We start from the raw sequence: 60,676 nt of genomic DNA, 5'->3' as shown, positions 1-60,676 counted from the left end.
GTACTGTCACCTCTGGTCAGCATTGGAACCTCTCCAGTAATAGTGTCTACTTCTCCCCTCCTCCCCTCCTCCCCTCCTCCCTTCCTCGACGTTCCCTGCTTTCCTCCCCTCTCCTGCTCTCCTCTCCTCCTTTCTTGGCTCTTATCTCCTCGTCTCCTTCTTCCTCTGCCTCCTCGTCTCTCCCCACCTCTCTTCCCTGCTTTCCTCTCCACTTTCCCCTCCCCCCTTCTCCCTCTTCCAACCTCTCCTCTCCTCCTTTTTACACTTTCCCTCTCCTCTTCTCCTTCTTCTTCCGCCCCCCCCCCCCCCTTTCCTCTCCACCCCTCCCCCTCCTCTGAGTGATAGGATATGACATACAGATGGAACATTCTCATCCCGGTAGCCTTCAAAAAGGAGAGGAGAGAAAAGAAACCCTCCCTCGTTCCCTCGTTCAGCCCTGCTATTTCCTCCTTTCACCTGAGTGTCCATCTCTCTCTCTTCTCTCTCTCTCTCTCTATTTCCCACCTCTTCCATCCCCCCCTTCCCCCCGTCTCTCACCCACCCTCTCTCTCAGCCCCCCCCCCCCCCCTCCCCCCATCACCTCTCTCTCTCTTGGCCCCCTCCCTCTCTCCTCTCCTCCTCCTCCTTTTCTGAGTACTCTCGGTGCGTCCCTGGAGGTCTGTCTGGCTTTCTAGGAGGGCTGTCTGTTCACTTGATCCTCTCTCACTCTCATCTGCGCGGTGCAGCACTCAAATACTTCCCCAATGCGCGTCAATGTGGGATGGGGAGTGGTGGTGGTGGGGGGGGGGAGTGGTGGTGGTGGGGGGGGGGGGGGGTTGTTGTGTTGTGTGGTTGTTGTTGCATGGGGGGGGGGCTGTTGGATGATACACCGTTGTTACACAGCGACGTCCTGTACTGTATCAACTCTATCCATGAACAGAAGAGTAAATATTGGCTCATTGTCGTGCATGGAATGGAATGAGGAATGGTTTCAAACCCACATGTCTCTGCCAGCCTCCCCTGGCTCCTCGTATTTACGTGTATCCATCCATGCTAGGAGTCCATGCTGTTGCTGGATGAGGGTGCATAGTGTGTGGGAGTGGCTGGTGGAGGTAGAAATAGAGGGACGGGCTCATTGTAATGCATGGAATGTAGGCAGCTTGGAACGCAACCATGATTCATGTTGAACATGTTGGTGTCAATCCAGAAGCTATGGGCTTGGCTGTGTCTGTGTTGGAGAGTATCGGTGGGCTTTGTACCTGCCTGTCCATCTCAGTGGTCCCTTTGAGATGCACCCTACCTTGAGCCCCTCCCTCTCCCTCCTTCTCTTCCTCTTCCTCCTCCTCCTCCTCCTCCTCCTCCTCCTCTCCCTCCTCCTCTTCCTCTTCCTCCTCCTCCACCCTCATGTCACATCACATCTCCTACACAACCCTAGGAAAAGGGCAGAGGCGCTCCACATGACTCAAAATATGTCGTTGACAGTAAGACACACACACACACACACACACAAGCACACACAGACACAGACACACACACACACACACACACACACACACATTCACTCACACTAAAGGTTACACCGAGAGGGGGCAAGGGAACAGCATGGTACATAGACACACACACACACACACACACACACACACACACACACACAAGACAGACAGACGCGCGCGCGCACGCACGCACACACACACACACACACACACACACACACACACACACACACACACACACACACACACACACACACACACACACACACACACACACAAACACAAATTCAGAGAATGCTTTTATAGAACTGTCTGAAACTGAACATTCCTCAAAAGTCTTGTTTCTGAGACCTGATACTTCCTGCAAGGCTGAAACCCTCTCAAGGAGTTGCTGGGGCATGACCTCAGAGATCAGCCTAGAGCGCCACCTGGTGGTAGACATGATGTCTCCAGATGTCTGTAAAACAACCTGGAAACACATTCATCTGACCAGAAGAAACACGTACAATATTCTACACTAATCATCAAACTGTTAAAGGTCCAGCATATAGATTTGCGTGTTGCTGCTCCGGCTGGCCACACTGATACAATTTGAAAACACGCATAGGCTATGTTTTCTAATCACGCCAAACATGTGCATATCCTTGTAAACAAGCCAAATGTGAAACAGGCACGTAAACACCAGTCTTTTCTGTTCTATTCCATTCTATTCTCTACATTATGACACCATTGCCCCGCCCTATAGTACCGAGTCTCCACCAATCACACATGGTCCTGCAGGGCAGCTCTCTCACTCGCGTCCTTCCTGATTGACTCCCACAGCCCACTAACAGCCTTCTAATATTACACTATTACACAGCCAGTTAAGCAATTCTCTCATTTAATCGTTTAATGGAGGGTGGAGGGGCGGAGGTGAAGGGTGTTCTGGGAGCCTCGCAGGCCTGGACTGGCCAGGAGCTGGAATGGAATCTTTGTCTCTGATACACAGGACAGGGAGGGAACCAAAATGGCGTCCTATCAATTTCTCTGGTCCCTCCACTTGACTGAAGAGGGGTTGGAATTGACTTTCTCCCCTCTTCCTCTATTGTTTGCCCTGAGGATCACACAGAATTCATACAAAATGTATTTGAAGTATTCAGGATTCAGTCAAGGAAAGTTCATTGTCATCAAATATACAGTAGTTTTGTCTCATGGAGTTATAGTGTATTCCAACATATATACATACAGTATGGTACATTATTTATGACAAGAGCATGGATAGATGTTATGTTGTATGTTGTATTAGAGTAAAAACATCCCAACACACAGTAAGCATCCCTGCATTCAGTTCACACACACACACACACACACACACACACACACACACACACACACACACACACACACACACACACACACACACACACACACACACACAAACACAGCATTTCAGTACTGAAGGCAGAGGAACATCATATCAGGTCCCTGGGCCCATCATGCAGCTTCAACAACGTAATGTAGAAAAATAGAACGCTTTAGAGGCTGTGTCTTAAAGCTCAGTGATCCACACTGTGTCTGCATGCAGCCCTCTCCCCCCGGGATGGAGAGAAACACAGAAAAGAGAGAGGGTGGAGGGAGGGATAGAGGAGAGAGGGAGGGAGGGATAGAAAGTACACGTAGGCCCCCAGAGAGGAGGGGAGGAGAGAGGGATGAGTAAACAGAAAAAAAAAGTGTGTAGAGAGGGAGGTAGTAGGAGGGAGGGAGGGAGAGAGAGAGAGAGAGATAGAGGGAGAGAGAGATGGAGGGGGCTCACATGAGCATTGTGGTCTTAATATAGAGCCTTTCAATAAAGGTCAAGAGAGCAAGGTTTGTGCCGCTGCTGCTGCTTCAGGGGATCTCTGCTCTCACCCTCTCTACTGGCTAATACACTACTAAACTATTAGGTAAGAGACAGGAGAGGGTAGCACAGCCATTTATACCAAAAAAGTAACCAAAAAAGAAATAAACAAAAGGTAAGACAGACAACTAGTCAATTAGTTTTCATTACTGATGCACATGATTGTATCACCTGACTCTTTGAAAGCCCCAAGCTTCCACACAGCACAATTTGTTAGCTGTTAGCTGTTAGCATTAGCCTTGTCACCCAAGGAGTGGCTTTAATAAAACCTCTGGTATTCTTAGTTTAGGACAATCTGTTAGCTGGAAGGTGTCTCGCCATGTCACTCATAGACATGGAATAACCTGTTGAAAGCATCTATCTGCTGTTCTAGTAGGACCAAAAACTGGTACTGGAACCCAAAAGAGTTCATCAAAGAGTGCCCCTACAGGGACAAATGAAGAACCATTTTTCTTTTTGTAGTTTAATCTCAGTTGTTGATGTTGTTGTTGATGAGTCACCTTCTCCATCATGTCGTTGTCAAACTGCAGGCTGTTCCAAGCATAGGTCAGAGGTCAAATAGTGACAACCACTAATGTCAACCAACCTGTCAGGACACATGACTGTCACCTGACTGGCAACCAACCAACCGACCGGAGGCAAATACAAGCAGACAAAAACAAGAATGTCCCCAGAGAATGAAGGATGCTGTAGGTATGGAGGGGGGCTGTGCTGGTGTGTATGTTCTATGTGTATTCATGTTGAACATATACCTTTGGGAGGGTTGGTGAACAGGCGATGGGGGAGGAGGGGTGAGGATGGGAATTATGGGGGGAGATTGGGGGAGGATGGTGGAGAATGGGAGAGTCAGGGGGGTTTAACGAGTATGGGGGAGATTGGGGGCGGGGAGTGGGGGGGGTTGAGGGGGAGGTTGGAGGAGGTTGAGGCAGAGATTGGGGGAGAATGGGGGAGGCAGGGGAGGTTATGAAGTAATGGGGAAGGTTGAGGGGTCGTTGGGGACAGTTGGATGAGAGGTTGAGGGGGAGAATGGGGGAGGCAGGGGAGGCAGGGGAGGTTTGGCGGAGGTTGGGGGGGGGGGGGGGGGGTTGGGTGGGGTGAAGGGTACAACCCTGTCTCCAAGCAGAAGACAGGAGCGATGGAGGTGGGTAGCCAATGGGAGGTGGGCGCGGAGCGGCGTGGCGTGGCGAGGAGTCGGTGGGTGGGCGAGGGAGTGCCGGTGCTGGTATTTCTGCCCTGTCACATCGTGTTAGCGTGCAGCAGAGCACGACTGCTGAGCACACCGCTCTGGACAGCCCTGCACACTGGGCAAGCAGCAGACACACACACACACACACACACACACATGAGCACACAAGGACAAGGACAAACACGCACACACACGCACACACACACACACACACACACACACACACACACACACACACACACACACACACACACACACACACACGTACAAGGACAAGTCCCACACACACATGCATTTGAGCGCACAAGGACAAACACACACACACACACACACACACACACACACACACACACACAAACCCACAAGGACACACTCACAGACATATACACACATGAATGCACAAGCGCGCGCACACACACACACACACACACACTTTCAATCCTCCCATGTGTATCAGGAAGGACATCCAAATGAGCGAGAGACAGCAGAGAGAGAGAGAGAGAGAGAGAGAGAGAGAGAGAGAGAGAGAGAGAGAGAAAGAGAGAGAGAGAGAGAGAAGCTTCAAGCTTGACAGAAACCAGGGAACATGTCAGCAACTTCCAAAGTTACATGATTCTCCTTCCTCTGAGAAACCCTTGTGCTTCATTACTCTCCATTCAACATCCAGAGGATAACGAGGGGAAATCATATCACGGGAAAAAGGAAGAACCGGACCAGAACAAATTCACATGTGAATGACTGCAGAAATGCTTCAAAAGTGAACAACAACAATCTACACGATCGCTGAGTCAAATGCATTAGGGCCCAAAACAAAGGCTTGGAGACAGCGTAGGAGTCAGGACAGTCACATCATTAGTGATAAGTAGAGAAGTCAGGGTCTGCCGCTAGTCAGGGCAGCACGCAGCCTGGCTTTTGTGGGAGAGCCAAAACGGCTTGACACGATATCACATTCCTCCTCTTCTCTGACAGAGAGAAGAGACAGAGACAGAGACAGAGACAGAAGAGAGAGAAGAGAGAGAGAGAGAGTGAGCGAGCATGCAAGCGAGAGGAAGAGGGAGAGGAGCTGGATGACGATGCTACGTTCACAGAGCAGAGCACCTTGAGGCTCTGGGAAAAGAGGATGATGATGGTAGGGAGGGAGGGAGGGAGGAAAAGAAAGAGAGGGATTCAGTGGAGAGGTGCTATGTGCCGTGACCCGTGAACTGCAATGACGCCATGGACACAGAGTTCCGCCCCGCTGAGCAGCTCCAGCGCCGTGTAGCAGAGCAGAGAGCTGGCCCTGGGCTGTGTGACTCTGTCTGGCTGGGGTGGCTGTGGCTGGGTGGATGTGTGGAGGGGTGGAGGGGGGGCTGGAGCTGAGGTCAGGAAGGGCACAGAGTAGGCAGAGACTACACTAGTCACTAGGAGAGAAGGGTCGCTAAGGTCACACACACACACACACACACACACACACACACACACACACACCACTGCGCCTGCATAGGCACTCACTACACACACAGTGGCCTACATTCTCACAGTCACACTCCAGGCGCCATCCAACCATGCATGGCACCAGCGGAGGCCAGTGGAGGTAGACATGGGAGAACGGGCGTCATTGTAATGCATGAAACGCGAACAGGAATGGTTTGTTCCATTCCATGCGTCCCAATAAGCAAGTCCTCCGATTTCTACCTCCACTGGACTGCACAGTAGCTTAGCTTACATGCTCACATTTTTTATTGACTTGTGTGGTCGCTCACACAGTCAGTATAAGACAATACTGGCATACTGTCTGGCATGAATGGCACATATTACAATACAACTTAATTTGTCAATCGGTTACAATGGAAACATGTGTGCCCTGAAATAGCTCAGACAAAGGGTTCGTAAATCTTACACTGTGAGCTTTACAACAACGATCGCTTAGAAACTAAAATAGAATACAAACAGTAGTAGCATGAGGGATACTGTGGGTGGTAAAGTCAGGTGTTTTACAGGGGGCCCCTGAAGATGTCTGTCTGTCTATCTGTCCAGGGAGGGATGGAGGGAACGAGGGAGGTGGAGGAGGAGATGAGGGGAAGTGTGTACGCTCTCTCTGTCTCTTGCCTCTCTAATCTACAGAGGGATTCATTCAAAGTGATGACCTACATTTATTCCTCGAGACAGACAAACAGACAAACAGACAAACAGACATACAGACAGACGCACGCACTCATGCACCGCAGCCTCCTACAATTCACAATAGAGAGAAAGAGAGAGAAGAGAAAAAGTTGAGTCTGTTAATCCTCTTCTTCCCTCTCCTCTCTTCTCTACAGCGAGAGAGAGAGGGTGGTTACGTAAAAGACATCTATAATTCTGTTCTAAGCACATCAAAGACTGGAGCCGCATCACAATCTGCATTTATGCTGCGTCCAGGGAATGGGTAGGGGAGGGAGGGAGGGAGGGAGGGAGGGAGGGAGGGAGGGAGGGATGTTTGAGCCAGAAATACTTGGAAGACAGTTGAGTTGTTAGACGATGTTTCGGGATATGAAGTGCATTGGGAAATAGCAGGGAAATAGCAGGGAAATAGCTGGGATATAGCAGGGAAATAGCAGGGAAATAGCTGGGATATAGCAGGGAAATAGCAGGGAAATAGCTGGGATATAGCTGTAAAAGTTATTGGAAACACCTATTGTCGAGGCGGCATACAATGATGATGATGATGATGATGATGACACTAGCACAAAATAGCATTTCTATCATACCATGCACACACCATCAAATGTGTAAGGGACAGTATTTTTTAAATCCAATTTTTCATACGGAAAGCTGAAGATCATGATGTACTCCACACGAGCGCATGTTGAAAAGAGAAACATCATGAACAAATTACACAGCTATTGTATGTTGCTGTTTGATATTATTCCTCATTCCATTCCTTGCATTACAATAAGCCTGTCCTCCGATTACTACCTCCACCAGCCTCTCCTGGTACATAGCTGAAATAAACTTGTGGATGTCTGTTAGCATTTGCCCAACAAAATTGCTATATTGTATGCAATGATGAATAATGAGGTTATCAAAACAAATACATTTTTATAGATGTGCAAAAGAGAACCAAAACATTTCCATAACTATATTGCTCCTTATCTTTCTAATTAACCTATGATGAGGACATACAAATAATTAATTGAATTGCCACATCTCTCAAAAGCACACTTGAGTGGGACAGTGGCGGGACAGTGGAGTGAGTGGGACAGTGGCGCCATCTAGTGGAGGGATGTGGTGTGGTGTGGTGTTCTAATAGCAGACAAGGATATTCCACATCTTCTCCTTGCCTCCTTCTCAAAAGACATCGGAGGACAATATCTAAGGGGAGGAACCTATTGGGAAGCACCTAATGTTCATTATTTTTTTGTATACTGTTTCGTTTCTTGTTTCATGGCTACTAAATAGGTGAATTGTAGTTTAGACTGTGCCACTGCCTGCATCGTGTGGGGTAGCACAGTGGAGGCTGGTGGAGGTAGAAATTGGAGGACGGGCTTATTGTAATGCATGGAATGGAATATGGAAAGATATCAAACACATTCCTCATTCCGTTCCATGCTTAATGAGGCTGTTCTCCGATTTCTACCTCCACCAGCCTCCTCTGGGGTAGCATAAAATGACTAAATGACCAATGCCAGGGAGACAGTTGGAGCTCAACATCATGGCCAGGCAGGTTCCTTTATTAATGTCAAGGCAACAGAAATGTATTTTAGGCACAAATGAGAAGAAAAATCCAATTGCAATTTTGGCAGATCATTTTTAATTGTATTACTCAGAATCATATGTATTAATTACATACAGTTGTGCATAAGAACATAGATGTATTTCCTGTGTTTTTGCCATCAACCCCTTTGATTGGATCATACAGATTAGAATATAGCATGTGCATATAAATATATACATAAAGATATAATATGTATATACTATTTATATAGCACGTGTATGTGACTACAGAACATCTTGCATACAAATCAGAAACATGCAAAATGTACAGTATAGATCTAAATGATATAAAGGACTTGCTTGCTAATAACATCAGAAACTTGACTTGTCAGTGTAAAAGGGTGATGGCAGCAACACACAGGCTTAGTGCTGCTCTCACTGCAGTGACTACGATCAGTCTGACAGATAAATATGAACATTGGAGTCACTCGCATAGAAATGAACATGAGAAATGCAGCTGAGCCTGTCTCTCATACCTCTGTGACTGGTAGTACTGAACATGCTTTCAGTCTCACTGAGATTCAATGATGAAAATGATGTAACCACCAGGGGAGACTGGTGGAGGTAGAAATCAGAAGACATGCTCATTGGAACGCTTGGATTGGAATACGGAATGGTATCAAAACTGGTAGTTTTGTACTCACTGATAAGATTTCCTGCACAATAATCTCCCCTGGCTTTCACACATACCACACACACACACACACACACACACACACACACACACACACACACACACACACCTTAGAATACATATCTCAACTTGAGACTCTGAAGTGCACTTATTATGTCTACTCACTACACTACAGCATTATTAAACACATTTATCATAATTAAGCTGTATGATAAAACAGTTATGAGAATAACTGTGTCTATAAACAAAAACATTGAAATATGTTTGCCATGCTGTACCCTGCATAAATATTATGAACATCAATAACATGTAGATCTTATTGAAAATGAAGTAACCATCATCAGTGCATAGAAAATGTTAGCGCCCATGCTCCTCCTTAAAGGTAGACTCTGGGATCTGAAGCCATGACGACACTGACAGCGATTTTCATCAAATGGAGATGCAACAGACTAGAACGTGTTGCGACAAGAGCCCATGAGTCAAAGGTTTTGTTGTGCAGTTGTGAGCATCTCCAGTAGAATTCAAATATATTTTGTTCACAGCTGTTTACTTTAGGCACATTTTTCGGAGAAAGGGAATCAAAAAATAAGAAACCGAGGGACATGGAAAGAATGAAAGTGAAGGGCAGTGGAATGAGTGGACGCTCTTGTTCGCTACAATATATTTGATGAAAGTTGCTGATTTCACAGACGTGAAGACATTATATCCCAGAGTCTACTTTTAATGAAATATCAGACCAAACAGGTCTCCCTGCAATATCAGTACCAGCTAATGCGTTACGGCTGAAAATAATGGATCCAGCTTTTGAGAAGAAATCCTCCAGGGAGGGTCTTCTCCAGACAAACACCTCTACCGACAAATCACGAGTTGAAGGTGGAAATTGCGCTCTCTATAAATCTAAATAAATCTCAGACAGCTAACATCAGCAAACCTCTACAGTTAGTGTGGCAATAAGGCACAACCAGATTCGGAAGACAAAAAAAAACGTGCATACTGTCCGTCTAAAGGAGTTGGAAGACAATACGCCTCCAGACAGTATGACGGGAGCATTAGCTTCGCAATCAGTTTGTTATGTTATGACTCCCCAACAGTGGGCAGTTCCTGTCAAAGATTGACTTCTAGATTGCATGGCGTCTCCTGTTCTCTTTAAAGGAGAGAATGAACTCTCTGACTTAGTATCTTTAAAAGTAAAACATTTCTATCAATTGTTATTACCTCAACCAGAGATGCTTTATATTGAGAGCTTTGCCTCAACTATGAATTATACCATTAGCACAGTTGTCTGTTCTATTCTAATGCTACCAGCATCAACTCACATTCATGGCAAATTGAACATAATTGAACATAATAATCCTTGCTGAAAATGGCGCTCAAAATGTAGAGGTTTTCAATTTCAGTTGGACTGCTGGAGGGGTGCTCAGTCCATGGAATATGAAGTATATATACAGAAAAGAGGTTCTGGACAGCAACTTGATGAAGGAGCTTGCTCTGAAACACGTCAGCAAATAAAACTTCTTTGAAGGGATCAAGTTCCCGTCCAGAACCTCTTTTCTTTATATGTAATAATCCTTTACAATTAATCAAAATCAGGCCCCTTTTACACCATTAGTGTCACGTGTACTTCACATCGTAAGTGCCTTGGAGTTCTGGTATACAGTCTGTAGTTCAAACCATCTTGCAGTTCTGGTATATGTAGTTCACACCATCTTGGGGTTTTGGTATATATACAGTGCCCTGCGTAAGTAATGGGACAGTGAAGCATTTTTTCTTCTTTCAGCCCTACACTCCAAAAGTTTGGATTTGAAATCAAACAGTTACTACATTACTTTTGGGTACCATAAATAGGGGGACTATGCATAAAAAGTGGTGTAATTTCTGAATGGTGAAACCAATATGTACACAAATACAATCAAATGAAAGCTGACAATCTCCACTTTAACCTCATAGTAATTGTTTGATTTCAAATCCAAACTTCTGGAGTGTAGAGCCAGAAGAAGAACAAATGCCTCAATGTTTCATTACTTATGTAGGGCACTGTAGTTTAAACACATCTTGGAGTTCTGGTATACGTAGTTCACACCATCTTGGGGTTCTGGTATTTGATGTTCACACCACCAGTGTCCTGGTGGTGGGGTATCTGAAGCTCTTGCGTCCGACATTGGACACCTTCCTGCTTCCACTGCTGTTCAGCGACCCCCCCTTCAGTTTAAAAGTACTGCTGCTCCCTCCCTCAGACATCTTCGTGCCCCGCATCTTCTTCTGCCGCCCGTCCTCTTCCCCCACGTTACCCTCTGCCTCCTCCTGCTTCAGGTTCTGCTGGTTATGACAGACACAGGTCTGTTGCTCCAGCAGCCGGTCCTTCCTGATACAGAGCCACTTGAGCGAAGTGTAGAAGAGCTCGGCGAAGCTGGACACAGCAGAAATCACACCCACCCCGAAGTAGAAGCAGAGGAACACCGTCTTCTCCATGGGCCTGGAGGGGAAGCAGATGGTTTGATTTACTGATTGATTGATTGATTGATTGATTGATTGATTTGAGCATAAACAAATTGTATGCTATTATATTTAATGCTTTATGTACTTTAGGATAGTAGTACAGTTGTCTAGTAGTATTTAGCATAGTAGTGTTTAAGTAGATTCACATATTAGTGTAAAGTAGATTTGCATAGTAGTTAAGTAGTATTTAGTGTAACATAGTAGTTAAGTAGTATTTAGTGTAACATAGTAGTGCAGGCATAATAGTACTTTCTGCCTGCACCATAAACAACGTTTCCACTTAGGACGGAAACTCCTGTGAAATCGAAATGTTGTTTGTGGTGCAGGCATAAAGCATTGGGGAGCATTCATACGTATCAAAAGTGATTTGAAATCTGATGAGGTAGCCCTGTCTGAAACCTTGTGTCCCACCCCGGACCTTGAGGATGTCCTCCTGGCATAATGGCAGACATTTGGGTCTTCCACGTGGGAAACCTAGGTTTGAACCCTGCCTGTCACATGTATTTACCATGTGCAGGCTCAACTCGTTGTTTACCTGGAGGTGAAGCAGTCGACGGTGTAGGGGCAGGGGAAGCGACTGCAGGGGAACTGGGATTCCACGCGGAAGCCGTAGAGCCACCACTGGCCCAGACAGAAGAATACCTCGGCCAGCAGGCGGAAGGCCACGTTGATGATGTAGAGAAGCCTTAGATGGTGCTCCTCATGGAGCTCCACATTGCTCAGCCGACTAATCCTGGGGACGAGACATTCACAAATGTACTGTGTTGTCATCATCACTATCAGTTGAAGTAGTAGTTGTTGGAATCTATAGGTATCTCACAGTCACAGACTGTGAGCAATAAACCAATTCACAAGATTAAAAATACAGATTTGAGATTTTAACAGTATGTAGAAATCAAACAAGAATCCAACAGTACTTCAATAATCCTACAATGATGCAAGTTGAATAAATAGACAGATAACAGACAACATTTAAAAAGACAGGATTACTGTTAGATAAGGCTTAGGGACAAACACATGCACGCGTGTGCGCACACGCACACGCACACAGCTATTCGTGACACTACTAACCTGGTGCCCTCAACCCCACGGTTCTCCCTCTTGTTGTGGTGGTGCACTGCGTACATGAGGAAGATGAGGGACGGCGTGGAGATGAGCACGATGTGGAACACCCAGAAGCGGTACTGGGAGATGGGGAAGGCCATGTCATAACACGCCTGCTTACAGCCTGGCTGGAGGGTGTTACACGCAAACTCTTCCTGCTCATCGTTAAAGAGGTCGCTGGCCACGGTGCCCAGGATCAGGATACGGAAGACCAGCATGAGGAGGAGCCAGAAGCGGCCCAGCATGGGAGAGTGGACCTGGAGGGTACCGAAGAGGTCGCCGAGGAAGCTCCACTCACCCATGATGAGAAGGCTGGACCTGAAACTGAAGTCAGTCCGTTACAGATTGAATGATGTTTCTCCTCCACATTAATTTCTGTCTGTTTTCAGATATAGTTGTAGATATAGTTAGTCCTATCGTCAGTCCTTGTGAGAAATACTGAAGTATTTCACACGTCAAACCCTATAAAAGCCCCATCAGCCACTCCTTAAAGCAGCTTTATAGTGATACCATCTGAACAGGGCCATATGTGAGGGTTGATCACTGGTTGAACCCTGGACAGGTCCAACCACTGACATGATTTGAAAGCAAAACAGATTTTTTGATTGGGTAACAACAAACAACTGTAAGGCCAATATACTGTAGGACCAATAATACAATTCTCTGTAGGGCCAATATACTTGACCAATATAATCTACCACAATAAAACGACGGCTATTGATAAACAGAACCAATGATTTGGTTGCCTGATCCTGACTGACAGCCCTGTTGTTGTACTCTGATGGACCTGAACAGACTACTACCGACTTGGCCCCCTCCTATTGGTAGCCACTGCCCCCCTCCAGGTGGTCACACCTCTGGGGTCTTGTATATAATGTGTGCCTCTCAAATATGTAGGTGTACTGCAAGGGAGGCTGGTGGAGGTCGAAATCGGACGGGGTCATTTTAATGCGTAAAATGGAATGAGGAATGGTATCAAACACATACCACATGTTTTATTCCATTCCTTATTCCGTTCCATGCATTACAATGAGCCCGTCCTCCGATTTCTACCTCCACCAGCCTCCACTGGTGTACTGTTGCGTTTCTTTATGTTATATTCTGTATGTACTGTATGATAATATTTTTGCTTGGACAATAAACTTTGTTCCACGTTGTTTCACTAATCTTATTTTACAAGGGTGAAAGTCCTACACCATAAATAGTTCATAAACACACAAATAAATAAATACCTGTATTCAGCTCTGAGTGTCAATAGGCAGTCCTCTAACCCAGTGTCAGCTCAGGGACCAAAAGCTCTGCTCTGCAGTTGTTCTAAAATTAAAAGAAAGAGAGAGGTCTTGATGACAAGATCAAACAGACATTTAATTACATTCCTGAAAGCACTTGATATTAATAAATAAAATACGATGCATACTGTACATTTGACTTAATCTGGCCTGGGGAAGAGATTTTATTAGACTTGAGCAATGGATCAAGAGATTGGATGTCCCTAACAAGTCTCTAACAAACAAACCGTTGATCCACAGATGACGAAAACAAGTTAATACCTGTACTAGTAGGAAGGCTGGTTGAACTACTGCACCCACACATGCGTCAATGTACACACACACACACATTGAGCTGTGGAGAGCTTCGGGCACGGTCTCAGGCGCCTGGCACCTGATCACAAGTATAAATCCAAAACCAACACCCAGATTCCTTTGATCTTCAGAGAGAAGAACATCCTTACTGGCAATTACAATTCGTCCACACGCTCTTCCACAACAGGATGTTCAAAGACAATATAAGCGACGCAGTTCTCCAGATCATACACCCTGAGAAACCCAAACTAATCCTGTCCAACGCACATCCGTTAGGAATTCCATATCCATTGCCCTGACAAAACTAGTTCTCATGATGAGTTTTATTCCTTCAAGTTGTGACGAGCCAGTAGATGCCGACCTCAGCTTGTTCTGGTCCCCTCAGTCTTCTGCATGGTGGTTGTGAGGGGTTGATTGGGGGGGGGGGGGGGGGGTAAGAAGACTGTGATATGGATATACGGTTGTTGGTCCGTGCTAACCTGTGCTGGGACCCTCAGTGGTGAGAGGGTTGTTGGGGGGGTAAAACCCTGTGATGGGGTAATGGTTGTTGGTTTAGGGCGGCGCCGGCGACGCAAAGGAAGTTCCTGCCGTGTCCTAATCTAGCATATCAAAGCGTTCCCTAAACATAAATCAGCATGTTTACTCAAGAGGGCATGTTCTTGATGAGCTCCCCTAATGACCGGAAGGAAGGGTCCCTCTTTAGGGCTGCAGACAGAGTCTCGACTGCCCTTAGTCTGGTAGTCGCTGCCGGAGTGTAGCGGAGGTGGTTAGAAGGCTTGTCGCGTGATGAGTAGCCTTGCCTGAGCCCTGCAGTGAAGACAGTTAGTAGCTCCCTGAGTTAATGCCTAGGCTTTATCTTAGCGAGTTTGTGCATGTCTTCTATGTGGGAAACCCAGGTTCGAATCCCGGCCGATCACAGGAGCAGGTCACGGTACAACACAGTCTGAAATGCCACCCTAGCCCAGCATCAACAGAAGAGACTAGCAGGTAAGAGCATGGCTGGTAGGACGGTAGGTGGGCTGGGGCAGGTCACAGGGCAAAACAAGGGAGGGGACACCACCCCAGCATCAACAGAACTGACGGACAGCTACATTACAGACGGACAGAGCTTTGTGTTTGTTGTACTTAAGTTGGGTGGGCCAGATAGCTGACTTTGTTTCCACAGAGCAGCATCCTTTGAACAGCCCCTATGTACAGTGCATGTATTCAATAGACATCATATTAGTATAGGATGGAACTAGTCTAAAAAAAAAAAAAATAGACATGGTCAACTCTTTTGGTTTCAGTCTCCCTTATTCCCTTTGTCTATCGATACTTGGCAGGAGAGTGAGAGGACAAATCAGCAAGGAAATGGACTGTCTCCACCACCAAAAACCTACACAACAAAACTATTTACAGGACATATATCATATGTATACAAAAACTCTATACAGAGTAAAAGCTCTATACAGAAACTCTATACAGGACATATCAAAGTATACTTATACATATGAAAAAATATAGTGTATCCAGTCTGGTAAATGAAGAAAAACAACTTCACTTTTTCCCTTTGAAAGCATTAGCACCTGTAAGTCAATTTGACATGAATTACAATTAAAGATTATAAGACCCCCTCAACAACCAATGGGAACATAACAGTACGCACAAGTACATAAATCAGCCAAAAGATACTTTCATTTCACAGAGCAACAATACAAACATAAAAATCAGTTTAAATCCCAAAGTGGTTAATCTATTGTAACACTTACCTCAAGATGAGCTTCTAGGTGAGACGATGGTTGTGCAGTTGTCACATTGAACTTTTGAAGCAGGCTACTCCCTCTGAATCATCATCATCAGCTGGTTTGGATAGGGAACACGCACACACACACACACGTACACTCACTGAGCTCATTGTCATGTTCATAAAACCAGTTTGAGACAACTTTTGCTTTGTGACAGGGTGCATTATCATGCTGGAAGTAGCCATTAGAAGATGGGTAAATTGTGGCCATGAAGGGATGCACATGGTCAGCAACAATACTCAAATAGGCTGTGGCATTCAAGCAATGACTGTTTGGTATTAACGCGCCCAAAGTGTGCCAAGAAAACATTCCCCACACCATTACACCACCTCCACCATGAGAAGGTGTGCAGGTGTTCCTAATAAAGTGTTAAGTGAGTGTATATATTTATATAAAAAATACACCCCTGCTCCATCTCTCTCTCACATGCACAATGTGAAATCACTGGGTGCGTCAGACCTCAGAAGACATACGTTAGCCCCTAGGCAGAAGAACTGGTTCTGGAAAGAAACAAACCTCTCCCATTTCATAAGAAAGATAACAAATGAAACATTCTTATGAACAGACTTTATTTTCCAGAAATGTTTAAAAAGACATCCAATTAAATATTTACAAGACAAGACAAGGATATAAAAATGTGAAAAGACCAAACCAGTTTCAAGAAAAGGGAGAAACAACTAAAACTAGTCAGGTCATTTGCATAAAATCTAACAAATATGCCGTCACTGTATTTGGCCTTGCAGTAAAAGGACAAAAATACGAGGTTTAGACATACACAACATACATTCTGTTATTAGCACACCATAGCGTTTAACAATTATTAATCTTTTTTTTCTTTTTTCTTCTTCTTCAAGTTATGAAAACATTATCAATGTTTCTTGTGTGCCTCATCTCCTGTACAAAAGCTGTAAGAAAAAAGTGTTCTAAGCAAAGCCACTTTGACACCTTGTGACAGAGTATATAAAACAAACTAAATAACATAAGGGACTTCATTTGTAGCCTCTTTGCTATAAGGACACATTGACCATATTAGATAGCGAAGGAGGAAGATGTCTACAAGCTAGTCTTCCTCAGAGTCAGAGTCTGCATAAGTGACCGGTTTCTTGGTGCGGACAGTCTTGCTCCTGGGTGCCACAGCAGCTTCCTGGTCCGAGAGCTGGAAGCTGTCGTCCTCATCCCATCTCTTGGTTTTCTACAGGAAGAGAAAGAAGGAAAGAGAGATGGATCAATAATTGAACAGATAGAAGTGTATTTGTTTGAGAGCGAGGGTTTTGAAAGCTGCTATATTTCACTGTAGCCACTTTACTTTCATGGTACCGAAACAACATGGGGTCAGGATCAGTCAGGGTCACATACAAGTCACAGCTAAAGATGAATTACCAAATATGAGTACCATGAATATCTCATTCAGCCAAGGGCTACTGTCAACACAGTAGCCCTACTGTAGCAGAGGTGGTTTGGAACAACTCTCCTATAACGAGTAGTATTGCCAGAGACTTCAAAACAAGGCTGGGGTGTTGAGTGAGTGGGAGACCCATGTTCAAACACTCAGTCAGGTTGCACCACTACCACCGTCCTGACTGACCTTGTTGGCGGTGGTGGTCTTCTTGCCCTTAAGGCGGGACATGAGGTCATCTGAGCTGCTGTCCGACTGCTCGCTGTCCAGGGCTTGTTTTCGTTTGCGGACAACCTTCTCCTTGGCTGGGGGGGCTTTAGACGGCGCGGGGGCCGCGGCCTCCCCTTCTGAGTCGCTGGAGTACAGCACTGCAGCAGCAGCCTTCTTGGCTGGGGGGGCTTTAGATGGGGCGGGGGCCGCAGCCTCTCCTTCTGAGTCACTGGAGTCAACGGTAGCAGCTTTGTTGGCAGTGGTCTTAGCTGCAGGCTTGGGGGAAAACGCATCGAAGATAGACGGTTGCTTCACGTCTAGAGGGGGACAGAGGGTTGACAAGCTTAGGAGTTGGTATAGAGGATACGGATGTATTTCTGACCTCAGTTCTCCATTCACTCAAAGTGCAATTTCTCTAGCTAGTCAAATCTAGAGCACTGATACTCAATTGGTGGCCCGTGAGATGATTTTCAGTGGCCCCCCAAGGAACCAAAACAATATATAGATTAATTTTAAAATTCTTTTGGAGTTGAAAAATGACTAAACCAAAGTAATTGAGTTTCACTGATCCAGAGTACACTGTAAAGTAAAATAGGTATGACACCAATATTAGGCTACACTTTGTTATCATTATTATTATAAAGGCCTAGAGTTTTTCCTGACCCTGTGACCTGACGAGGTCAAACTGAGCCCTAGTAATAGAAGCTGGCAGCTAAGGTGACAGAGATGAAGACGTTACCAGCAGCCTTCTTCCTGGGAGCGGCAGGCTTCTTGGGGGCAGCTTCTTTAGCCTTGGGGGCAGCTTTGGGTTTGGGGGCAGCTTTGGGCTTGGGGGCAGCCTTGGCCTTGACTGGAGGCTTGAATTCCTTCATGGCGTCTTCATCCGACTGAGCTGTAAAACAAACAAAAACACATACCGTTTACTACTCCGCAACACTCGTCGAAGAAGACTCTCTTTCCTATTTCTTTCTTGCATTATTATTTAGCCAATAAAGAACTTCTAATCAGTTGAAAGGACATGGAAGGAAGGATACACTTACAGCTGGATTTATACTTGGCTTCTTTCACTGTTGTTGATTTGCTTTTCACCACTTTCTTCCTAAATGAGGAGATATTAAAATAGTTTGTTCAGCAAAATCACTGCAGTAAGTTTTGCAATGAAGCGAGTGTGGAATGTTTCAGCTTAATCCACTGCACGTATTCTAAATAACGGATCGATGACCACCAGCGCTGTGCCTCTTTTGACCACTCAAGACAAGAGAGTGTAACCTATACAATTATAACTGTGTTAAAGCACTTTCTTCCACTCAGAAGAAGTCTCTAGTTCTCTCTGCAGACACTCACGTGGGTTCGGGGGCCTTGGGGGGAGGGGGTGCAGGAGAGTCCGTCTCGCTGTCGACCACAGCGGTGGGCTCGGGGGCGTAGCTGTCGTCATCGTCACTAATGGCCGCTGCCCTCTTCTTAGGGGCGCTCTTCTTCTCCCAGTCGTCAAACTCATCCTCACTGCTGGACATGCTGTACTTCACTGTGCCTTGTGGGGGTGGGCGGAAACGGCATGATTCAATTCAAACTTTGACAATCAACAGTAGTTTATGTGAATTTGTTTTGGGGTCAACGTTACCAGACAGTACAGTAAAACAAGGGACAAAGACGTCTTGTGTTACGACTGTGTTTGTAAGTAGAAATACTGACTATTAGTGAAATAGCGACCTTCAAGCTTTAACAGGTGGGTGCTACACATTAGTACAGTTTTCCTCCCCATATAATCTAAAGAGAAATTAAATTCATTATTACTACTATTCACAATGTGTGCAGGACACAGAATGTTGCCATAGCTAGACATCGTATCACTGAATGGGCTAAAACAGCAGCCTCCAGTATTATATGTACAGCTGGGGAGGCTGGTGGAGGTAGAAATCGGAGGACGGGCTCATTGTAATGCTTGGAATGGAATAAGGAACGGTATCAAACATTGATACCATTTGTCATTTCATTCCATGCATTACAATGAGCCCATCTTCCGATTTCTGCCTCCACCAGCCTCCCTTGATGTATGGCGAGTAGGAGACAGTTGTGAGAAATATCTGATTCAACTGTCAGTAATCAAGCTATCTAAGGTCCATTTGAGCCAGGCCTAAACAGAGGTCAAGTGGGGTCGCACAGACAATTAGAGACAGGAAGTGATGCATTCACTGAAAACCACCAAACATTCCCCATTGTGAGGAACAAGGAAAAGGTCAGACAGACAAATACAATAGACTAGCCCAAGTTCAGACACTTGAAGACAAAAGGTTGCAGTTTATTACACTATATTATATGTTAGATTTGTATACACTTACACGATAGATTAAATACATATGATGGAGCGAGACATATGGTGAGAAGTTAGGGTTAGTTGTTTTAGACCAGGTTGAGGTTAGTTGGTTTTGAAAGGACATGACAGATTTATCTACTGAATTCTGTTGGATTGTTAGTGATGAAGAGAGGTTAGGGTTAGTTGTTTGTGAGGTAAGAGTTGGTTGTTTGAGAAGTTATGGTAAGTCAGTTTTTAGTGGTTCAGGACCAGTATCTCACTTTTGGTTTTGCGTTCATTTTTCTCCCGCGGGGCCAGGGCCTCCTCTTCCGTCACCATGGTAACCTCTAGATCACTGTCGGCCCCCGACTCATCATCGGACCAGGGGTTCTTCTTTGTCTTTTTCCCCGCCATGGGCTTGAACTGCAGGGTGGTCTGTTTCCCTGCCTTTGATGCTGGAGGGGAGGAGGGGTGTGGGGGTGTGTGGGGTCTTTGGTTAATATCAATGAATTATGAATAGGGTAGATACATTACACGGAGCATCTATCCGTTAAAAGATGAATTGAAACAGACACAGGGGCAGTTTCCCAGACCCAGGTTAAGACCCTGGATTAAACTACCCATTCAATGGGGATCATCCATTGAACTTGGTATTTAGTCCAGGACTTAAGGACTAGTCTTAAACTATCTGGGGAAACAAGCCTATATGTCTGAATTGGCCATTTCTCTTTCATTCAATGGTTTCTCATGTTTCTGATGCAGCAAAGGAGTACTCTATGTGAGGGACTCATGAATGAATTAACACAGCGGATATTGTGGGAGTTCTCAGGTGGTTCCTGCTGTGTTTAATAGTAGGACCCCGAAGGGGTTGCATCGTCACTATCTTCTTCTCCTTCTTCACCTTTCTCCTTGGCCGGGGCCCTGGTCTTCTTGGTAAGGCGTGCAGCCAGACTCATCTCCTCAGACCCAGCCTGCTCTCCTCCGTCCTCTCCTTCTTCTCTCGTCTCGTCAAACTCCATCTTCAGCACCACGTCTTCAGACTACAACCAGACAGGCAGAATGACAGAATTTATTAGAAGGAAATAAACATGAATGGAAAACAAGCAATAGTCAATCAGTGACTTAAATTGGAACAATTAGCTGTACTATAACTATAGGAATCAAAGTTCAAAAGCTTTATTGTCCCCTGGCACCCAGGGAAAAACCTCAATGTGAAACCAAAAGTGAAATATTGACCTGTCCTGAACCCATGATTTTTACAGAGCTGTATATCAGTGGAGAGGCTGGTGGAGGTAGACTTTGAGGGAACCTTCACCGTGGTCCCCTTGCCTCTCTTGATCGTCTATTAACCTTTAAAACAGTATTGTCTAGTGTTTGACATAGCTGTGTATGAATGACTGGATGTCTGAGAGAGCCCTCACCTTGCTCTTCTTGCCCCTCTTGGCCTCTCCCTTCTTGACGTCGGCCTTGCGGTTGGCCTCGGCCTTCATGGTGCTGGTGATGCGTGGGATGACGCGGCGGCCCTGCGGCGTGGGCATGGTCTCCTGCTTCACCTTCACCGCCTTGCCCTTGCCAGTCTTGCCCTTCACCACGGGCATGGTAGCGCCCTCTTTCTCCTTCTCCTCCACGCGCTGGAGACGAGGGCGGAAGAGAAGATGAGAGATTAGGGATGGTAGTGTGTTAATGAAGATGATCCAGAGCAGGGGGGAAGGCTGGTGGAGGTAGAAATCGGAGGTCGGGGGATCTGCATTACAATGAACCCGTCCTCCGATTTCTAGAAACATCCACTCATCCAGACCAGGATTGTGTTCAGCAGGTCTTGTCACCAAGTAGCGAACATCTGCGTTCTGTCATCTGTATTGGACAGATTCAGGCAGTACCTCTTAACCCTTGTTTCAAAAATATTTCCCTGCCATTTTGGGCCGACTGAACAGTACCCAGGTGTTGTTATGGGAATGACTCTAAATATTACAGGGATTAACCACCACTAGTGACAGGACCGATCATAATTCTGATGGTTCCAGAATGACAGGATCTGTGCGACTGATCAGCCTCTCTCTCTCTCTCTTACCTCCAGCTCCTCTGTGAAGGCAGCCAGGTCGGCCCTCCACAGGTCACATGGGCTCTTCCTCTTCAGGGTGTCCAGCTCCGTCATCTACAGGGGAGAGAAGGGGTTAAGGGTCAGACATGAGGACAGGGAGTGTAATGAACAGGAAACAGTCAGCACTTTCCATAAAAATATGGATTTTAGGTCCATATTTAATCATTTTATATAAAACTACCATCATAAAATGTGTGTGTGTACACACAATATATTGGGAGGAGAGGGTAGGTATCACACCTTGGTGTGTGTGTGTGTACACAGTATATTGACAGGAGGAGAGGTACAATATCAGACCTTGGCATCTCTCTGTTTGCACAGCTCCTCCTTCTTCTCCTTAGAGAGGAACCACATGGGCATGCTCAGTAGGTAGTTGAAATCTGGCCCGCTGGTGTCTTCTTCCTCCTTCTCCTCATCTTCATTCACTGGCTGGTCCTGTGAGGGGAGGGAGAAGAGAAGATGAAACTTAACTTACGTAAGTGCTATTCGTAAACGGCTTGGTATGCAAGTACAAACAGAACAATTACAGGGCTAAGGCCAGATTTTCAATCAATGATACACTTTCCCCTCACAGATGGAGCTGAATCACAGGGTTATTTGTGGAACTGTCTTTGTTTGCGTTCTATAAAAATGTTACTTTTTTTTAACCTGTTTCTATGTTCAATTTCCAATTTGCACCAAGCTGCAGACACTTGAGGCCCTAAGTGTGGGTGGGTGTGTTCCCTTACCTTATCCTGATCCTGCTTCCAGGCCTTCACAGGGTCAGAGTCATAGCCCATCTCCTGCAGCATGCGGATCAGCTCCTTCTTTGGCTTGTTCTCTGGAGAGAGCGAGAGAGAGCGACAGAGGTTAGGTACCTTTCAGCATCAAGGAAACTGACACTTTGGATAATCCCCTGCAGAACATGTATAGATGACCAACCATCAACAAACTGTTCAACTAACTATCCACTAACCCAAACCTTACCCTACCATTAGCAAATTGTTGCATGTCAACAGAATTTGTTGATAGCTTGAGCATAGACCACCTTAGGGTGGTCTTGACTCACCGATGACCAGTGTGCCCTCGATCTTCTCCAGGATGAAGCGGGCCTGGTTGGTGAGCTTGGCGCTCTCCGCCCCCAGCATGCCGACCAGCCAATCCTTCCTCAGGACGTAGTACCTCATCCTCAACTCGTAGAAGTCCTTGAGGATGTCCTGCACCGACTCATACTTCTTCAGACTGCCCACGTGGTCAAACAACACCTGCAGGGGCAGAACACAGACAGAGTCATGTTAGAAACGTACTAATACATCAATAAAAACAATTACTATCGTGATAGAAAGTCAAGAAATAAAACCCCCGAGCAAATGTTGTTCAGCTAAATACTGTTATGACCTATACACAATGAGAGTCGGTAAGTCTGGGTTCACAACACGTGGGCATTGCTTGTCCCTTTCATTGAAGAGTTGATTTATTTAAGACAAACAAATATAGACTTGTATCGATCAATGGCAGGTCGTCATCGTCAATAAGAATGTGTTCTTAATTGACATGACTGTATAAAATGAATACAACATTAAAATTCTATTTGCTTCTTTTGGGAACTGATTCAAAAGGAATACGTTGTTGCATATGCATCTTGAAGGACTAGCCTCATTTACCATGGAGTTGCAGGTGAGGGGGTTCTGCAGCTTGAAGACCTTGTGCAGGCCTGCGGCCTCTGCCTCCCTCAGCTTCTCCTCCGTCATCTTTACCACGAAGCGCACCGTCGTGTCTGTGTGGTACTCCTTGTAGTCTGTGATCAGAGCAGCAATCTTGTCTGTCCCGTTCAACATGGGCTCCAGGATATTCTCTTTGTAGGTCTGGAGGGAGAGAGAGCAGGGAGGGAGGGAGTGAGAGGGGAAACATGCATATGATTTTACAATCTAATCTTATTCTCATGGGTTTCCAGCAATTGTGAATTCCTTTTAATATACTCATTATGAACGAGCACAAAAGGGTACTATTGTTGTACCAACCTGAGTCCAGGTCTTGACAGGCAGCTCTGAGATCTCGATGGTGGTGTCGTCAATGATGGCCACCTCGCCACTGTTCATGTACTGGTTGGTCTGCAGCTGGTCAATGGTGCCTTTGAATCCCTTGTAGTTGGGCAGCTGGAGGGAAGAAAAACAGTTATACAAGGAAAAAACGGGCAAGTATTGGATTGATTCATTGCAGAATATTGGTAAAGTGACAGCTATTCAACTCAAATACTGTTTGTATTTCATGCAATGCAATTCAATGTATTCTAACAAGAATGTGCAATAAAGTTAATCAATATCAATGAACTATGGTCTTGTCCCAAACTCTCCAATCTACACTCCACGCTTGTTCCCTTCCTCCTCACCATAGCCAGGGGCTCCTCCCCATTGAGCAGGCGGTGGAGGTTGTTGACGATCTCTCTGACGTCGTAGTTGGGCAGGCGGCTGGCCCAGCCGGTGCCGATCCCGTCTGCTCCGTTCACCAGGACCGTGGGGATGATGGGGATGTACCACTCTGGCTCCACGCGCTGGTTGTCATCGTAGTTGTACTTCAGGAGGTTGTCGTCAACGGCGGGGAACAGCAGGCGGGTCAGGGGGCTGTGGGAGGGGACGGGGACGGGACAGAAAAGTCATGATCATGTGACCAACTAAAACATAACAACATACCAGCATCCACTGCAGTAAGTGTCATTCATATTTAGTAGCGTCCTCTCCATGCCTCCTTCCACTCACCTGCACTGACATGACAGAACTGGGCCGATGACAGAAAATGTTCAGTCATCATTTAGTTTTCACCGCTTATATTTTTGGGGTTTTCCACCTCCTTCTTGTGTATTCTGATCAGTGCAGATGGAGAGGAGACAAGGAGAGGAGACAAGGCAAGGACACAAGGAGAGGTGTTACTGACCTGAGCATGGTGAAGATGTATCTGGGGCTGGCAGAGTCCTTGCCACCGTGCAGCCTGGTACCAAACTGACCCTGGGGCTGCAGCAGGTTCAGGTTGTTGCTGCCTACAAAGTTTTGGGCCAGGCCCACGATGGTCATCATCAGGGACACCTAACAGAGAGAGAGGGACGGAGGGAAGAAGGGAGAGAGGGAAAGGAGTATGATCAATGAGTCATTCCAAGGGGAGGAACACCTCACTCAAGATGTAGTCTCACTGACCTGACAGACAGTGTGTGTGTGTGTGTGTGTGTGTGTGTCTCACCTCTCCGTGATGGTAGGCTGACATCTCGGCCACAGAGCCAGCCAGCTGAGCCACCTTCACCTCCCTCTTGTCATTCCTCTTGAAACAGCAGAACAACACCTTCCTCTGACCCGGTTTCAGACCTGACAGACAGACAGAGAGAGAGAGAGAGAGAGAGAGAGAGAGAGAGATGACGCTCAATTCCAAACACAACCCCTTTCAGATTAGCACACAACCAAGGAGTAATCCAACACTAATAACTTTGCCTCTAATAAAGTCCTTCAGGGCTAACCTATGGTCACCCAAGTGTCTACACAAGTGTCTTATGAATTGGGGACAAAATCAAGGCAATGCTGCAAGGCCAGGTAGAGGTAGAAATCGGAGGACGGGCTCTTTGTAATGCATGAAATGGAATTAGGAAGGGCATCAAACGCTCCCTATTCTATTCATTACAATGAGCCCGTCCTCCGTTTTCTACGTCCTCCGGCCTCCACCGCTGTTAGGCCTCCCCAAGCTAAGCGCTCACCGTCGACCAGGCAGGGGATGGAGCGCTCATTGTCAGAGTTGGAGAACAGCACCAGCTCCTTGTTGACAAAGTCGTTGTAGGAGAGGGACTTGGTGCACTGACCGTACAGGTATTCCTGAGAGAGAATGGGAATAGGATTGAACATAAGATCAATGAAGACATCAAATTGGCTGTCTTCTCAAGGGTCAGAGGTCATTACGGGTTGTATACAGAAGTGAAAAATACACAATGAGACTATTTTGGAGGTGTGCTTGATTTAACATGGGAACTTTTGTAACTTTTGGGACTCCATGGTCCCTGGCAGACTGAATCAAGTGCAGCTCGTGTGTTTTACAGGTCAATGTGTCATCTACGAGGTCATGGGTCATCAGGGGTCAAAGGTGAAGTACCTCGGGCAGGTTGTGCTGCCTGCGCTGTCGTCTGTTGACCATAAAGTTGGTCAGCCAGTCCTTACGCTCCTCAATCTTCTTCTTACTAAAGGCCTGGGGAGAGGAACAGAGGAATAGAGGAACGTCCAGTTAGAAGATGGTGAAATCATCTCTGGCTGAATCAAGGACATCCAGGGAAGACATCCCCAAAAACATGATTCTACATTTCTGAATTGGAAAACGAATATGTTTGTCAATTAAGTGCCAGAAATGATTGTTAGTGAAAGATGGAGAAACGACAAAGGACAGAGTATAGGGGCAGTAAAAGGCAGCTCAACAGGGTAATTAGAGTGTTGGGGCAGTAAAAGCTAACTCACCAGGGTAATTGCCTCATCGTCTTCAGCACCAGCGTACTTGAAGGGGATGCGATGTCTCTGCATGTCAGAGAAGTACTCCTTCGCCTCCTTCGATGTGCTGGTACCCAGACCTGGATGGATACACAGAAGGCAAAGCAGAAGCATATTAAAAATCATTATCCATTATATATTATTTGATCTAAAGTGTGTTTAAAATACTTTGTGCTCACATAATGTAGGACAGGTATAAAGGAGAGGTGTGATCCCATATAGGACAGGTATAAAACGACAGGTGTGTTCCCATATCGGATAGGTATAAAGGCCAGGTGTAATCCCATATAGACCAGGTGTGATCATATTAGCCAGGTTTGAAGTAGCTGCTTACTTGTTGAGTGGCACTACCACACAGGGGTTTGGGACAAACCTTTGTAGTACTTGACTCTCCAAGATTTGAAGTTGGCCTGGTTGTCCTTCCACTCGTTAAACTCTGGGATGCTGTAGAAGGGCAGCTCCTGCTTCTTATTGGTCGCCTTGGAGGGAGATCAAATGAACATTATTTACCTAAGATCATAGACATGAACTTTACATTTATACCTCAGGACTACAAATGATTGTAATTACTGCATGTCACCAACAGGTGGCACGATAGCTGCATGTATAGATTAGTTTCAAGCCAACACCGCATCGAACACCACTGTCTGATTTGTCGTCTAATCTGTGTGCTTAAGTTAACTCAGATATGTTGCTGAACATAACAAGCTATTTCTTACAGTATTTGAGAATCAGTTCACATAACCCTTCAGTCTCCGGGCGGACTGTACTATGTACCTTGATGATAGGGGTGATGAACTCCTCCAGGAAGTTGTGATGCAGCAGAGAGGGCCAGTTGTGGTGGATGAAGTTGATCAGGAGCCCCTTGATGTGGGAGCCATCCTGGTCCTGTCCACAGCACGAGTCAAGACATATGGGGGTCAGAGTCTAGAGATCTGGGCCTTACCACATGTACATGGTAAAGTATGGTTGTTATTATTATTATTAGTGTTCATATAGAATGAGGTCTTGCGCACTGTCCGAAAGACTTGTCTTAATGTTACTTACACAGATGCTGGTCCTCAATTTAAAGCAGGACGCACTCCAAAATAGGTTGAACATATATTTCTTTTGATTTCATCAAAATAAGAAAGCTCTCAGTTTTTTGGGGTATTTCACTGAAATGTAAAGTTCAACCTATTTCAGAGTGCGTCCCATTTTCTTTCATGATATGAATCTAGCGTCTTCTCGGCTAGAGTCTAGAGTCTCAATGGGACTTCCCAGTAAGATGACAATAACTTACTGGATTGGTAATGATTACATAACAAACACTGTTAAATACGTGAAAGAAACATTCATTTCACAGACACGTCTCTGAATGTGTTTCAGTTTGTGAGGCGGCGTTGCACACCTGATCGGTCATGATCATGAGCTTGCCATAGCGCAGCGACTTGAGGGACTCTGGGTCGCTGTAGTTCTTCCTGTACTGAAGGCCCATGATCTTAATGACGTTGTTGATCTCGGCGTTCTCCATGATCTGAGAGGGAAAGGCAGCAGGTGATCGGTTAGTTGGTTAACATCTGAGAGAGAGAGGACAAGGATGAAGTATTCAACCATTTTACATCTGGTTGAATTGTGGACCAATTTAGAGGGAAAAATCACAGATGACTTGGCACGCTGCAAAACCCACAGCATGTCTATATTCAAGTCAGTATGAATTAAGCTGTAGAGGTCATCTAGCCTGGCCCAAAAGGGATTAACACAGTGGTACATTGTATATGGAGTTATATTTCTAGAGTTCCTGTTATATAAGCTCGAACGTAACAATCAGGTTAGGGAGTAAATACAAACTCTAATTCTGTGCTCATCTGTTGGCGTGAGGCCTCAGTACAGTGGTATATTATAATAATAATATAATAATAATATACACCATTTAGGTGACGCTTTTATCCAAAGCGACTTACATTGCAGTGAGTGAATACATTTTTCAGTATATATGGTCCCAGCAGGAATCAAACCCACAACCTAAGCGTTCTTAGCGCCATGCTCTACCAAGGATATTGTACTGGATATTATGTATCACACTGTTTTATTGGATGTTTTTTGTCTGTCTTGTGTTTTCCGACACGGACCATGGTGGAAACTAGTGTTTTAGTCCTTGTGTTATCCTATGGGACATGCACTCTTGTTACTCACAAATACAAATCAATCAAGTACTCAATGTTGTATAAGATGGTATATGGTGTGTTAAAGTATCTGACCTGTTTGTGTGAGGCCTCCCGGACGTTGAGCATCTTTCCCCTGAGAGGGAAGACTCCGTAGCGGTCCCGGCCCACCACGCCCAGCCCTGACACTGCCAGGGTCTTGGCTGAGTCTCCCTCCGTCAGGATCAACGTACAGCCCCCTGAGTTCTTACCACCTGGGGGAGGGGGGGGAAACCACGAGAGCTTAGATCAACTGTTGGAACTGTGAAGTTAATGTTTCTACAGTAGATCAATCCAAAATTATTATTTTCCCATTTTTGACAGCTACACAAGTCCCCAAGGTGGGAGTACATTGGATTATAAATAATTTGCTGTCGAATGGACATCAACCTTATGGTCATACCACGGTCAATATACCTGCATCGTTGGCGTCGTCCAGTTTGGGCACGCCCTTGATCTTGGTGTGTTTGACAGCTGAACACTTCTTGTTGAGTTGGGTCTGAGCCTTGAACTTGACCCAGTTCATGATGCTCTCCACGATCCCACACGAGTTGGCCTGGGAGGAGAGAGAGAACCAGGGGCCACACATGATGATTCCAGACTCAATACAAGTGTCTGACAGGCTTTGCATGAGGCAAAGGAACTGACGTCACTGAATTCCAAATCAACCCATAGTGCACCTGGCACTCCTGTATATCTGGTTGGTATAAGCAACATGGCAGTTGATTTCTGTGGAGGTAGAAATCAGGGGACAGGCTCATTGTAGTGGATGGAATGGCATGAGGAATGGTATTAAACACATGCAATCGGTCCTCCCGATTTCTACCTCCACCAGCCTCCGCTGGTTGATTTACCTTGGTTTCTGATAGGTGTAGCAATATGATGACAATTCTTCCAAGCCTATCAGCTATACAATCCTCTTGGCTCTGGGAGGGACTAGTTGTCTTTTCTATGGAGAGGTTAAACTTCAGCGGCCTTCCTTGTTACCTGTTTGATGAACTTGTCACTGAGGGGACAGACGGAGCCGAAGCTCTTCTGCTGCAGGGTCATATTCTCCTTCGTCTGGGAGTCGAAGGTGGGGTTCTCGATCAGACAGTTGACAAACAACCATATGTGATTCTTCACCTGGAGAGAGACGGAGGACATACAGGAGAAGCATTTTACCATCTCTGGTAGGGACATACTTGTGTCTCTGAGAGACTGGGTTGGGTTATAGATGGTTATCATTGTGAAAGTACAAGCCTCTACAGTGTGTGGTTCCCCCAGGACACACACACACACCACACCAACACAGTTTAAAGTCAAATCAAGTGTACCTGGAAAGGCTTGACGGCCACACCAGCTTTGTTCTTCCTCTTCACCGTCTCTATGAGCTTGCTCACCACCTGGTCCGCTACGTAGTCAGTGTGTCTACCGCCCTAGGGAACAGAGGAGAGAAACCATTAGAAACATCCTCAAGATATCACACTAATATGTCTCCTTCTGACCTGCCGATAGGACATGTTACAAACTATACACAAGATAAACATCTGATACACAAACTCAGATATTAGGGGAATTCTTGGAACTACGGTGGTACACATTGCTGCCAAATGAAGTAGAATTGAATCCAGCCAAACTTGTGGTCAGTGGTTCAATTCTTGAAATTTAATCTCAAATCGTTATCTTCAATTGAGTGTAAAATGGATGTGTCCTCACTTTCCACACAAGTTAACTCACAAAGAGCATCACAAATACCATAACTCGAACCTGGCTGGCGAGCTATAACGTTACTTTAATATTTGTTCTAGTGTCACATTAACCACCCTGCAGGTCCCAACCAGTTAGCTACTGATGATGACGATAATGATGAAGACGTTACCTTGGTGGTGGCGATGCTATTGACGAAGCTGACTTGCTGGAAGCCCTTCTCGCTCATGGTGAGACACACCTCCCAGCGATCGCTCACCAGCTCGTGGACCACGGTGAGGGGCGTGCCCGTCTCATCTACCTTGTCCTTCAGGTACAGGTCCACGTAGCTACGGAAACCAGTCACCTGGGGAGGACGGGGAAGGCCATCAGCTTACACTGACATCACTTCAGGTCTCAAACAGACAGTTGCATCTGTTACTGTAGCACAGTGTTCAGCAACCTTTTCAAGCAGAAAATCGCTTTATTTTTTACTGTAAAGTGCATTCTATTGCATCCCTGTGTGAAATGTGCTATATAAGTAAAATTTGATTTGATTTAATGTAAAAACACTTGACAGAGTTCAGTGACCCAGGGTGCGTGTTTTTAAACTAGCAATTTCATAATACACAGCATCAGTTTCATAATCACACAGTGGTTCTAAGAATGATAAAACGACTCGTACTTGATGAAGACAGGATTAACTATGACTTACAGGCAGTCTCTTGCTGTTGAGGAACACTTTGACCCCCTTGGAGGAGCCGGCGATGTCGTAGGCTCGCCGGGTCATGAGGGAGACCGTGTCCTTGTCCAGGGTGGTCATCTTGAACTTGGACAGGTCCGGCTGGAACGTGATGCAGGTGTATTCCTCCCCGTCCCACGACTTGATCTTAGAATCCCCAGCACGGCCCATGTTTTCATACCAGGTCTGGAGGGAGGGGGGGAGACAGGGAGACAGGGAGACATAGCAAGCACAGATAAGGACTAGCACAGGTAAGGACAGGACTGAACACACTGTAAAACACACACCTAAAATAAATCTGTCAATCAAGCTGATCGTAGCCTAGCCTGGTCAGTCTCGACATAGATCTGTTCTGTGCTGCCAACTCATGCTCTGGTTCACATGACAAACTTTGGCATGGTAACAACACTGAGAGTTGACTGTTCAGCACAAAACTGATCTGGGGTGACCAGACTACTTATAGACCACCCCCACTTTAGACAGACACAGTTTTCAGGAAGCATATAGGAGTTTGTGTGTCAAGACTGTGTCAATCAGGGGAGGCTGGTGGAGGTAGAAATCTGAGGTTCTTCAATATCTTTCCTCAATCCATTCATCACAATGAGCCCGTCCTCCGGTTTCTACCTCCACCAGCGTCGACTACTGTCAATGACTGTAATCAGCTCAGACTTCTCCCCACCTGCTTGAAGGTCTTCTTGGACTCTTTACAGGACGTCTCGACGGTGAACTTGTTGCTGAAGATGTTGCAAAGCTTGGCACCATATCCGTTACGGCCACCTGAAGTTTGAGTACAACACAGGTGAATATATGGATTAGTTTAATAAGTAAATAATACGGCCCTCACTCTCAAATGGAAAAGTAAATGATGGTTTAATGCATAATCAGACTAAGAGTCGAGCACATCTTTTAGTTCACCATTAAGAAGAATGCTCTCAAGTCTTGAGTATTCAATCAAGTAAAACAATACAAGGGCAGGCTTGTCTTTAGCTTAAGGCCGTACATCTGAACAGAGGTTTGGAAATAAGCCAGGGCAGAACTATATAATGCACTTGGGGGGGACTGGACTCCTCTTCCACAACAGGGGAGGCTGGTGGAGGTGGAAATCAGAGAACGGGCACATTGTAATGCATGGAATGGTATCAATCACGTGTGTTTGATAGCATTCCTCATTCCGTTCCACGCATTACAATGAGCCCCGTCCTCTGATTTCCACCTCTACCAGCCTCCCCTGGTGTGGAAGGCCAGTAATTGTGACAGAACACTCTTACCAGTGACTTTCTTCTGTTCGTCGTCATAGTTACTGGAGGTGAGCAGCTGTCCGAAGATGAGCGCTGGAACGTAGACCTTCTCTACCTTGTGTTCCACTACGGGGATACCCTTCCCGTTGTTCCACACACTGATGGTGTTGTTCTCACTGGAGAACCCACAAGAACCGTTAGAATAGCATCATATCACGTACTCGTAACAGCATGGTGACGGCAATCAAAACTCAATCATATTAACCCCTCTCACTGTGTTTGGGAGGGTTTCATATTACTGTTCATATAATATAAAGAGAAGAGAACAGTGCGATAGTCTGTTCGTCTTTGAATGTTTTGATTTTCCTTTCATTTTTGTATTTTCAAATGTAGTATTGTGCTAAAAATACTCACGAGTCAATGGTGACCTTGATGCAGGACATGGTTTTATCTCTCTGCTTGTTATCCGCAGCATTCACTGAAGGGAAGATAAACAGGAAATGGTCAATATACAGTCTTGTTAAGCCTATTCATTCTGTGTCCTGCAGTATTTTCTCATGGAATAAAGGCAGTCAATACCAGGGGAGGCTGGTGGAGGTAGAAATCGGAGGACGGGCTTGTTGTAATGCTCATTGTAATCCTCATTCCATGCATTACAATGAGCCCGTCCTCCGATTTCTACCACCACCAGCCTCCACTGCACTAATCATCTAATAGTACTTCACTCACCAAGGATCTCGTCAAAGATCTTGTAGAGACCAGGCACATAGGTCACATCTCTACAGTTCATTCCGACCTCCTCATCAAACACCCACATTTGCTGGAGAGAAAAAAACCGATCCGCTATATTAGTGAAATCATAGAACGACTTTTCATAAGACAGATCAGAGATGCCGATTAAGACCCCAGGGTGAATCTCAAGTCTCCACCCGCCTCGTTCTAAAAACACAACAGAGATGGTCCAAGTGAGGGGAGGAACCTCAGATCCTCCCCCCAATGCTTTTAGAGAAGGAAGTGAGGGAAGGAAGACTTTAGAGATTCACTCCCATTGTCCTACAGGCTACTCACCATTGTTGAAATCTGTCTACATACATACATTTGACTGATTGATTACCTGTGTGACTGGCTCAACGGAGCCGATGTAGGTGTCAGGACGCAGGAGGATGTGCTCCAGCTGAGTCTTCTTCTGGTAGATCCTCTCCACTGACAGACGGTCAGGGTTCTTCGACTTGGTCTTCTCCACCGGCTTGTTCTCAAACAGGTTCTGGTAGTGACATCAGAAAAGGGATTGTGTTAATTTAAGTCCTATTTAAGGGACTCGTTATGTAGCCAAAAGAGGACCATACAGGCTTATATCATGTCATATACAGTGGAGGCACAAATCGGAGGACGGTCTCATTGTAATGCGTGGAATGGAATCAGGAATGGCATTAAACGCGTGCTGGATACCATTCCACTCCATGCATTACAATGAGCCCGTCTTCCGATTTCTACCCCGACCAGCCTCCCCATGTCAGCTCTAAAGAAGCCTGGTGCAATTCGACAAAGGATTGTGTTAAAATACGGTATTAGGATCGTGTGACAAACTGGTTGAGAATTCCACTTCAGAGCAACGATAGTTATAATATGATACATGGTAGGAAGTTGTAGAGGATCTATCATGGATTAGCTTTGTACAATAGCTAGCATACTGGCTAAACACTTACCTTCAATGGTTGCTCAGCCATTCTTGTGCTGTGCTGTGTTGTTTTGTATTGTATTGTATTGTTAGCTCTATAACCTGACTTTCTGTCCCTTCCTTTGGTCCTATATACGACGATGTATTCCTAAACTGTCTACTTCATCAATCTAAACTCTCTCTATAGCCCTAAAATTCTACAAATTCAGTCCTTAACATCCGTAACGTACGCCTCTAGTCGTTTGTGGCAAACTGCTCAGTTTTGAAAATTCGAAGGTCGAAACGACTTCGATCCCGCCAACTTGAGAACCCAATCAGACGGAGGAGCGCATTTTTTCTCACTCCAATGTGAGCCAATGGGGTCTGAGCAAAGGCGATGGAAACCATGGAAACACTCTTGTACAGCCCATATGAACCAACGAACAAATCAGAAACGTCGAAGTAAAATGGAAGCCCACCTACTTTGGATCTCGCGCCCAATCAGTGAGTATTATTATCTGCGATAATACATTGTTTTCCGATTGCTTTGATGCTGATGTATGTGCTCAACTTTCAAAACGCTTAACACAAAACTCACACCTGTCTAAAGTTCAAAAACCTTAATTGTGCACTCATTTTGATTGATACCTCTGTCATGTGGATCATTGATCCAAAATGTACATTCATTGTTTGTCAAACGCCATGAGAGCATTTGCTTTAATCATCAACACAAAATATAATTACAGATTCACCGTTAGTCATTCTACCAGACAATGCATCCAATAGCAAAAAATACATGAGACATTCTTTTTTTTTTTCGCAAGGCCATATTTAGCAAGGCCACCTATTTCAATATGTAACTAGTACCACCTACAACTACAAACTACTGTTTGACCAAACAGCGCATTTCAATAGATCAATAACATTCAGACAACCCAAGTATTGTAACATTGCATTGTGCACTAGCATCACTTCAGGTGGTTTCACGAAAAGTAATATTTTCCGGTATACACAAATCTCTACTGTATGTGTGAGAGTGTTTAGAGTTTTGAAAAATGTGTATTTTTGATGTTTCATTTTTATCAGATATATCACATCTGATATTAGCATCAAGGCAATCGGAAGAAACTGTAACAAGGACCAACAACTACATATGTTGGCAACGGTAAGCAACAACTGGCAGCTTCCGGTTTAGTTTTTCCGACTTCAAAATAAATGCGCATGGTAAAAGTAAAAAGTAAAAAAAGAAAAAATGTTTTTAAAAAAGTATCTTTGTTCATTATAATTTGCATAGTGCTGATATTACATGTAATTTTATGCAGGCCTTTATTTTTATAAACTGGACTAACACATTGCACTTCGTGATTAGTAAGCCTACCTATATACAGCAACATTTATGTGGTCTGTCAAATCAGTGAATTTCAACTTTGAGCTGTGTCATAGAAAATGTTGCTGGCCTTTTACTGTGGGAGAACCACAGTGTCCTATTTGTACTGCATAAGGCAAATATAATGAAATCTAAAAACATATTTCTCTGCTCAGCCACACTTCTTTGTGGACCAAGTGAGTTTGAGTCCTAAACTGTGTCATATAAAATGTTGCTGGCCTTTTACTGTGGTAAAACCGCTCACAGTGGCAATGCCCTATTTGGACTGTCACTGCATAGAGGACTGTACACAGTTATGTTTAGATGACATGCAGTTCATCTACCGATCTACTTGGCGACACTTAGACTGCCATAGAAGATGCTGCTGGCCTTTTACTGTGGCACTGTTGAGCGGTTTTGCAACATCTGCCACGTCTGAACAGAACGGTCCTTGGAACAGGATGGAACGGGGGATGAGATGGAGGAGGTGGGAGTGACACAGAGAGGAGGGAGAGAGTGGAAACACTAATCCCGGTCCAAACAGCACTGTTTTCCTTCGGATAACAAATGGACAAACCCAAAACAAATAGCTCTAACGAAAAAAAAGTCTAGAGACAATTAGTAGTGTATGTTTTAAACCATTCTCTTGACTGTGTTTATCACGTTTTATTTCCCCACCTTCTCGGGAGTTGGGGTGGCTCGATCTGGCAAGGAGAACACTGTTCAGAAGGACTGAGCGACTGCTGCCAAGATTGAACTGGGTGCCTTTTGTTTAGCTTGCTATCCTGCTTCAGTATCGAATCGGTTAACGTAACAGATCGAGTGTGGCGGCGGTGGCGGCGGCGTTCTGCATCTGAAGATGAACTATTCCAGGGGCGGGCGGGACAGCGACTGTGTGTGTGCCTGATTGTGGGGTCGGCTGTCTGGTTTATCGTGCTGAAGGAGCGGTCTCTCCATGCTAAGAGAAGGGGGAATGGAGGAATTCGTGACCGAGGAGGAAGAGCCATGGTACGACCAACAAGACCTCGAACAGGGTAAGGAAAGCATTTGTATAGGAGCGCTCTGCAAACCGGTCTGGATGGACTCACATCCCAATGTCAACGCATCGGGTTGTCGGCTGAACGCAGAGCTCTCTATAAACAAAGGCCTTTATTATATAATAAATCCAGATGACGATGTTTGATTATTTATTGCATGATATAGAAAATAGCCAATGCCTGTAAAATTGTGCAACCGAATCTTTCAACCTTTTGATACTTTGTGACAACAAAGCAGTGAAGAGATGCCAAGGGGCCTTTGTGACGCGGCCGGTTAAATCTGTTTCAGTCTATGCTTCTCACAATATTGCAAGTACAATCAATTTACGTTGCAGGTTCAATAACAATATGTAGACTAACAATGCATTAACAGATCAATGTAAACAAAAGAACGATGTAAACAGAAGACAATAGATGTCTGTTGACTGTCACCATTGTTCTTTGTAGCCTACTATAGGCTGCTATATTGCAATAGTGAGAAAACTTACGCCAACCGTTTATGGCGCAGATCGCCGAAATATTTTGTTATCTGTTATCTTTAACCTATGCACCCTTCAAAACGATCCCCAAATTACCTAGACTAACAGTCCCAGCTCCCTTACTCAAGTGCAAAATGAATAGCACCTTGATGACATAACCTTTTAACCCATGAAGGTTCAAAGTACAGTCTTAAACAACAGAATGTTAACCTATTCACACCTCAGCAGTGATGAATCCCACAGCCTTTGTCCATGGCCCAAACCCAAGCACCCTTTCTTCAAATAACATAATAACAATACATGTTATTGTGCTCCTCAGCACTCATTAAATAAAAAATAAATAGAAAATGATAAAAAATGGTATGCAGGTAAAACATTTTTGAATTGACAATATGATACATAGGAAAGGGAAAAGGTGTGGATCCACTGGAAGAGTGAATCATTCACAGAGGCGTTGTTATTCTAAGGCTTTTGTGTCACCTTCATGCCAAGTTTGTTCTGCAGGACCAGCCAATTTGCACAGGACAACTCACATTACCTAGCTGTTGTGTGTACCAGGACTGTTATAATTCAGGAGAATGTACAATCCAGCTAATAGTCTGAGTTAGATTTTTGTGCTAATAAATTGATATTTGGATTATTTAAAAGCCCATCAAGCAACTAACATATTAGCTGAGCTTCAGCCAATCAAAGCTCGTCAAACAGCTTTGAACTCAATGCCAGCATTGGCTATTTCATGTCTCTCTTCTTCATCTCTCTTTCTCTCTTGCTCTCCCCTCTCTTTCTACTTCTTTCTCTCTTTCTCTCTTCTTCATCTCCCTTTCTCTCTTGCTCTCCCCTCTCTTTCTACCTCTTCCTTCCTCTTTCTCCTGTGTTGGCTCCCCATCTGTCTCACTCATCCAATCCCTGCCTCCCTCTCTTTTCACTCCACACACAACCTTAATCTCCCCATCACTTCCTGTCTGGGTGCCAATTATTACAATATCTGTCATGGGCAGTGAGAGAGGCTGATGCAATGATGCATCGTGGCTCTTGATCTGGCTGTACACACACACACACACACACACACACACACACACACACACACACACACACACACACACACACACTCTTATGAATTAAAGAAACAACATACTCACTCAAAAAACATACCCCAAAGTACTGTTCAGGTGCTGAATCATCAGAATATCTTAGCCAAATGAAAAACGGACAGCACTCCCATTAATAAACTTTAAATTATAATAGTATAGCCATTTTTCATGTACACCAGGGGAGACTGGTGGAGGTAGGAATCGGTGGACGGCCTCATTGTAATGCATGGAAAGGAATGAGGAATGGTATCAAACACTGATGTACACACACACTCATACACACTTGGTTTATGAGTGAACGAAGGGGGGGATTTCAGTCTCTGGGTGTAGACACACAGAGGTAGTACCCATCGTCCTGAGAATAAGAACAAGATAAAAGAGCCAGAGAGACAGAGAGAGAATAACATGTGAGTAGAGAGACAACAGAAGATCTTTTGATACTGAGATGAAGAGGCGTGAGATATTCCTTCCTTCCATTCCTCTGCCCCTGCCTCTGCATTCCTCTCCCCCTGTCTCTGCATCCACCACCCCCCCCCCCTCTATTCATCCCTCTATCTGTGAAGCCTGTGGTCTTGTATCTGTGTCAGACCAGGTGTTGTGTTAGCTGACCTCTGACCTCTCAGAGCAGGTGTTGTATTAGCTGACCACTCAGGGTACTGAGCTCACCTGTGGATGTGATACTTTCACGTGCCAGCAGTCTATCAAAGGGCAGAGAAAATAGATCAATTCAGAAGATGTAGAACTTAGAATGTGTATCCTTCTCAATGGTGGCTTTTTCATCATGACTTTGGTGCATTTATTAAGAACAGCGGGAGGAGGCAAACATGGAAAAACTGTGATGCTTTTCTATTAAGCCTTGTGAGTCAGACCCAAGCTGGCCTCTGCCCAACATTGTAGAAGCAAATATGCGGCCGACTAAGCTAGCTGAGGCGTTTGACTTGTCGGGACCCATTGGGCAGCGAGGCTAGATTAGAACCTGATGAGAGGCTTCCTGGGCTGTGCGCTCTAATTACAGCTAATAAGGGTTCAACTTAATCTGAATCAGACATGGTTATCCTTTGTTATCCTTATGAGAGAAGGACAAAGGGTTGGGACTGAACCTCATGCTGTTATGACACTCGTAGGCGTAGGGCTTTACTGCAGTCTCACAGAGTTGGCATGTAGCTCGGATCAGCTGGAGAAAAGAAGGAGAGGCCCTGTTTTTTTCAAATTCCATTGAATCTCAAGGGAAATATGCACCTACAAAAACAGCAACTGCTCACGCTTCAGAGAAGATCGCTTCTGCACACCACATTCTCTGTGGAATGTACACACACACACACACACACACTTTCTCTCTCTATCTCTCACACACACACACACACACACACACATACACACACACACACGCACACACACACACACACACTAAAGGGAAATAGGAGAGGAAAATAGGACATAGGGAAAGATCGAACATCTAACTCAATACAGCATGAATCTCTATTCTGTAAGATTCATATTATTTTTTGGAGCTGGTCATAGGATGTTTGACTTGCCAACAGTAAGCCCTCAACTATCAGATTAGAGAGCTTAGACACTTAGTTAGATACTTAGTCTGTCTCTGTGTTTCATGTGTGTGTCTGTGTTTGTGTTTGTGTCTGTGTCTGTGTCAGTGACTTGTGACAGGAGTGTTCCCATTCCCCTGACAACTGGACAATCACTCCACAAAAACACCCCCAAAATGACGCAATGAGATGAAATGCATATCATTGAATGTTCCTCTATTGCTGAGGGACTTAATATGAGTTCTGTCACTGTAACTGATACTTTAATAGATCAAAATATCTATCATTAATATATGTTAAAATTGGCTTAATGTAATAGCATACATCCAGGAAGTGCATACAATTCACAATGCCATTATGTCTGAGTCTCTGGCTCTAAGACAAGTGATGTCATCCTTTATGGGTCAGGGCACTTCCTGTTTGGAGATGGTGGTCTGTAGCCGGTATTGATTGTGTTGTTGGATGGTGCAGTGAAGTGCTCTCTCTCTCTCTCTCTCTCTCTCTCTCTCTCTCTCTCTCTCCCTCTCTCTCTCTCTCTCTCTCTCTCTCTCTCTCTCTCTCTCTCTCTCTCTCTCTCTCTCTCTCTGTTACATACTAACAGCCCAGTGAGTGAACTTTGAATGTAAACAGAGAGACAGTGTTTGGGGTCATGTGGTTTCCCAGGCAGGCAGTCGTACACCATCCAGCGGTCTTGGTTTACATAATTCAGTTTCCTCTCCTGGAAGAAAAGCAAAAGAGGATTTATTTCTGCAATGCTTTTCCAGGTGACATATAGGCTATAGCTCTTCTGGCCAGGAAGCGACTGTGTCCTGCATGCACTCTGGGTCTCTGTTTAGCATTTATATGAGCTTTGCCTTTCCAGCATCCCCCTTCAACACTTACTCAAGCCACAACTCTATCCAGCCTGTGGGTCTGTAGTTTGTGGGTCTGTAGTCTGTGTGCCTGCAGTCTGTGGGTCTATAAATTAAAGAGCAGATGTAGAGAGCCCCCCCGTCGTATGCTAACAGGTCCTACTTTATGCTTCAGCATTCACAGTCCTGCTCTAATGGACTCTCCGAGTCGTGGGGCACAGCTGAAGTAGTGTCCCTGCTGTGAGCTATCATAAAGGCCTGTCAGGAGAAGGACTCGTTGTTTTGTTCAGGAACACTCTTCCCTACAGTATGGAGTTGAACTAGCTGTCCTTTCTCTTATCAGTTCGAGAATAATATTCAACCAAATGTTATATGTGGTACGTAATAATACATATTATTATGTAATAAATAATACATAGAAATATGTAATAAAACATGAACCAGTACCAGTATGTGATAATACATTGAAAGCTGTTATTCATTCATATACCAGAAATGGTTAAGGCCTGTTAATTCTTACCATGTGGAGGTCGGAGGCCCACGGGAAGTCATGATGCTGTCAGTGCAGGAGGCAGGTCTCCTCCACTGCATGTGGAGGAGCTGGCAGCAGCTTGGTTTCTTCCTCATTAGTGTAATTGAGGGAATACACAACCAGCGAGACGAGAAAGCACAGTTGAAAAGCAAGCAGATATGGGACAAAATGAAGCGTGTACAACATAAGGGCTGACCATGCAAGATGCTAAAACACTCAGACACACACAGAGGCGTGCACACGGCTGTGTGTGTGTGTGTGTGTGTGTGTGCTAGCATTTGCATGGTCAGCCAGTTTTTCCGACATCTCTCCATTGCTACAACTCTTACTTTCTGACAAAATACATTTGTAGGTCAGAGGTCAGCTTGTGTTAACAGAGGTGAACGCCGGGTTATTGATTATATTGATATATGAACATTGGTTACTGAAGACAGAGTTTGTCTCTTCTGAGGTCCGTTGATTGTCCTTATTGGCAGTTCAGTTGAGGGTCTCTCCATCAAGCTGTAGCTCTGTCTCTCTCTCTCACACACACACACACACACACACACACACACACACACACACACACACACACACACACACACACACACACAGGTCTTCAGAAAACATACCATGAATCCTGCTGACTCACAGCCAGGCCTAATCAACCAATATAGAGTGCTGTAGAGTAGGACTGTTTCCTGTTGATCACCTCATCTGTTTCCCCGTTTGTAATCTAACCCTGACATGGAGTACCTTAAACCACTGTGACCTGCTCTCAGTCAGGTTGTACCTCTGCACCAAATCAATGGTTCCTACATCCTACATGTATGAACTAAGAGAGATCACACTACTCTAATGTGTGTGTGCGTGTGTGTGTGTGTGTGTGTGTGTGTGTGTGTGTGTGTGTGTGTGTGTGTGTGTGTGTGTGTGTGTGTGTGTCTCATATCCATGAGCTCCAGCATTCTGAGTGCAGACTGCAGCGTGTGTGTTTGTCGTAGTCTCTGTGGAGAGATACTGTCTAAAGATGATCTTGGCTCACATCTCTGACCTTCAGAATCTGGGGAGGCTGGTGGAGGTAGAAATTGGAGGACGGGCTCATTGCATGGGATGATATGAGGAATGGTATCAAAAAAGTGTGTTTATAGTATCATACACGTGTGTTTGACACCATTCCTCATTCCATTCCATGCATTACAATAAGCCCTATCCTCCGATTTCTACTTCCACCAGCCTCCCCTGTGAATGTGTCAGAGGGGAGAGAGAGAAGGGTAGAAATAGACAAGAGAAACCTATGGGGAGACGTAATGCAGATATTTGTTCTTTTTCCTTCTCTCTTTCTTTCAAATTCAATTAAATTCAAAAAGCTCCCCTCCCTCTCTCCCTCCCTCCCTCCCTCCCTCCCTCCCTCCCTCCCTCCCTAAGGATGAAGTGATCGCGGTGGCCGGGAAGGCAGAATGTTTGATTGTGCTGTGTGTGTATAGACGTTCTTAGAAGCCTGCTGAAAATAGAGCCATGATGATAATCCATTCTACAGTGAACAATGATGGTTAGCAGATCAAGGCAGGCTATGAACAATGCGTTCTGCTGTCGTCGTCACAGACTCTAGCCTAGTCTGCCAGTCTGTTTCTGCTCTCTCTTGCTTTAGCTAACGTGTTTGTCATTGCATGACTGTCTCTGTATGAATGACCACAATATACAGCAGGAGTAGGCTGAAGGAAAAACTGACTGGCACTCAGGCTCCAGAGAGACTAGAGGGCAGATTGAAATACAACCGTTGGTATATTTAACACTGGCACCATACGATGTAAAGCTTTGATAACCAGCTATAAAACCAGCTATAACCAGCTATAACCAGCTATAAAACGTGGCTTTGCTGTTTTATTAAGACAGTTTGTTAAAGCTCTGACCTTGTTGTAAAAACGAAATATCTCTTTTCCCTTCCCTCTCTCTCTCCCTCGCTGTCACCCCCCTCCCTTTCTCCTACCTCTCTCCCTCTCTATCTCCCCTGGCCCTCTCCCTGCTGTATCTATCTCTCCATCTCCCCCTCCCTCCCTCTCTTCTCTCTCTCTCTCTCTCTCTCTCTCCAGACCTCCACCTGGCAGCAGAGCTGGGGAAGACTCTGTTGGAGAGGAACAAGGAGCTGGAGGACTCCCTGCAGCTGATGTACATCACTAATGAGGAGCAGGTGCAGGAGATTGAGGTATGCTATGGCGTGACCCCTCTCTCCTTCTCTCTATGACCTCTCACCCGGGCAGATGGAGGAGAGGAGAACAAGAGGAAGCATGCATCTTCCCTTTCAACCTCTCAGTGTGAGGGGAGGCTGGTGGAGGCAGACATCGGAACACAGGCTCATTGTAATACATGGAATGGAATGAGGAATGGTATCAAACACGTGTATGATACCATTCCTCATTCCATTCCATGCATTACAATGTGCCCATCCACCAGCCTCCACTGCTGTTCAGGGTGTGGTGGTTTTGCCTTGCTAATTCAGTAATGGGGAATTAAGTCTTACTTTGGGACTGACCAAAATGGGAAGTCAAGCCAGTGAGAGGTAATTAAATCAAGCTGATTTCTCTCTTCACTAGTCTGCCATTAACTTTAACAATGCAATGAATAGTGTGTGTGTGTATGTGTGTGTGTGTGTGTGTGTGTGTGTGGCCGTGTCTGTGGCGTGGTGTCTGGATTAAGGCCACTGCTAGCGGCTAATGCCTCAGGAACATTGACCCTTGACCTTGCTGGCTCAGCCTACCTGTAACACCACCTCACCCCATTTTCTTACGACAAATAGCGTTAGAATTACGTCATCTGTCATAAGACAATGCACCTCACTGACCTGGTTCACAGGGTTCATGACCAAGGGGTATGATCATGTACTGTGTGTTATATAATATATGCGTGTGTGTGTGTGTGTGTGTGTGTGTGTGTGTGTGTGTGTGTGTGTGTGTGTGTGTCCTACAGTATCTTTCTAAGCAGCTGGATGTCCTGCGGGACATGAATGATCAGCATGCTAAGGTTTATGAGCAGCTGGATGGGACGGCCAGGGAGCTGGAGCTCACCAACCACAGGCTGGTGTCAGACAGCAAAGCCTCCCAACACAAGATCGAAAGGTGAGAGAAAAACACACACACACACACACACACACACACACACACACACACACACACACACACACACACACAGAAGTATGCACACACACAAACACACACACACACTAACCTGACCTCCTCCCCTCCGTGTTGTGTCAGGCTGACGGGGACCATCGAGACCCTGCAGACCCAGGTGGAGTCTCTCTCAGGCCAGATGGAGCAGCTGCGTTCCCTGGAGCAGCTCAGGGTGAGGAGGGAGAAGAGGGAACGCCGTAAGACCATCGCCTCCTTCCCCTGCCTGAGGGAACTCTGCACTGCACCCAGGTCATGCCTCCTACTACTACCCTCTCAGTACCATTATCAACCGTGCTGATTCAGCTCAGCCAACCAAATATCTGGCCTGTAAAAAAGGGCAGACATAGAAATTAAGTGTGAGGGAATCGTTAATAATAAATGGAGTGAGAGATGGAGAGATGTACTGACTGATAGTCTGTCTGTCCGTCTGTCCGTCCGTCTGTCCGTCCGTCCGTCCGTCCGTCCGTCCGTCTGTCAGGTATGAGGATGGGTTCGTGGTGGGACAGGCCGACAGCTTCTCGGTGGAGGCGGAGCGTCAGCCAATGGAGGAGGAGAACGAGCGCCTGCGGGAGGCGGTGTCGGCTCTGCGGTCGGCCGTGAGGACGGAGAGAGGACGCAGGGAGGGGGCGGAGAGGGAGTGCAACGCCCTCCTGGGGGAGTTCTCCCGCTTGGAGACACGCGTGCAGGTTGGGATCAGTCCTTTTTACCCACTGTTCATATTATTATTATATTATATTATTACCTTATATTATTTCTCAAGAAAGACATGTTCGAGACAGCTGAATGGCACACATGTTGATACACAGTGGGAACAATTTTACGAATAGAATCACTTTATAGTAATGAAAAAGTGAGAAACATTATTCAGTGGAAAGGTCAAAATAATAAACTCCTTGGAGTGAATTTCCCAAATGGGAATAATAAAGATATAGATTGAATTGATTGATTTATTGACCAAGTACTGGTGATTGATTGATTGTTTTCTTCCAGGGTGCGGAGAGCTGCCAGGTGCGGGTACGCGAGCTGGAGGCGGAGCTTCAAGAGCTACAGCAGCTCCGCCGAGCGCGGACGCTCCTCCTGCGCAGCGAGGACGATGGCGTGGGCCTCACCCAGACGCTCCTCAACAACACCCCAGAGACCGACACCATGGAGGGGGAGGGAGGGGAGGCAGGAGGAGGGGTGAGGGAGGAGGGGGAGGGCGGAGGAGGCGTGGGAGGGGAGGCGTTACCTGCCACCAGCCCCGTGAGGAAGAGCTGCAGCGACACAGCGCTGAACGCCATCGTGGCTCGAGACGCGTCCGGGAGGAGGAGGGGGAGCTATGCTATCCACGCCAATAGCGTGAGAAAGAGAGGGATGTCCATCCTGAGGGAGGTGGACGAGCAGTACCACGCCCTGCTGGAGAAGTACGAGGAGCTGCTGGGGAAGTGTCGACGCCACGAGGAGAGTCTGTGTCACGCCGGGGTGCAGACCTCACGGCCCGTCTCACGAGACCCCTCCATGAAGGACTGTGCGGTGGGCCCCACCCCGGCGCCCCCGTCCACCCCCACCCAGTCTCCCTCCACCCCGGAGGCCATGGAGACCATCAGCAAGCAGGTGGAGGCTGTGGATAAGAGGCTGGGCCAGAACACTCCAGAGTACAAGGCCCTTTTCAAGGAGATCTTCTCCCGGATCCAGAAGACCAAGACTGACATCAAAGCCACCAAAGCCACCAAAGCTAGTAAGTCTAGCAAGCCTGGGAAGTCCAGCAAATAAAACTTGCTCGTGGATTGGATTTGTAGTTACCTCCTCCACTAGCGATGTGTAGCACCCACATGTGGCTGCTTCCTTATCTTCTTTCTGTTACTAGTTACCAATTAACCTGGTATACTTACTCAAATACTCCACAACTTCCTCTATTGCTAACTGCTATGAGCGCCGCTACCGCCAGCCTACCTTTGCCGGTGAAATCTAACTCAGCCCTCGTTTTTTTCCGCTGCCTTTTGCTGCCAGAGTCACAGGTACAACTATGACAACTGTCACCCCAACCTGTTGGAACAACAGGAACTGGAAGTGAAACAGAGAGCTGCCTCAGCTTCCCTTGTCTAACATGGATTGTAAAAGAAGTGCACTAATCTTAAAAGACTTGCAGTAAAAAAAAAAAAAAAGAATAAACATTATTTATCAATGCAGCGCATCACAAATGACCTCTGAACTCTCGAACCATAGGAAGAAGCTGGAAACAGATTCCTCAAGAAGAGGGCAAATAACAATGGTCAGCCAGGAGAATCCCCTCAACCTACGTACTGTCCGTCTGAACAATGGACTTAAGTTGCCAATTAACGTTACGTCTGAAACGGAAAAACCTAAGCCTTTTTGCCCAGAGGACATCGCTACAGTCTCGCGCTGCTCTGTGTCTGTGACCTTTGACCTTAGTACTGTATTTTCTACTAGAGATGGGTTCGCTCTTGGGGGTGCCCTGAAAATGTTATGCTGAAACAATGCTATGATTTTGCCATGGTTATGGGGATGACAACTGTAATTGCTTATGAAAAGAAGGGAAAAAATTGATAATAATGTGATACTAATTGGAGTTCCCTCATCTGCGAGAGCAGCACTTCAGGGAACCCCAATAATTCAAAACCTGCGTCTGATTGGCTCTGTAGAGCAGCTGAGTATGTCGGGGGAGGGGAGTGTGCTACATTCAGATCACCCCTGAGTGGATTTTGAACAGCGAGCAATAACTGAAACAGTAGTACCATCAAACCAGTGAAATCAGGCTGATCTGAGTGAGTCCTAATGCAGATATTTTAGAAGTGACTATGTATGTGCTCAATATTGCTTTTGCTGTGAGATGTATTTCCTCTCTTTGTGAGATGCTGAACAGATGCTAGAATGAATTAACCTGCTCTATAGCGGCTGCCTACCTAGTGAAAAGGTGCAACAGACAATCCACACACAGATTGTTGTCTTTTCTGTTTCCTGGGCATTCTAAACCCTTGCTACGTTGATTGGTAAAGGCTGGTAAAGAGGCATGGCTTGGTCAAATAGAATGTGATGTTTTTTAATGATCTTATATGTTTTATTCTCAGCAGTTTTGGGGTTGTTGGGGTCGTGGTTAGACTTGCTGTCATCCTGCTGTCTCAACCAACACAACACATTAAAAGGGAAAAACAAAGCTGTGATTGTATTTCAAACTGTAAACATTAAGAACTGAAATAATAGTTGTTTAAACAAAATGTCTTTAGATATAAGTAATGGATAATAATACAAGCAGTATTACTAACCTCAGTCAACCTGTCTGTTGACACACAGCTCACCTCCTAGAAAGCGAACACTAACAATCTTGCTACAACAGTGTGCACGTTGCAGCACATTAAGGCCATTCTCTTTGCTAGCAGAACATATAGCAACATTTTAAGGAATGTTATTGTGGTTGCATTACTTAGTATTATGCATCAAATACTCACAAATTGTAATTTCATACATTGGGAAGTATATATAAGAAACAACACATCTGTATGGATGATATATAATGTCTTTCTTGGCACGAAAAAACACAGCTAAACAAAACAAAACTTCAAACCTATATGGCAGCCGTAGTGACATCACTGGGCTTGTAATCACTGCTGCTGTGAGATCTGAGTATGGAGTTGTTGAGTGTTGTTGTGCCATGTGACCGGTCCAATGGAGTCTTATTTTTCTCTCAGGGTCACTCTAGAGTTGCTGAGTGAGGAAAAAATGACGTAATGTTGTGGCAAACTGTCATAGCAATGCTCTCTTCTGGTCCTGGAAGCTCACTGAGTGTGTGTGTGTGTGTGTGTGTGTGTGTGTGTATCTGTGTGTGTGACTTTAGTTCCAGCCCAACACTAACACAACTGATTTTGCTGGTCAAGGTCTAGTCCTTTATGACAAGTTAATTTGTTGAATCAGGTTTGTTAGTGCTAGGCTTTAACAAAAACTTGCACCAAACACTGCTGTTTTTCAGGTCCAGGTGTGAAGTACATACAGAGCACTGTGTTACTATAGTAAAGGTATAAAAGGGGAGAGGTGTTTATTATGGTCAGAGGGAGAACGATGCCAAAATAGAGCCTTTGGTCTCAGTCTTTTAAAAGGCTCCTTAGGTTTCTGTATTGTCTTACCAATTGCACTTGAACATGTTTCTGCCACCTCATTTCTTGTGTATTTATACCTGGATAATGACTTACTCCTCCTATTTGTGTATTTATTCATCATTGTGTGTAAGCGTTGATTCATGTTAACAACACTATTATCTGCTATGGTGCCTATGTAATTGTATTATTACGATATATCTTTAGAGGAAATCATCTTTGATTTTATGGATTTATACTTGACTCTTTATCATAACGTTTAATGAGCATATTATTAGTCTTTGGCACCATAGGTTTTGCCATAGCAATGTTAGCTCTCATGAAACTAACTAAGGACCACCTATTATTGTTGTGACATCTGTCTGTATCATTATGAATAACTTATATGTGCTTCATGCTAATAAAGCATTGAAATTATGGTTGGTTGTTGCGTTTGTATTGATGATCTCTTTAAAAAAGTACTCTGATCTTGCTGCGGAAAATACCAGTTTCCCTCTTTTAACCGACGATTCCCTATACGTCCACTAAGGGGCGCTACTAGACCTGATCTCCCGTGCAACTTTGCTAACTGACGTGTCCACTGTCCTGATATGAGGAACGGTCCACGGTCCACGGTCGATGGGAGGTAGAGGTAGAGAGACTGAGGAGGGGGGAGGAGGGCGCTACATTAAAGATCGTTGTTTTGCAAGGAACACATCTTTCCTCTACAAAAATGTGGCATGTACAACTTGTCAATTTGTCATGTCTGTGTCAAAATCACAAAGTGATTTTACAGATTTGGAGCATGTGAAATCTTGGGCTCTATTTAGGTCCATTGGAGCCCATTAAGGACCTGTTTCACTTCCATTTGTGTTATCTTATGAACTATTAACATGTGTAAATTGAAAAACGTTTTTTGGCGGGAAAAACAAATCGTTTTCTGTTGTTATAAATGATGATGAAAGAAAAACCCTTTTAGATTTTTTATTGAAAGATTCTGGCTTTCTTAATGTTTTAATGTTGGGGTCTAGCCAGACTCCTGTTGGTAAACAACCGAGGCTTCGGTCTGTGTGATGACCTCAACAACAAGACAGGCCAAGTCGATGGAGGAACCTCCTCCACCTGAGGGTAAACAACAACAATAAGTTAGTTTAGAATGGAGAACCTTACAACCAGAGATTCCAGTGCACCTGCTAACTGACTAGCATGATATATACTGCATCTAAACCTGCTTTAAACCCTGCTTAAGCTTAAACCCTGTTTAAACCTGCCGTCCCCTGAGACAAGCCAGTCGTATCTCTACCTCTCAGGGTGGCCTCTGTTCTCACCTCTTGTTCTTCACCCTATTCTTCATCTTTTCTCTGTTCTTTTCAGTGCTTTTCTCCTCAGTCTTCTCCTCCTTCACATCACCTTGAATTTCTCCCTTGATCTGCCTGTTCTCCTCCTCTATCTGAAGGCCCTGAGCCTTTGTTATCTCCTCTGCCTCCTTCACTACCTTCACTACCTTCTTCTTCTTCTTCTTCTTTTTCTCTCCGTTCCTCTCTGCCTTACGGGGAGAGCCTGTCAGCTCTGAGCCTTTGGCCTGAGGGATGTAGAATGCACACATCTTATCACTGATTGTTGAGGACTGACTATTGATTGTGACATACAGTATATGACACTGAACACAATATCCTTCTTTAACTAATATACAGAGGAGTGAGATATAATCATATTATATCTATCTGTATTTACACTTGACCCCTAACCCTGACCCCTAACCAGTTACCTGTACTAGAGCCTGTGATCCACTCTGAGCAGGCGAGGTGATGATCACTTTCTGATCCCTGGTCGAGGGAGAGATGGGGGGGAGGACAGGGTGGAAGCGGGTGTCTTGCCATGCAACACGAGGAGGAGGGACCTCAGGTGAGGAGAGAGAGCTGGATGTCAGTGGTGGTCCAGAGGCAGTCAGCTTGACCTCCGGCCTCCGGCGAAGCTCTGGGGCTCGGTCCACAAGGACTGGGTCCAGGGTTCTGTCCATGGTTTGGACCAGGGCTGGGACCAGGGCTTTCCCAGTGCCAGAGTCCTGTATGGAGGAGAGAGACAGAGGGGAAACATGGAGGCAGGTGTCATATATATTAATCAAATATATTGAGCAGTCAATTTAAATGTTCAAATCCATAGACACTGAGATGACTAAATGTTATGTCGTAAAATATAACTCGAACCTGCGGTAAAACTAACATTGCAGTAAAACCTCTCAAGCAGGGGGATCAACACAATGATGAAGACATGGAATAAAGGAATGGAATTCTTTAAAGTAGACAACAGTTACTGAGACAGTGCGATCTCCACATCCCTGTCTGTCAACTTACAGTTGGTGGCTGAGATCTTTCCTCCATCTCCACCCCTTGTTTCTTCTCCAGGGCATCCCACAGCTGAGCCATCCTGTTCTTTAGGTCGCAACTGCGTTCCTTCATCGCTGTTGCGACGGAAACCAGCTCTGTGTTCCAGGCCTGGTGGTCTTCCTGGTCTAGCTCCGCCTCCCTGGCGTTTTTCAGCACCATGTCGTTCTCGCGGTCGTATTCCGCTTCCGCCATGGCACGCCTCACTTCCTGCCGGGCCTCCTTCACAAATGCCCGGCCCAGGGGCGTGTCGGCCGCCGTCAGGTCACCTGACCACCCCTCGTCCTCGTCCTCCTCCGCTCCTCCCTCCGTCCTCCTCACCATCCATCTCTCCATCCAGAGGTGAGTGCGGCGGAGGCGTACCTGGCGGCGCTGAGCCTCTTGTGCCAGCTGCTGCTCCCGGGTCCTCTCCCGGACCTCCAGGCTCTGGTCCAGGTTGCCAGCCAGCCTCTGCAGGCCCCGACCCACGTCCCTCTGCAGGGAGGCCAGGCCGTCCTCTACCAGGGCCAGGCAGGCGGCCTTCAGCTGGGCCAGGTCATCCACCTTCTCTTCTCCCAGGGTGGAGGCCCAACGGTGGGTCAGATCATCCACCTTCACCAGGGTGGAGGCCCTGACCTGGGCTAGCTGGTCTACCTTCCCCTGGGAGCCGCAGGTCATCTCAGAGGAGACCGCGGATGGAGGGCTGAGAGTCTCTCTCTGCATCTGCAGTGACAACACACACAGAGTGAGATACTGATGGGAGAGGAGGTGATACAGTACAACACACTACTGTAGGTACTACTGTTGGCTAGGCAACGTTCTGAGTCAGGACTAAAAAGCATAAAGGCCTACATGTGGCTGCAGAGCTACAGGTGAGTTGTTCTTTACCTCTCCCTTCTCCAGCTCCTCCCCCTCCAGAAGGTAGGACAGCTCCTCATCATCAAACTGAGAGGAGAATGTTTAGTTTAGCAAACCCCCTCACATGAAGGACAGAGACATGATTGAGCCACTCTGACACACCGGATCAGGAGGCAGGAATACAGTGTTTACCTGGGTGCAGGAGTCAAGGGTTCTGGTTCTGACCCGGCCGTCTCCAGCGGATCTGGCCTCCTCATCAGACATCAGTTCATCATTTTCCTCGATAGTCTGCAAGATATAGTAACACATTAGAATAGATACTGACTGTAAAAAATTTGTGTGTGTGTGTGCGCGTGAGAGAGAGAGAGAGAGAGAGAGAGAGAGAGAGAGAGAGAGAGAGAGTTACTCACAGGGAGTCTGTAAGACTGGTCGATTTCTGAGACACCAGCAAGCTGAAAATACAGATTTGTTCAGAGTCTTTAGCTCTCCCCAGAATAACTTGAGCATGTGTTTTTCATAACAATACGTTTTTCATAACAATACATTACATTTTTTCATTTGCCAATTAATTAAAGCAATTAGGTCTAGTTTAAAATACATTGAAGGCGACATTGAATACAGAACACATAAAAAACTGGTAAAACGTTTTAAAACGGAATATTATAGAGAAGTCAAGATTTTAGATTTTGTTAGCCAACAGTTGTTAAAGTCAACTACTTACCTTTCTCCAGTTCTGGGACATTTTTTATTGTAATCTAAAATCGCTTTCTCTGTGATTTCTCTGAATGAACAAACACGACTGATTTCTTCAATAAGCAGATCATCTCTGACAGGTCTCTGTCTCGGACGCTCTTTTATGCGCCCATTTCGCATGACCCATTTTACGTCATAATGGACCCTTTCCTGATGATTGATAAGCAACACCTCTCCGACATCTAACGTTTTAATGAACATAATGCTACAAAAGGCATTATATTGTCTCACTCTAAATACATTATTATGAGTACGTGTACAGTACACGTGTGTGCCTACAGATATAGTATCATCGGCATAGGCCTAAACCTCTATAATCGGCCTGTGGGTGTTGCCCGTAAATCAACTTGATTCAAATGTGGGAATACCGCTATAGGCTATAAATAGTAACTCCAAATTCGAATTTCATTTCAAGACAAGAGTTCCTAATTCATGATAGAAATTTCACGGTCAGGTGAGACCGTTCCACCAACGCTGTTAATTCTGGTCATGCTCACCTATCTAAAACTGTCCATTCAATTAGAACTAGTGTCCTGACCACGTTGAGAAAGGTCCTGGCGTGAGGACAGCCAGTATCCAGCGGTTGTCCAGCATTTTCTCTAATCTTCTGCTATCAGACATCACTTAAGCCAAATACAGTCTCTACTTTAGCTAATTAGCTAGCTCAGCTGGATGCTGCTGCTGCCTGGTGGTAAAGTCGAGAAAAGTTGTTCAAGTTGGGTCGCAAACATTACTGCTATATCATCACGTATTATTATTGAATATGATCAATATTGCTTTTGCTGTGAGATGTATTTCCTCTCTTTGTGAGATGCTGAACAGATGCTAGAATGAGCTAACCTGCTCTATAGCGGCTGCCTACTAGAGCTCTGCGCGGGACTGTTTTGTTCATCCTGCTCCCGCCCGCTCTCACTGAATTTCTGCCCATTACTGCCCTTGACCGCAGGAGGCGTGTTACACTCCCGCCCGCTCCCGCAGTGTGTATGTCCACTCCCGCCCGTGTCCGCAAAACTCTGAGAATTTCTGCCCGCACAATAATAGAGATGCATTGATTTTGTGTCTTCTCCCGTCCCGCAGGAGAAAACACGTAATTTTATAGGCTAGCCTAGACTACATCCCGATCCCGTAGTGTTTTTTTTAGCCGCCCGTTCCCGCACGCAGCAAAGTTCAAACCGCCCGCTCCCGCGAGATTTGCGTTGGGTCCCAACGCAAAAGCTGTGGCAAACTGTCATAGCAATGCTCTCTTCTGGTCCTGGAAGCTCACTGAGTGTGTGTGTGTGTGTATCTGTGTGTGTGACTTTAGTTCCAGCCCAACACTAACACAACTGATTTTGCTGGTCAAGGTCTAGTCCTTTATGACGAGTTGATTTGTTGAATCAGGTTTGTTAGTGCTAGGCTTTAACAAAAACTTGCACCAAACACTGCTGTTTTTCAGGTCCAGGTGTAAGGACATACAGAGCACTGTGTTACTATAGTAAAGGTACAAAAGGGAAGAGGTGTTTATTATGGTCAGAGGGAGAACGATGCCAAAATAGAGCCTTTGGTCTCAGTCTTTTAAAAGGCTCCTTAGGTTTCTGTATTGTCTTACCAATTGCACTTGAACATGTTTCTGCCACCTCATTTCTTGTGTATTTATACCTGGATAATGACTTACTCCTCCTATTTGTGTATTTATTCATCATTGTGTGTAAGCGTTGATTCATGTTAACAACACTATTATCTGCTATGGTGCCTATGTAATTGTATTATTACGATATATCTTTAGAGGAAATCATCTTTGATTTTATGGATTTATACTTGACTCTTTATCATAACGTTTAATGAGCATATTATTAGTCTTTGGCACCATAGGTTTTGCCATAGCAATGTTAGCTCTCATGAAACTAACTAAGGACCACCTATTATTGTTGTGACATCTGTCTGTATCATTATGACTAACTTATATGTGCTTCATGCTAATAAAGCATTGAAATTATGGTTGGTTGTTGCGTTTGTATTGATGATCTCTTTAAAAAAAGTACTCTGATTGAGGCATAAAACGTGCTAAGGTAGCTCGCTAGCTCACATGACAGGCCTAACTACGGGCCACGCTAGGTAGCTAGCTAGCTTCACAGAGACGTAGAAGAAGCTATTCTAGCTAGCTAGCTAATCTCGTTAATTCAGAAAAACAGCAGAATTTTTTTGTCCCAGATCATCCACATCTGCCTCATAGATCTCTGCGAACAAAAAAAGAGGTGACTCTTCTAAAAAGCTGTCGCTTTTGGGATGGAGAGCTTGGACGCCTCTCATTATGTTGCAGTTGGGCTTGGAGAAACGTTTCTGTAACTCCCCAATCATGGAGTCAAGGATTGGGTAGAGGATGTTCCCTCGAAAATCATCCTTATCATCTTGTTCACTCCTACGCTTGCTAACAGTGGATGTCACTACAGATCCCCGTAGCCTGGAGCTTATCTTCGATTGCCTTTTTCCCTCCCTTTCAATGCTGATATTGCATTTCTTAGCTGTGTCTAAGACCTCTATCCATAGCTCATCAAAAAAGTATTCCTCTTTGTAATGCTGACATGTGTCCTGCTTAAGTGCTTCAATAAGCTCAACAGCTCTCGCTAGGTCTCGTCATGGTGACTGAAGCATATGAGACAGAAGCTTGGCGTCACCGAGCACTTTGCGGAATGTTGCTAGAAGCCCAATAAAAGGTCAATTTTGGCAAATCGGCCCTGTGCTTCCACAGTCCTATCCCCACTTCTCTCAAGGACGATGTCTTCAAGGACACAGATTACATGGACGTCCATCATGTTACAGCAGGCAAAGTGCCTGCATGCCCATCTTGTGTCGCTAAGCTTCTGAAGCTCTCTAGGCCAGTGGTTCTCAAACTTTTTCTGCTAGTGTACCCCCTTTAAAATATTTTTTTCAGCTGAGTACCCCCTTCACCGGCACAAAACATTTTGTTAGGCACTGAATGGGGGAACCAGGCGCGAATACAGAGTCGGACAAGCATAGCAGGTTTGGGTATTTAATGAGGGGACAAGGGTACGGGGTAGTCTGGCAGTGGACAGGCGGCTGGAAGGCAGGTAGCACCGGCAGCGTTCTTCTCCCTCACTCGCGCAACCAGGCCTTTGACGCGACCTGTCATTGATGCGGCCGCATCAGTGCAGACACTTGTGCATGATCTCCAGTTCAAGCAAAGACACTGCATAAGAAGATGGGCTGGCTTCATGTAACTGTTGGCTAGTTTCTCCCCACAAAAGAAGCACAACGCCAGGGGAGGGTCAGAGCATGTGGAGGTGAATCCAATTAAAATATATTCTTCTTGATATTGACAGAATTTTGGCGTTTCTGGATGAGCTTTATTTTTCACTGGTTCTCCTTTCTCATTGCTGTCAGATTTGCGTTTTCACCACTTGTCCATTTTCTATTATCTAGCTTTCAGAATTACTCAGGGTGAAAAATGTTTTATACAGTTAGCTAGCTGGCGCGAAAGTATTTTTTTGATTGACATACGTCAATCAATGTTGACATACGTCATTGTCCTGAACGTGATATGCTCATTGCTTTTTTAAATAAAGATTTAGGCTATCAAACTTGTATGTTGGTACCCAGATTTAACTGATTTTATTAACGCGGGATTATTTTAGAATTGTCTATAACCAATACCTTAAAAAGTACCAAATGTTTCTGAGTACCCCCTGCAGTACTCCAAAGTATCCCTAGGGGTACACGTACCCCCATTTGAGAACCACTGCTCTTGGCTGACCTCCATACATTTCTTGCTGAACTTCTAGCCATTTGTGGTGAACGTACGAGCCTGACATGAAGACATATAGCTTCTGTAGTAATGAAAAGAAACATGCCGCCCCACCGACTTGACCATATCAACCAAAACTAAGTTCAGGCAATGTGCGTTGCAGTGGACATAGAATGCATGTTTTCCCACCGCCTTTGTGCGTGCAGAAACACCAGCATGTTTTCCACTGATTACGGATGCCCCGTCGTATCCCTGACCTACAAGATTGTTCTTGTACTCCAGCCCATATCTCTCCATACAATTGACATCTTTGCTGTTAGGCCTGCAGCATCTAAACGATGTGCTTGTTGAAAATGCAAGAAACTCTCATGTACTTCCCCTTCATAATAACATCTCAGGACCAGTGAAATTTGCTTTTTTCTTCAGATCCTTGGTTTCATCAGCCAGTATACTGAATGGCTCACTTTCTTTGTCCTCTTGTATCACAACATGCCGAACCATCTCTGCCACTAAAACACTAAAATGTTTCTTTTTTGTGGTATTGCTGGTGTATTTTGCATTTCCAATTGACATTTTTTCCTTCACTATTGAGTTATGTTTAGGTATTTGTTCCAGTATGGCCAGAAAGTTACCCCTATTCAACCGATTCACGATGGCCTCTTTGGGGAATATTCTGAGTAGCAGTAAGCAGGAGAACGTCTGCCAGTTTTTATATAGTCCCGATTCTTTCACTCTTTTTTGGAATTCTTTATCCATTGATGGCAGCAAAGACGAATTACTCTCAGCTCTCCCTAAAAAAAAAAAAAATACAAGCCATTAAGTCAGTAGCCAACAACTTGCTTCGTTTTTTTATTGTTCAATGCACCGTAGCAAACGAATTTCATAGAAAGTAGTCATCATAACCGTCTAGCAAATGACAGATTTACACTGAAGGCTAACGTGATTGTCAGCTTGCTAGCTATGTAGCTGTTTAACTCGGTAGCTAGCAAAGCGCTAGCTAGCGAATTAAACAAAAATGGCTAATTGTTAGCTAGACAGCCAAGTATTGAATGATAGACGGAAGCTATCGTATGTTAGCATAACGATAGCAAGTAGTAATAACCATGAAGTGAAACTAGCTAGCTAGGTTGCTAGCGAATTGCATAGAAAGTTGTAATGATAGATGGCTAACTTGCTAGCAATGTAGCTGTTGAACTAACTAGAACGTTGGCGCTAGCTAGCTCACGGTACTACTATTGCTCTATAATTTTCAAAAAACAAACCTAGTTCGTTACATTACAGTTTACATTTGTGTGTTTTTAATTTTTCGCTAGTCACCGCATGTGCAGTGAAATACGGTGTGTACATATCACGAAGAGAGACGTGGTCTCATTGCTCATTGCCACTTAGCCTCCCACAGCCTACAAAATGTATTATTTTATTGTTTTTTATGTCCCATGCACCAACCTCACCAAGTAAATTTCCTGTATGTGCAAATATACTTGACCAGATAAAATAATTCTGATTCAGAACAAATTTCTTGTCTGCTTTCTGAGTCCATTCAAAATCCTCCTTCCTCTGGTCCACACACGCAGGCAAAACGCCATAGTCTTCCGCATCGCAAAGTCAAGGAGCCAGATTGACAGCGCTGTGATAGAATGGCGTGACCCATTTACTGATTGACAGCACTCTAGCCCAGTGGCGATGGTGGGGCACCAAGGGGGGCCTTTCACATTTCAGAGGGGGGGCCGGTGCCACCCCATGCCCCCCTTGTAGACACGCCCATGGTGTGCGTGTGACTTTATTTCCAGCCCAACACTAACACAACTGATTTTGCTCGTCAAGGTCTAGTCCTTTATGACGAGTTGATTTGTTGAATCAAGTTTGTTAGTGCTAGGCTTTAACAAAAACCTGCACCAAACACTGCTGTTTTTCAGGTCCAGGTGTGAAGTACATACAGAGCACTGTGTTACTATAGTAAAGGTATAAAAGGGGAGAGGCGTTTATTATGGTCAGAGGGAGAACGATGCCAAAATAGAGCCTTTGGTCTCAGTCTGTTAAAAGGCTCCTTAGGTTTCTGTATTGTCTTACCAATTGCACTTGAACATGTTTCTGTCACCTCATGTCTTGTGTATTTATACCTGGATAATTACTTACTCCTTCTACTTGTGTATTTATTGTATATGTGTGTAAGCATTGATTCATGTTAACAACTCTTATCTGCTATGGTGCCTATGTAATTGTATTACAAGTATCATCTTTGATTTCATGGATTTATACTTGACTCTTTATCATCACATTTAATGAGCATATTATTCGTCTTTGGCACCATAGGTTTTGCCATAGCAATGTTAGCTCTCATGAAACTAACTAAGGACCACCTATTATTGTTGTGACATCTGTCTGTATCATTATGACTAACTTATATGTGCTTCATTCTAATAAAGCATTGAAATTGTGGTTGGTTCTTGCGTTTGTATTGTTTCTTACACTGATATGATCTCTTTAAAAAAGTACTCTCATCTTACTGCAGAAAATACCAGTTTCCCTCTCTTAACTGACGATTTCCTCCATGTCCACTAAGGGGCGCTACTAGACCTGATCTCCCGTGCAACTTTGCTAACTGACGTGTCGAATGTCCTGATATGAGGAACGGTCCATGGTCGATGGGAGGGAGAGGTAGAGAGACTGAGGGGGAGGAGGGGGCTACGGTAAAGGTGGTTGTTTTGCAAGGAACACATCTTTCCTCCACAAAATGTCAATTTGTAATGTCTGTGTCAAAATCACAAAGTTATTTTGCAGATTTGGAGCATGTGGAATCTTGGGCTCTATTTAGGGCCATTGGAGCCCATTTAGGATCTGTTTCGCTCCAGTTAGTGTTATCTTATGAACTAGTAACGTGTGTAGATTGAAAAACGTTTTTTGGGGCCAAAACAAATCGTTTTCTGTTGTTATAAATGATGATGAAAGAAAAGTCCTTTTCGATTTTTTTGGAAAGATTCTGGCTCTTTTAATGTTTTAATGTTGGGGTCTGGCCAGACCCCTGTTGGTAAACAACCAAGGCTTCAGTCTGTGTGATGACCTCAACAACAAGACAGGCCAAGTCGATGGAGGAACCTCCTCCACCTGAGGGTAAACAACAACAATAAGTTAGTTTAGAATGGAGAACCTTACAACCAGAGATTCCAGTGCACCTGCTAACTGACTAGCATGATATATACTGCATCTAAACCTGCTTTAAACCCTGCTTAAGCTTAAACCCTGTTTAAACCTGCCGTCCCCTGAGACAACCCAGTCGTATCTCTACCTCTCAGGGTGGCCTCTGTTCTCACCTCTTGTTCTTCACCCTATTCTTCATCTTTTCTCTGTTCTTTTCAGTGCTTTTCTCCTCAGTCTTCTCCTCCTTCACATCTTTAATTTCTCCCTTGATCTGCCTGTTCTCCTCCTCTATCTGAAGGCCCTGAGCCTTTGTTACCTCCTCTGCCTCCTTCACTACCTTCTTCTTCTTCTTCTTTTTCTTCTTCTTCTCTCCGTTCCTCTCTGCCTTACGGGGAGAGCCTGTCAGCTCTGAGCCTTTGGCCTGAGGGATGTAGAATGCACACATCTTATCACTGATTGTTGAGGACTGACTATTGATTGTGACATACAGTATATGACACTGAACACAATATCCTTCTTTAACTAATATACAGAGGAGTGAGATATAATCATATTATATCTACCTGTATCTACACTTGACCCCTAACCCTGACCCCTAATCAGTTACCTGTACTAGAGCCTGTGATCCACTCTGAGCGGCCGAGGTGATGATCACTTTCTGATTGGTCGAGGGAGAGATGGGGGGGAGGACAGGGTGGAAGCGGGTGTCTTGCCATGCAACACGAGGAGGAGGGAGCTCAGGTGAGGAGAGAGAGCTGGATGTCAGTGGTGGTCCAGAGGCAGTCAGCTTGACCTCCGGTCTCCGGCGAAGCTCTGGGGCTCGGTCCACAAGGACTGGGTCCAGGGTTCTGTCCATGGTTTGGACCAGGGCTGGGACCAGGGCTTTCTCAAGGGCTTTCCCAGTGCCAGAGTCCTGTATGGAGGAGAGAGACAGAGGGGAAACATGGAGGCAGATGTGATACATATTAATCAAATATATTGAGCAGTCAATTTAAATGTTCAAATCCATTGACACTGAGATGACTAAATGTTATGTCGTAAAATATAACTCAAACCTGCGGTAAAACTAACATTGCAGTAAAACCTCTCAAGCAGGGGGATCAACACAATGATGAAGACATGGAATAAAGGAATGGAATTCTTTAAAGTAGACAACAGTTACTGAGACAGTGTGACCTCCACATCCCTGTCTGTCAACTTACAGTTGGTGGCTGAGATCTTTCCTCCATCTCCACCCCTCGTTTCTTCTCCAGGGCGTCCCACAGCTGAGCCATCCTGTTATTTAGGTCGCAACTGCGTTCCTTCATCGCTGTCGCGACGGAAACCAGCTCTGTGTTCCAGGCCTGGTGGTCTTCCTGGTCTAGCTCCGCCTCCCTGGCGTTTTTCAGCACCATGTCATTCTCGCGGTCGTATTCCGCCTCCGCCATGGCACGCCTCACTTCCTGCTGGGCCTCCTTCACAAATGCCCGGCCCAGGGGCGTGTCGGCCGCCGTCAGGTCACCTGACCACCCCTCGTCCTCCTCCTCCGCTCCTCCCTCCGTCCTCCTCACCATCCATCTCTCCATCCAGAGGTGAGTGCGGCGGAGGCGTACCTGGCGGCGCTGAGCCTCTTGTGCCAGCTGCTGCTCCCGGGTCCTCTCCCGGACCTCCAGGCTCTGGTCCAGGTTGCCAGCCAGCCTCTGCAGGCCCCGACCCACGTCCCTCTGCAGGGAGGCCAGGCCGTCCTCTACCAGGGCCAGGCAGGCGGCCTTCAGCTGGGCCAGGTCATCCACCTTCTCTTCTCCCAGGGTGGAGGCCCAACGTTGGGTCATATCATCCACCTTCACCAGGGTGGAGGCCCTGACCTGGGCTAGCTGGTCTACCT

The 60,676-nt window shown here is 45.4% G+C and overlaps 3 protein-coding genes across 4 annotated transcripts; 1 reads left to right on the top strand and 2 right to left on the bottom strand.

The window, feature by feature from the left end:
* Nucleotides 1–8,873: 8,873 nt before the first annotated feature.
* Nucleotides 8,874–15,877, bottom strand: LOC310817267 (gap junction delta-3 protein-like). Of its 2 annotated transcripts, none has more exons than XM_083687763.1 (5): nt 15,832–15,877; nt 13,733–13,814; nt 12,468–12,824; nt 11,932–12,129; nt 8,874–11,373 (listed from the first exon to the last, which is right to left on the bottom strand). In XM_083687763.1, exons 3-5 carry the CDS (start codon nt 12,800–12,802, stop codon nt 11,007–11,009), a joined length of 900 nt encoding a protein of 299 aa, XP_083543889.1. In that variant the 5' UTR covers nt 12,803–12,824; nt 13,733–13,814; nt 15,832–15,877; the 3' UTR covers nt 8,874–11,006. The 2 variants fall into 2 exon arrangements, with proteins under 2 accessions (XP_083543889.1, XP_083543890.1); XM_083687764.1 differs by lacking the exon at nt 15,832–15,877 and adding an exon at nt 14,051–14,435.
* Nucleotides 15,878–16,418: 541 nt separating this feature from the next.
* On the bottom strand, nt 16,419–34,118 carry top2a (DNA topoisomerase II alpha). Its single transcript, XM_083686914.1, has 35 exons — nt 33,895–34,118; nt 33,303–33,452; nt 32,918–33,008; nt 32,603–32,666; nt 32,219–32,364; nt 31,630–31,727; nt 30,924–31,136; nt 30,402–30,575; nt 29,857–29,958; nt 29,528–29,665; nt 28,958–29,096; nt 28,598–28,755; nt 27,748–27,873; nt 27,135–27,245; nt 26,731–26,836; nt 26,328–26,437; nt 25,972–26,064; nt 25,583–25,697; nt 25,078–25,199; nt 24,778–24,926; nt 24,236–24,467; nt 23,868–24,002; nt 23,511–23,711; nt 22,916–23,111; nt 22,596–22,687; nt 22,165–22,302; nt 21,838–21,921; nt 21,188–21,397; nt 20,668–20,806; nt 20,048–20,221; nt 18,818–19,004; nt 18,514–18,572; nt 18,213–18,365; nt 17,453–17,790; nt 16,419–17,059 (listed from the first exon to the last, which is right to left on the bottom strand). Exons 1-35 carry the CDS (start codon nt 33,913–33,915, stop codon nt 16,928–16,930), a joined length of 4,896 nt encoding a protein of 1,631 aa, XP_083543040.1. The 5' UTR covers nt 33,916–34,118; the 3' UTR covers nt 16,419–16,927.
* Nucleotides 34,119–36,128: 2,010 nt separating this feature from the next.
* LOC310816670 (cerebellar degeneration-related protein 2-like) lies at nt 36,129–48,333 on the top strand. Its single transcript, XM_083686942.1, has 6 exons — nt 36,129–36,245; nt 42,815–42,927; nt 43,689–43,837; nt 43,976–44,140; nt 44,370–44,577; nt 44,882–48,333. The coding sequence occupies exons 1-6, from the start codon at nt 36,167–36,169 to the stop codon at nt 45,641–45,643; spliced, it is 1,476 nt and encodes a 491-aa protein (XP_083543068.1). The 5' UTR covers nt 36,129–36,166; the 3' UTR covers nt 45,644–48,333.
* Nucleotides 48,334–60,676: the final 12,343 nt, after the last annotated feature.

The sequence above is a fragment of the Argentina silus genome, assembly GCF_951799395.1.
Source record: "Argentina silus genome assembly, chromosome: 16".
NCBI classification, from domain to species: domain Eukaryota; kingdom Metazoa; phylum Chordata; class Actinopteri; order Argentiniformes; family Argentinidae; genus Argentina; species Argentina silus.
Note: the sequence above shows the minus strand (reverse complement) of the source record. Positions and strands in the feature narration are given on the sequence as shown.

Excerpts from the sequence above, each read along its gene's own strand:
- LOC310817267 (XM_083687763.1), bottom strand. The coding sequence starts at position 12,802 with ATGGGTGAGTGGAGCTTCCTCGGCGACCTCTTCGGTACCCTCCAGGTC. Across the intron at positions 12,130-12,467 it reads CGTGGGGTTGAGGGCACCAG|GATTAGTCGGCTGAGCAATG; the intron begins GTTAGTAGTGTC and ends TCTCGTCCCCAG. Across the intron at positions 11,374-11,931 it reads GTCGACTGCTTCACCTCCAG|GCCCATGGAGAAGACGGTGT; the intron begins GTAAACAACGAG and ends CTTCCCCTCCAG.
- top2a (XM_083686914.1), bottom strand. The coding sequence starts at position 33,915 with ATGGCTGAGCAACCATTGAAG. Across the intron at positions 26,438-26,730 it reads GAGAGTCAAGTACTACAAAG|GTCTGGGTACCAGCACATCG; the intron begins GTTTGTCCCAAA and ends GTATCCATCCAG. Across the intron at positions 24,003-24,235 it reads GGGAGGAGCCCCTGGCTATG|CTGCCCAACTACAAGGGATT; the intron begins GTGAGGAGGAAG and ends TCTTCCCTCCAG.
- LOC310816670 (XM_083686942.1), top strand. The coding sequence starts at position 36,167 with ATGCTAAGAGAAGGGGGAATGGAGGAATTCGTGACCGAGGAGGAAGAG. Across the intron at positions 36,246-42,814 it reads CCAACAAGACCTCGAACAGG|ACCTCCACCTGGCAGCAGAG; the intron begins GTAAGGAAAGCA and ends CTCTCTCTCCAG. Across the intron at positions 44,578-44,881 it reads GCTTGGAGACACGCGTGCAG|GGTGCGGAGAGCTGCCAGGT; the intron begins GTTGGGATCAGT and ends GTTTTCTTCCAG.